The sequence below is a fragment of the Anarhichas minor genome, unplaced genomic scaffold (assembly GCF_050575085.1).
Source record: "Anarhichas minor isolate MPS153535 unplaced genomic scaffold, ASM5057508v1 ptg000028l, whole genome shotgun sequence".
Taxonomy (NCBI): domain Eukaryota; kingdom Metazoa; phylum Chordata; class Actinopteri; order Perciformes; family Anarhichadidae; genus Anarhichas; species Anarhichas minor.
In genome coordinates, this window is record NW_027466474.1 from 7,393,076 (window position 1) to 7,454,023 (window position 60,948).

The following is a 60,948-nucleotide window of genomic DNA, read 5'->3' on the forward strand; positions in this document are numbered from 1 at the left end:
TTATGTCAGAGTGCAATAGCCGGTAAATTCAGAATGACGTTGGTGTTGTGATTTCAGGGATGTTCCCTTTCGGGTAAAAGACTCCCTAGTTTATGGACTTACCTGAGCCAAAAGATTGGTGTGTCTCCTTTTGTTACTGGAGTGAACAGGCTAACTATTGCAGAGAAAAACAATTTTAGTTGAGTTTTGATAAGTTACAAAACTCTTTTAGAATTTACCTGGACAGTTACAGTATATGTTGTACTGTATTTATTCAATGCTTATTTATTTCATAATCTGACATTGGTCAGTTTGGAATTCCATATTTGTGTACAGTTCACCAGCAAAATATTTATTTTCATTTTCTTTTCTTAAAATTTTGCCAAAATATGTAAGTTTAAACGGCAAACATACAGAATCAGTGACTCCATATATGTCCAGCATGTAAGGTTTCTCTGTCATGGCGTATTTGAAAGATAGGTGCGTAGACAATAACACCTCTGTACAAGTAAAGCTGCCGCATGACTGTGAAATATATGAATACGTCTCTGCAGTATGTGCATTGTGAATTGTATGTGTGCACACGTGGGTGATATTTTAACTTGAGCCAATGTGGCAGTTCCCGTCTCCCAATGGATTCAAAAGGGAGTTCATCTGTGTGTCATTCCAATCCATCTCACCGAGCGCTTCCCAGAAAACTGATATGCCTATGAATATTTGCTCCCATCCTTATGTAGATGTGTCTTAATGGACTCTGACAGCTGTGTGGCTATTATTGATGTCCCTGCGAAGCATAATGAAAGTGAAATCACCCCTCAACAATAGGTGGCAGCTAAATGGTGAAAATATTCTCCCACTCTGACAGGTTAGCATGTATCAAAAAATGACCCCACCATAGCTAAGTCTGGAGTAATTAGTGAACCAGAAACATCAAACTCATTTTCTCTGAGATGCTTGGTGGAGATATCTATCTTGCACATGTAATGAGTTGCTGCCGTATAATCCGCTGGATGATCTTGCCCATGCAGGAGGATTTTTATTGGCACATTCCTGGACAGGCGTTCAAAATGTGCCTTGCACTGAATAAAACAATAATGGCAATTTTGTAACTAAAGTTGCTCATTTGCAAATCTCCATATTTCACCGGAATGCAGGTGGCAGGCATTGAAATTCTGGTCACCTCCCAGCTATGGTCATCGTTAATTAAGGCGGCTGTGTTCTGACTTATTGACCCCCGTAGCTCAAGGGATTTTGATGGGTTATGGAAGAGCTCATGGAATCTGGCCCGTGGCCCAAGTTCTTTCCGTTTTGGTCATCCGCAGTGTTTGATGCATGGCAATTTAAATCCTCTCGTCTAATTAAATGTGATCTGCACTTGTGCTAAAAGACTTTTTCTTTTCCCCTGCTCGCTGAGAGATATCAGCTGCCTCTCACACAAGGTGACATTCCACTTTTCCATTATGCAGGATTATAACAGGCAGGTAGGACTTGGAGGATATAGTGTATGTAGAGGGCTGCTAGCACACTGGAAGTCCCTTTTTTTTCCATTTCTGGTGAATGAGTAATGGTGATGAGCAGACTGCCAGCCACAGGGAATCGAAGGGATTTGGGGCTTAATTCACAGCTTAGCTACCCCATCTCTGGTGTCAGCACAATGCAAAGTTCAGTACTAAATCATTAATAAAATAATGCCATCAGTCAGCTAACAGTCAACGCAAAAATGTTCAATTCCAATACCTTTTGCGGTCAATACTTGAACTCTGGGACGCAGAGAGAGAGCAAAGTGTCAGTTCGGCTGACAAACGCGCGTGTCGTGACACACACATTTTGAAATAGACTATTTTCTATCTTTTATGTGCTGTTCTTTAAATAATCACAAACAAATTAATGCCAACTTGAGTATAGGCATAACAATTAAAACAGCTCCTTAGAGGTTATTAATTAAAAAGTATTGTTAAAAAACATATGTAAGTCAATAAACATTGTCAGTAGATGTTAGGATGAGTCAGTGTCTGACAGCGTAAACCCCTTCTCTTTATCTCTAAACCTGACAGTACAGTGCAATGACTAATGCATGGGAATGAAGTACTGTAAAACGCCTTTCACAGTACTGGCGTTCTGCTTAAATGGACTGAATAGTATACGTTTTCAATCACATGAAAAGCACACAGAGAATATTAGAATAGTCTCAAAACTCCACACATAAATGTAACCAAATCCACATTTGTCAGCACGTTCAATATGCCTCGAAAAATAACTCAGGGATTTGTAACGTTATAACTTTTGAGACATAATATTTGAAGGGATATTTAAGTATTCGTACTGGGAAATTGATTGACCTCGGAAAAATAAGTATTCGCTGATTTACTTATGTCTCTTTCACGGTGTAAGTCTATTATATGGGGAGTCTTTTTGGGCCCAATGGCATCACATGACGCACCTGGAAGTTGTAATGGTACAGTTTACTACGTAGAATTTTATGTTGATGACTTTGTTTGGGGCCGAATGGTAAACTGTAATGGTTGCCTAACTAAATGTAAAATGGGCTCCTGCCTTCTAACAAGGCTCTGGTAGACCTACCCATTCATCACTGCTTGCTTAAATTTTCACGTGTGCTGATTCAATCAGGAAGGACCTATGGGGACTGCAGTTTAGCACATGCCATAACGTTGTCTTCATGGCCAAACCTCATCAGTCGAGCATCCTATGCCAAAAAAACGAACATGGAACAAGCTAAGCTGTGACAGTACACTTGCAGCTGGGCCCTGCTGATGCTGAGACGATGTCTCTGGAAACACAAACAACTAGAATAACCCTTCAAATATTGCACATCTTGCTGTTGCTTGTGTCCAAACATGAGCAGTGGGTTAAGTGCCCTTCTTAGATTTCTCTCCACTGGCCTGTGGTGCAGTGACCTTTCACAGTAAACCTATTCCCATTGCTCTTATGGTTAAGCTGCTGAGCAGAAAAGAACAGGCTACTGAGCTTGGCCCAGCCAGCGGAGCTTTTTCCTGGGAAAATCGTCTCCCATGGAGTCCGCCATCTTGCACTGCCATACAGGAAGCCCAGAACGGACCCTGGCTCTGGCGAGCCATTCGCGTTTGACGTTATCTGAAGGTAGGGATTTGTTCCGAAACCCGTTATTAGACAGGCCCGGGTACTAAATTACTGGAGTATTGATTATCCCCGAAATGACTGGTGTTTTTATTAGTCATTTAAAATATTTTTATATAATTTATTATCTCGCTGCCTTTGCTCTGCTTTCTCTGTCTGGCTGAGCTCTTCAACTTCACTCAGAAATGTTATTGATTTTATTGACATTTTACATTTGTGTCAAGTGTGTTTCAGTTCTGTGTGTTCGCTGCGGAATGTGAAATACAAACACCTTTTTGAAGTAGTTTTGATGCAATTTGTCGGCTGAGTTATCAATATGTGATGTACGTATTAGACTATCCAGGTGGTACACACAAGTCTTATTTTCAACTCCATTTTTACATTTTCATGAAAAATAAAACAAATAGATGACTGCAATATGTATCGTATAATATCGCACTATATCATACCGTGACACGTGTATTGCAGTACGTATTGTATCATGAGGTGCTTGCCAATACACAGCCCTATTCAATACCACGCTGTAACATTAAAAATGGGTTTAACCAAATCATGTGCTGATGCAACCAACTGAGAAAGAAGCTGGCACCAAAGCTACCATCGAAAAAGTTATCCTGAGGCCCTGCCTGAGTTGGAAATTTAAAAGAGCAGATCTGAGATGTGCCTCAAACAGAATCCATCCTTCTTGTCTGAAAACATTTAGCTCTAACACATCAGCACAATGCACTCAATCCTCCAACCCGTAAGGATGACAGGGACAGTGACAGAGAGGTTGCATAATTTGTCCCGGGAAGATGGCTTACCAAAATGTGATCCTCCTACAGCTGTTTGTGCGCACTCCTCAAGAAGTGTTCAGGCATCTGGCCTTGTTCAGTGCAACTTGTGTGGAGATTTGTAGCTCATTCCCCTGTACATTCATCATATGTACCTGCTGGATGTATCTGGGTATTTCTTCAGGGCTGTGCTTAGAATTAAAGGATTGAGTGAGAGTCTTGCAGTGCTAATACACTACTAAGAGCTCAAAGTGTTGTTGAGTTCATTGCAGTGGAGTTTATACTGTATGTTCAGAATAAGTGCCACCTTGTTGTTGTCCACCTTCTGCTGACGATAGGGTAGGTGTGACAGATCATTAGTAGCTGGCCTGTTGCACTGTGTCAATCAGGATTTGATGCAAGTTGACGGAAAAGGTAGATTTGGTCCCGTTAGAGGATGAAGTTCTAAAGATGTGTTCAGACAGAAGGCAACGTTTCTGTCATAATTTGATATTAAGTTAATGCAAAGCCACAAGTGAACCAACAGACACAAATCCAAAGACCCAGCAGCGCCTCTACTCTATTGTCTTGATCCAAAAAGCAAACGGACACATATTTGCTCTGGGCGCATTGGGACAAAGACACATACATTCAAGTGTTTCAAATTGAGGTAAAAAAAATAAATCACTCTTATCCCGAGGTTTTATGATTCCAATTCATGATGGTTCAGTTACTTTACAAACTTACAAAATAAGATGTTTAGTTATAACTTTAACTCAGTATACACAAGTACAGCTGAAATGATCGATTAATCAATTCACAGAAAACACATTGGCAACTATTTTAATAATTTACATGAAAGTCATTAAATGCAAAAACATTCAATGCTTCCAGATCCAACAATGCTTATTTTAAGATTTTCAATTTATAAAACAAGCAACAAACAACAATTAATTAATCAAAAATAATCTGCAGATCAATCCATGATGAATAATAATGACTTCAGCCTGATATAGAGATTAGTAAAAATAAATCTCCACAGCCCCATCTCAACCAACAACATTAAAATCTTGCTTTTTCTTTAATGCATGCAAAAATCTAATGATATAATATATTAATAGTATAACATGCACATAGGGCCATTTTTCTGCATTCAGAACTTTTAATATTTACATCCTTTTGACTGAAGTTTTTGACTTTTACTTGTAACAGAGTATTTGTATAATGTGGTATTAGTACTTTTACTTAAGTAAAGGATCTGAATACATCCTCTACCACTGCCTGCCAGCAATCATTGAACTGCAATCGTGTCATGCTGTCATTATAAACAAGTGGGAAAGCAGATGAAGAATAAGTTATCTGTTGCATCTTGATGGTCTCTCCTCAGTACCACATACGGTAGTGCTGTATCTATTTGTCTATTACTGTACAATACATTCAACACTGGTACATCAAAGCCTGTTGGAACCTTAAAAAGGCTAGTCTTTGCCTTACAGCAAATGTCAGTTGGCTTTAATCCATTTTAAAGAATTGTACATCACAAGACAGTGTTTTCAGAAAGGCACCAAGAAAGCTTTAGTTGCCGACACAAAGTCTACTTTATGATAATGAAGCTTTGTATTCTTACGAGTGTGTGACGCACTTTCTTCCCTTTAGTTCTCTATCATTGTCCAGCAAAAATGCAGTTATCTTGATCATACTCTTTTTTTCTGAACTTTACAGGAACAAAGCACTGCTTTATTCTCTTAAGGGGATTGAGATGTGCTGACAGTGACTCTGATGCTGTAAAACTCCAATATAATGGTTACCTGATGCACAAGCTCTATTGTTGTAAAACCATTCACACAAAGCGGCGGAAATGATACTCACTGAATGGAATGGCAATGTACGACTAACTCAAAGGAGACACATCAATTGAGTCAGAATGTGTTACGTTTTAGCAGCTGTACATCCAACTAGAAGCACTTGTAGCTTGAAGTGTGCTTAGTGTCGCTGCCAATTCTGAAATGAATACCCTCTCCGCGTCCGATACCAACATTAGCAGGCAATTGGCTAGAGTAAATGGGAAAGTGGATAAACATTATTTATCACTTCATGCAAACATAAACAGTCTGTTCACATTACTGCTAAAATATTTAACAAGATTACAGCTCACCTCTAAGTAATACCTTTTGAATATTCAAAAGAGGCACCACCAGACAAAACAACACTTAATAGTTTGAATAAAGGTGTTCATTCGAGCTATTGCTGTGACTTTGAATGGCACTTGTTTCTGAGCGGTCAATGTCAGGTAAACAAGAGGAAATGAACGAGGTGATGAAGGATCTGGTTGGTTTTAGCAGTACACGACTTCCTCTCAAAACTAACCCTTTGGTTGCTCTCCAGGATTTGATTCAACTTGGCCGACCTGTTTGCATACTAATGTGATGAAGTGCCTTTAAGTGTCCAGGCTTGATTGCAATATGTATTTTGATTGCCATTACCCTCAACAGATACTCCTTTACAATTGAAGAGTGAAGTTTCGTCTGACACATATTTATGCGATGTTTGGTAGTGCTGTTGCACTTACAACGGTACTGAGGCCATTTTGGATGCAAAGGATTTGAATCAGCACCGAGTGCCCAGGGAAACAAAACAAATGGTCTTAATTCTAACAAATTGTTGCAACGCCAGTGGGCTTCTTCCCAGCGGCTCTTTTATAAATTGGGACATAATGCGGCGGTAAGTCAAAGCACCCCACATTTTTTATGGGACAAACTCGATGATCTGTGTGTGCCAAGTGTGGGGTAGAAGACACACACCCACACACACACGCACACACAAGTACACTCCGACTCTCTCAGGCACATACAGACACTACACCTGCAGAATTGTAGGCCGAGCTAGCTGGCGATAGTGGGAGGGGATATAAATGGCCCATAGCGGATCCATTCCCAACGGGCAGAATGCGATAGTCAGGCAAGTTCAAGGTATAATCTCTGTTGGCCCATGAGGGGACTAATGAGTGACTGGAAGAAGGGGGAGGAAGATGATTATACTTTACATACTAACCTTGGCAACTGGGCCTGTCCTTTAATGACGGCATAATTCAGCGTTCACCTTGGGAGACTGCCATGGGTTTTGGTTTATGAGGTCACCCAAGTAACCTCAATCATTCAAGTGCATGCTCTGTCTTTGCTTCAGTGACTTCCCTCAACACACACACAGGCACACTGGCACACACACACACACACACACACACTGCCCCTGTGTTACAGATAGGCTGCCTGCCACCACCAGGCGGGAGACCAGGTCAGATCACAATCTTCTTTAACTGTCCCTCCCTGTTTGGGATCCTTGTGCTGGGCGGACTTGCAGTTATGAGTGGATTGATAGATATGCATATAACTCAGGATTAATCTCTCGGTTTGAGTACAAGGCAGAATATTGACTTCGATAAATAGATTGAGTATATAACCCATAGCACTGTTCATTTAGTGTTGTTCCAATTCCTCATGAGTTGATCATTTTGCCACCAAGTGACACCTTGTTGTTTCCCATTAAAAAAAAGAAGCTGTGTATTAGAATAAAGAATAACCATTGCGCACGCAAAAATCATGTGACTGTGAATATACCCAATAATTATAATTACTGGATTTATTGCTTTGCCAGCAATTCTTTTGTCACCTTTTCCGAAGTTGTCTTCTGAAAAGTCTTGACACACTGTAGAAAACCAGGCAGACATAATTCCTTTGATCAATAGAGTGCTTATAGCTGTGCCACAGCATAATGATGCAGTAAATCTAGATATTTCAATATTCGGCTTTCAAAATGGAACTTCTAAATCTTTATTGTGTGATTTGTTTATCCCTGCTGCTACAGTGGTTTTACCGTCATTTACTTACTTTTAGAGTTGCCATTTTGCTGCTGCTGAATCTCTACTCTCAACCAGCACTAATTGATATTAGATCTTATTACATATTGATCAAAAACAGGCTGCGCCACGTCCGAGAACATCGTCTAATTAGATGATGTATATTTCATATGGCTCTTTTGCAATACAATACAACGTGCTGATGTATTAGAATATCCATTATTCATACAGTACGCCAATACATTTGACATATTTATTTTTCAGTCTGCTTTGGCTGCCAAGCTATTTCAGAAGATGCATGCATTTGACACTAATTTTTGGATGCATTGTGCGGGTGGGGCAAAGTGGCTCTCTTGTCTACATTATTAAAGGCCTCAGATGTGTTTTTCTTGTTTTCAGCTGATGGAAATATATTATCATGAAGCTGTGGAGAGCTGGAGCCGCACCGAAATGTATTAACAGCTCCTGACTTGCTCTGGTGCAAAGTACAGGATGAGTATGCTTGACTCTACAAATATTGCCTGTGCTCCCCGTGTATACAGGAGAAGCGTGTGTCTGTGTGGTTATCAAAGCAGAGTTTAAATTTCAAGTGTATGAAATCATCATTCGCACTTGTTATGTTAACTCTGGTAAGAGTACAGAGCTTCACATGACCAGAGGGTTAAAACATAAGGGAACGTTGGAAAAAGCATTACATATAATGGTCGTAGTGAAATGAGGATTCAACAATTACATTTTGCCAGCCAACAAAGCAGCTCTTAGATATTTTTTACGCTGCATAATGTAAAGAGACACCCATTCTATCAGGCTCATCACAAAGTGAGGCTGCATTAGAGAAGACGGTTCCATCCCTTACTAATTGAAAATACATCGATTCAGCCTATATTTGCTCAGATGAAATCCTGATGCTGTTGTGAATATTTCTTAGTAACCATGTGCAGAGAAAGATAGACTCGCCAACAATAGATCTTGTTATCCCTTTGTGTGTCTATTTCTATAAGGCTAGTGAAATGACAAACATCCTTTTTGTAGTTTACTGATCTTACAGATTTTGGAAATGAACTCATCATTTTCAAAGAGCTGCAATCAGGAGCCACCTAGAAACACAGTTACAGAGTGAAGCTTTTACTGTTACAATGGAAATGTGGAACCATAAATCAAGACCAATGGGATGCATCATGACAATCCATAAAAATTGTTCTGACCATTTTTTTGACAATGAACATACTGCACAATGACAGTGAATTTCGGAATAATTACAGTTTACTATCACTCAATCTCCTGCCATCTCAATTACACTCAGTACTTAGTCTTGTCAGATTTAGCCATGCAGAGACTCTTTAATGACGACTTTCAGCTCCTCTTTAGAATTTACGGAGAGCTTTGATGTGAGTTGCCAACTCAGATTGCATTCAAGCGCCTGTCACTTTTCCACATTCGAAGGAGGGGCGATGGAGAGATGTACAGAAAGAGAGAGACCAGCAGGTGTGTGTGCTGAGCCTAGCAGTGTAGACAATATACTGTAGCCAGACACAAGCCAGAAAACGGATACAGGCAACCATTGACGGAGAGGTTGTTATCATTATCCGCGAGTGCTACTCCTCAACCAAAAGTTCCACTTTTATTTGACCATGGTTTGGGAAAAACAGTAGAATTGATCTGGAATTGATCAAAAACGCCCGTACGGCTCTTTCATCTAAAGGGGATTTCATTGATCTGCCGAAGTCCTTCTCTATAATTGCTTCAGTGAAGTGTAGGAACAGCGGTTTCAGGTGGGTAGGTATCACAGGAAAGAAAGCTTGGACAATTTACAGATCCTTAAAGTAAAAAGACCCCCTCATCCCCCCCCCCCCCCACCACCCACCGCAGCCCATGTCACTATCCTTTACAACTGCATCGACAAACCCAGTGATCTACTGAAAAGAGAAAAAACATTGATTACCATAGCCAGTAGCCCTGTTGATGTATACAACTTATTGTTTAATGTTTTTATTCTTTTTTTCAAGCCAAGCATCAAATTATATATTCTGGAAAAGCTGTAAAACAGCCAAATCTTGTTAATCCACATTATCGGCACATCTCTCTGCCTTGATGTATGCATGCAGGCTTATATCAGCCAATAGGTTTTATGTTGCTAGACTGCCACCTAGTGAATGCTTTTAAAAGCTCCCCCTCTTGTTGCCACACGAGAAGAGACTGATAGATGCGGCGGCTTTGAGCAAGGTGTCTAAGCAGACCCTTTTGATGGCAACACATTTAGGCTGTTGCCAGCAGTAACATAAAAAAATAGTAGGTTTGTAAAAATCACTAAGGAATCGAATCACTTTTCACTTGGCTGCTTTGTTGGGTATTTTAGATATTGTAAAAAACTGGAAACTGTTCTATTTAAAGTGGAAGATGTGTCTGTCATTTGAGACTAATCATAATGTGAGCTAAAGATGCAGAAATCTGTGTTTAATAAACAAGTTGCTGTTTCAACAGCAATTAGAACTGCAGTCGACCCATCTGTCGTCCTAAACATCTAACTCTCTCTTCCTCCCCTTTTCAATCCTTCTTCCTCCCCCATCCTTCTAAGTAAAAGGGAAAAGTACACTTTCCATTAGTCCATTCCACAGCCAGTGGAAGAGTTGTCTAATGGAAAAAGCAGAGGCAGTGGCTTCAGAGAAATTTAAATTACTCAGCACAGCTTTTATTAGGTACATAAACCACAGTGAGTTGGCTCTGGTGCGCCTGACAGAGTCTCATAATAGTTGTCAAAACACAAAAAGGAGGGAAATATACATGAGCGGGATAGAGGGATAATATCAGAAAGGTCAGTGACCCTTTGTCTGCCAGTGAAGCAACTGTTACCCCTCCACTGAAGCAGAGCGTTTTGATCCTGCCTCAGAACAGAAAGTACATACACAGCTTGTACAAACTAAGTAAGTCCAACTTTTTATATATTTCCAAAAAGCCAGAAAATCAAAATGCAAAAGAAAGACGAGCAAGACATTGGGAGGATTGTTGTTTCCAGCCTGTCACTGCCACTTGGCAGTGCAAACAGAGATTTTGTATTTTTTGGCCAACATTTGAGCTTAATTTGACAAGAACTAAGAGAAATAAATAATATGTAGGTGGCTTTAACAAGAAATGAAACAGTTTTCAGTTACTTTTGATGAATTTGGATAATTTTGTATTTCTTATTCATAATCAGGAGCCATCTGAGTTGGATCACTTATCAGACTGCACATCATGTCTCCCAAACATGCAGAAAGTGGTGACTATCTCGTAGAACTGAGTAATGACTAGCCTGGCTAAGTATTGTTAAGGGACTGTTACAGCAAACCCAATGAATTGCACAGCGGGGGCTAAATGAGAGACAGAGAGACCGAGGCATGATTGTTGCATTCTCTGGAGATGGTTTTGTCTAAGGCCAGGCGAAGGGGAATGTCGCCTTATCTCTGCTTTGATTACCATGCGTCAAAAGACGATTACACTCATACATATTACTAGGATACAGATGCTATTTATTATAAAGCAGCATTGCTTGGCAACTGGATTACTCTCTTAAGATGAATCAGACTTCCTCCTCATTCACATTTCATTTCAGTTTCTAAAATGGATCTTAATAATAGATGAGCTATAGAGCGACAGAGAGAAAGGGAGAGAATAACATTTAATTGTCATGCTGGTTCTGGTTTTTAATGTTGGGCTGCAGTGATGGGGTCTTTTTGCAGGCTTAAATCAATTAAAGCGCTTTGAGGGATGAATTACCCAGCATTTTACTGTAAGCATATATTCTGGTAATCTATTGAACAATGGCATTTGTATAGACATAATTTAATGAACATCTGGTTTTCTGAGGATGCCTAATGATTTCACATTCATCTTCCTCTAAATGGCTAAAGTGCACGCAATTACGTTTTTAATTAGCTGTGAATATGTTTCTGTCAATTGGAGTGATTCATCTCTTAAACATGAAATGTATCACGTGATTTCAGAAAGGGTGTATTTGTTCTGATTTTAGAACAAGTCTAGGTCTTTTGGGTGAAAAGTTCTGTAATTAGAATATAGGTCTCTGAAAAAAAGCATCTCTAATATTTCTTGATATTGCTTTGTTCTCCTCTTTGCGAGAGGAGACAAATGGATCATCCTAACGCAATATTCTTACAACTTAAAAAATGTAATGACAGGAACACAGATTTAGTTTATCATTAGACTTCCCAGCCCGACCGTTAAAACCCTGCCGTCTGTCGCTCAAACCAAATCAGGAAAATCTCCAGGTCCCTAATGAATACCGTTTGGCACTTCCCATTCTCCGGGACCTTTCTGACTCCTCAATGTGGTGCTGACAGTCATTTCTTCTGGACCGATCACTAATTCCTCATTAGAAATGATGAGCTTCTTCATCACCTCTCTTTGGAAAAGGTTAGTCCTGGGCCCAGAGGAGAGTTGGGGAGTCCTTCACTCGAGACCTGACGGAAGCTTCACAGGCCGGCAGCTATTGATTGGGGGCTTCAGGTTGCCTCTCCTCCAATGTAGGGGTCTGCACTGCAGCATACTAAGCTGATGTGTAATCAATGACTCATACCACAGCTGGCCTCTGTGCACAGACCCGTCAAATTATACAGTAGCCATCCAATATCTGACATAGTGTGTTTTAAAACTGCCTTCCGGAAGAATGACGCACACCGTGCACACACACACACACACACACACCAACGCACACAGGTAAATACACTATGGAGCGCACACAAGCTGAACGGTATACAAGGATGTGCATACATGTGCAAAACCTTGCAGACACTCACAACCCCCCCCTCCCCAACACACACACGCACACACACACACACACACACACACACACACACACACACACTCAGGCAAACACAAGCAACCACTGGGTCCTGCAGGGCTACTTTGATTTTTCTCCCTCTGTCCAGATGAAATGTTTATCATCTCCAATACTGTGAGAAAAATATATACAAGTTATGAAACCCAATCCTTCTTAGAAACTGTTGCCGTTGGAGTCTAGCAAGCACCAGCCGTGAGACGTGGCCTATCAGTGCACTTGGCCTAGCAGCAGCTCCAACGTGCCCACCTCCTCTTCATGGGGCTTAATGATATGCACAAGCACACTCAGGGGCCAGCTTCCCAGAGCATTTAATCCACAGAGATATGATACTATGCTGGATGTTGTGTCATCCATCACAATCTCTCCTGTTTTCTTTTATGTCCCTCCCCCTCTCTCTCCCTCATACCATCACGCCATGCTCACAGTTTGATTAGGTGCTCTCTATCTGTCTAACTGACCGTCTCATCTATCAACTTTTAATTGATGAAGTAATCCCACTCCTGTTGAAGTTTGAATTAAGGACTTTGCCAATACACTGTTTTTGTTGTTTTACTTTGCTGCTGTCTTTGGTGCCAAGTGCTCTTTGCTGTGATGTTGTTGAACTAAGCTCCCTAGAGGTATCCTCTCAATCAAAGAGTGTGTTAAGCAATGTTGCATCTTTTTACTTTCATTTCCCATTTTTAAAGTTAGCGTATCTGTATGTGATGTTCTTTTTTGGCCTGCTCAACCTCAAGTTGGCATCTCCGCTCATTATAGCAATGTATTTCTTCTTCTGTTACATTTTTCTTGTCTCCTCCAAACAAATAAAAATGCACCAGAGATTTTTGTCTTGGAGAAGACCTTTGTGTTTAGAACGGAACAGGTAAAAGCTTCGACATCATCGAACATTATGTTCTGATACCGGGTATCCAAAGACACATTTGTTTTTATGAAAATGTCAGCAGACTTTTACTTTATGTGGATGCAAAAGCTTTGAGCTATTCCTTGTATACATCACTAAAAACTGCATCAGAGTTTCACTGGAAGATGCTTTTGCATTTGTCAATATAAATTATCCAGATCAATATTGTTAAGTCAACACATGCCCATCGACACAATCCTTTATCCATTAAATGCTCCATTACATTGTCCCGACGGTTTCCCGACAAGCCATTAGGTAACAAAATCTCGCAATGGAAACCCAGTCTCCTCACATCGGTCAGTGTGGAGCCTTCATTGCAATATGTTCGCCCGCCTTCCTCTGGGTTTTACAGCGCGGTATGAAAGACAAATGGAAATCCATTAGTAGTGTATTAATTACATGTCGAGTATTACTTTGTTCATCAATCAAGCAATTTTTCCCTCCACTTGTCAAGTGTAATTTGGTGACACAATGAGCAAAATCTGGTAGGCCTGCTCTGATCTCCGCTGTTAACAGACTGTGTGGTGTTGACAGACTGGAACACTGAATGCATCTGCCTCTCGTTTCTTCTACGGAAGCACACCGCCGTGCCACCCTGCTGAGCAAAGGTTCACAAAAACACCTCGAATAGAACTGACGCAAATTATCATGTCAAGATAGATTAATTGCAAAGATCGCTGAAAGACTAATGATTACCACTGTCAGAATGCATAGATGCGCAGACACGACAGTGCAACCGCTTTTCAGTGGGCATCATATACAATTATCTGTTCTTCTCTGCAAGAATAAATGTCAAAGTGGCAACGCATCGAAATCCAAATACCACAAATGATTAGAACATGAAGATTCTGAGCCGTCATTACAGAATAATGGGACACTGGAGGGGAAGTGTTTCTGAGTTCTTTTTATATACAACTGAATTACTCAAACTGATGTACACTACTATACCTTCCCTTTGGAGGACACAAATCATGTGTAGTGGGTGATGTGACGCATCATCAATTGGTACATAAAGTAAAGCGTTTCAGCAAAGATACTTGTTACAAATAAACATATTAGTTTGATATGAGTAGGTGGAAACCACATCATTATGTGCTAAATAGTTTTACATTGTAAAGGGATACGTTCTGAAGATATACTATATCTGTACACTGATTTATATCATAATATAATATCATAAAGCCGTTATCTCTCTGTGATGTTCTCTTCTTTGATTAGGAGGAGGTGAAGATAAAGAAATGAAACCAGGATGTGGATTGGCCACTTTGCCTTAACTCAACACAGAAGGTAATATTTTAAACATTCAGTGTGTAACACCATGTCCAAAATATTCATGTATAATTTACTACATTTGTATCATATGTTGACCTTCTATGTTATTATCGTGTAGCATTAGCAACTGCACTATTTCTAGTCAGTACACACATAATTGCATAATTTATATAAATACGGTTACATTTAGTCGTTGCAGAATACGAAGCATAATATTGGATTGTCTCTGCAGAGGTATGAGTAACCCTGGTGTAGGCCCTGAGGCACGAGTATGACAACAGAGGTAAGAACAAACATTTTTTACCTCCTCAGAGCCTCTGCACTGCATCCTTGGCCAGTTTAGTGCATAGCGGGCCCCCTGCAAATACACCGTGTGATACCATTGACACAGATTATGGATTTTACCTTCTTAAAAATATGCTATGTGGGAGCGTGGAAATGTCAGGGAAAGCGCCCAGGCTCTGAGATTTACTGGGAATTTATAGATCACCAAACGCTGCTCTCTAAGGAGAACGAGAGGGAGAGTCCATGCAGGAGGCTCGTCAGAATGCAGCCACTGTTTCCTATTTCACCCCGAGCAAGAAGCGATATCTGGCAAATTTGCATATACATGCATTTGCACAGATCCAATCAAACGTCAAGGTGCAAGACACAATTCCAGGATTCAAAGCTGAATGGCAACTAGTGTTTCAGCTGTAACTAATACGCACAGCCCAAGGAAGTGGAGGGGGAGGGTGGCTTTATCTTCGGAACAGATAACATTTAAACCACAGAGGAGTTTTAAGCAGACTGCATATCGCAGCACAGGTCAGGTCACTCCGTTTTGTTACAGCTGGAGAGTGTCAAGCAAATAGAATGGATTAACAGTGGACAGGTTATGCTGTCATGTAGCATTCAGTTCAATGGGGCATCTGTTTGTGTCTAGTGTTGAATAATGAATTATTTGTAGAAAGCATCAAATGCCTCAAAAGTATTTGCCTGATAAACAGGATCATAACACATTTTTATGGTAGATGTGTGACCAATTTCGGATCAAATCAAGGCTACTCGGTAAAGCCTATGGCCTATTGAGATAAAAAGTTATCAACACTTGTATCTGTGAATCTCTGCATAGAAAATCTCATTCTCTTTGCTGCTCTTTTTGTGGTCTTATGCTGTTTCAAAGACGTCTTTCTAGTTTTCTTTTTGGAGTATATCAGCTGCCAGTGACCGCATACTGTAAAACCAAAATGCAGCGCTTGTTAAAATCATATTAAATCAAAGCGTAATGATTGTCGGAAATCTTTGTTCCCCCCCGAAATACAGTTAATGAAAGTGGAGAAAAACAGTGGAGGAAGGGAAATGGAACAGAGGTGAGTGAGAGAATATATTAAGCCCTGAATGGAGAGATGGAGGGAAAATATTCCGCGTTCGCAGCCTTCAGAATGTGTTATTAGGGAATGATTTCAACAGGCTCTTAGTAGCTCTCATTAGATGGTGTATCAAACCAGAACAAAACTCACTTCTCCTAACTATGTGGAGGAAGTGGATTGGAAAATTAAATGGGGAGAGGAGAGTGAGGGAGCAGTCTCTGCCACGCTCTTGACACTGTGCCCCTGCTCCCACTAACAAGTCCGCTCGGTCGACTCGCACTGAAAGTCATTCACATGGTCTTTAATTTCACTTCATTGATTGGAATTTAAAGCCCCGGAATATAGCAAGGAAGACATTAAGATTATCTATTCCCTAAACCCTGCACCGAACATTTGTTTTTAAATTGCGGTACAGTTTGGCTGAAACCTTGTCTTTTGAGTTTGCAGCCCTAAAACTTCAGAAACTTTGCAAAAGTGAGCTTGCACTCGCTGTTGGGTACTATATGAGTGCCTGCAGTTTATAAGGAAGTATATATTTATATACTGCATGCTGTAGATCAATAAAAGCAACATTTCATTAATCTTGACATGTTGTTCTTGCTTGATGCCAGATGCTGGGGACACAAGCTGTCTAAACAATAGACATGCTCTTCAGTGCTTACTTTCCCTTTCCCCGTTTTTCTTTGTTTGCACTTCCAAAGACAGCAATACATCTGTCAGCAAGATATGATTTACATAAACATCAAACTATTCTTCAGAGTATCTGTCAGGGAAACTCTTGAGACTTGCAAAATATTAGCATTTCAAGGTTACATTTACACTATGTTCATATCTATTTTGCATATACTATTTTTGTGTGTTCTTAATTCATCGTTATATTATTGCGTATGTCTTTGACCAACGCCAGGGTGTTGAGATTGTCGGCATGTAATTACTTACGCAATATGATCAGTTTTGAGTCTCAGCTAAAAAACAAAATACTGCTGTTAATACTTGATAGAAACAGTCCATAACTTGTCATCATCTGTGTGGTAAGATGCAAGAAAAACATTCCAAAATCATGCCGTATCCGGATGGCGATAAGAAAATAAATCGAAAGAAGACATATAAACAGTATTCCAATTCATTTCACTCAGCAACCGCATGCAATCAAATCTTGAAATGGAAATTACACCTTGGACAAGTGCATGGCTATTTTATGGGTTGCTTTTGCCACTGATTGTATACCACTCATGTAGTACGACAGCTTTTGCATGCTGGAATTGCTGTTGATGACAACTGTAGGGAAATTTCACGTTTGTCTGCAGTATGTATTTTGTGTGTATGTGCTCGTGTAAATGCCTGTGAAAGAGAGGAAAGGCGGCCCTCTTGATACAATTTGCATGATTAGCTGTTATTGTTAAACAAGTCTGAGCACTGGCCTGGAATTACAGTTGTACAGAGAGAAGCAAATGAACAGAATGATGGATTTCTTTTCAACACCAAAGACAAAAAAATCTCAAGAACATGACATGTATTTTTTGTAAACATCTAATCTGTGCCTCTTCAGATGGGTTTAGTTGTTGTGGTTGTTGTTGTTTTTCTTATCTAGAGCCACTTCAATTTTCCTCAAACTCCCCCTTGTGTACCTCAACTTTCCTCTTTTTTTCCTGTCGACTAAAGAAGCCACACAAAGGTTAAAGAATTACATATCACATGAGTAATAGCTAAGACCTAAGTCGACCTCCTCTCCTGGATCTACAATATGTGGTCTCCTGAACTTAAATCTCAAACATTATACTTCAAGTACTGTATAAATCAATATTACCTTTATATGTGCTATTTTACTTCGCTCCAGTGTGAGGATCGATACTCTATGAATTTTTAAGTGCATCTTGGCTTCAGGGATAGCCTGTAACCTGTGGCACTGACAATCTCATTTGTGCCTTCAGCCCTCCTCAAAGCTCTGAGCTAAGTTTGAAGTACCAAACTTATGCTGCACCCAGTAGTATCAGCATTATAATGTGAAACAACATTCAGATTCTTAGTTATTTTACGTGGGAAAAAAAAGGTTCTCCTGACTTCATTTCTGGTTTAAAACAAATGCCAAATTATGTCGATGGAAACAGCTAGACGTTTAAGTTCCCTCAGCTCTGTGCTGCGTTTAGACTAATACTTCAGTGCCAGTGACGGATCTGTAAAGAAGGCCTAGCTCCTCTGTCAGTAATAACAAAAAAGGTGGAGCAGAGCAGATTCGGGCTTACATTGTTTCATTTATGAGAAGTGAACAGTATTACATTTCAGGTTTAAGCTTTTCAGAACAGTGTACGATTTTTATTAACAAACTTCAGGTTCACTCTTTTTTTGAATCTCTTTCATTGCTGCCCACTGCACATGTGTCTTAAAATAAAGTTTCCGTGGTGTAACAGTTCACAGACAGCTGCTGGCATGTCTGTGATGTGTTTGCAACTAACACAAACTTACACACACTACATAATTGGCTGCTTTGCATTTTCTGGATGTGTTCGACTTTTTTCTATTTTGAGCTGACATCCTCAGTTGGCTTTTTTTTGTTGAGTCTTTTAAAATGCTGAACATGTGCGTAGAACATTGCTCTCAACTCTAAAGATTGCAGTGGACGTGTTCAACTAAGCAGTATGACCTTTGATAACTGGGATTAACCAGTTCGAACCAGTTTGAGTTTATCGTACCATACTTTACTGCTGTTGTGAATGAAGTTGAGTTCAATTCAGTTTTGAAAAATGCAGCTGAAAAATTGAGACTTCAGATTGCTTTTGCAAACCTTTCCATTTGGGTATAATCCGAATTTTTAAGATTGACTTTATTTTGGAACAATTTCGAAAGGTTATGACATTGTTACAAAATGTTTCACTAATGGACACTGTCTTACACATTTTATGTCAATTTTAAATATAAAGAGTATTTAATTAGGTTATATTTAAAAATATAATTCAGTTGCTGCAATTTCTCATCAAAAAGCCCTCAAGCTATCTCCAGGCATTGGCAGGTGAACCTGTACATTTCTTGGGAATTAAGGCCACCAGCGTTTTGCCCCTGATTTCAAAAGCTATGGGGCAGAAGATAGAGACGAGAGATTTAAATACCGCTGATGTTGTGCCCAAGTTGAGAGTTAAACTACATCACAGCTCGGCTCCGATTACGAAAAATTTTGCCTTGATATGGATTTTTGTGCCATTTAAAGGAAACATCAAAACAGGAAGTCTGTTTGGTGGTGTTGGGCCACTGACAGCTGAGTCCTGAGCAGCCAAAAGACTGAATTTGGAAATGCCTTCTTTTTGGGAACTGCCATTAAAATATTTTTCTTACAGCAAAGACTAACAATAGGAAATTCAGCAATCTGAGACACTGAGTATTGTTGAACTAATGTGGGGGAAATCAATCTAGAAGTGTATGCTATTCTTTATCAAATTAAATCAACTTCAATCAATAAACATAAACAGTTATGGGCTTAAGGAATAAAAACTCAAGTGTTCTCCAATAATAAAGCTAAAATTAAAGAAATCGGCTTTGTTGTTTGATAATTACAGCCCTGATTGGATCCTTTATCTATTGTTTTCAAGTCATGATAAATGTGTGTTGCTTTTTCTGTAATTGATCTTGTGATGTAATTTAAATTAAATTAAAATCGAACTTTCATTACACAGAATTTAGTTTAGGAGATGTATGTTTGGAACCAATGCGCACATCATGGTCCAAAAGTCCTGTCTCCCTTCTGAAGTTCAGTACGTTATTTGGGGACAATGGATGGCATTGGTGTAGTCAGAAATAGGATCCACCTCAGAATTTGATGCAGTTTGAATTCCCTGTGACACGTGATTTCTAGTCCTTATCATCAGCTCAACCTTTCTTAAGTTTCCTTGGCAGAGAGAGGTAATACACATTGGGATGGGTTGGACTATAATCCCTGTGGATACAGTGAATCTACATTGGCAAAAGGACAATAGTAATCATATTCACCTAATCTCCCTTGACAGATTCAGGACATGCTTTTCATTAACACAAAAGTGGATAAGAGAGCAATAAGCACTGTTTCAGAGTTTACCTAAATCCTTTAAAGCTAACTGAGATTCACATTCTGGTGTTGCCTGTCTCTGTCTGCTTGGGCTTAAGCCAATGGGGTACCATATTTACACAGCTCTTTGACATACTTTTTCAGCTGCATTTTTCAAGGTGTGACTACAAACAATAGCAGGGACACAGTTAATTTCACAGCTGGCCATGTGAACTTAAGTAATAAGAAATATGCATATAAGAAAATGCTGCGCCTCTATTTTGTACTTTAATGAATGCTTTCTACATTCAGTGTGGATGAAAACATTTTAAAATTGTAAAATCTGTGGCTGAAAAAAAGATTCAAATTCATTTCATGTTTCCTATAATGCTTAATATCTTAATATAAACCGTCGCTATATAATGTAACTGCTTATACAGTTGGAGTGCTAAATCCAACCATTCTAAACATATTGCGAGAAAAAAGAAATCACGAGCTGACGATCTCGTCAGATTATGATCTCATTCAGTTTAATTAAAATACACAGGTTCCAGTCTGTAAAGCGTGTCTACTTTGGCAACAGCAGTCTTTATCGTCTGAAAAAACAGCATCAGATTATGCTGTCAATTATTTTTGGTAGCAACAGGTGTTTTTCAAATGCTTGTTATCTAGATTTGATAAAAGGAACTTTGCATTTATTGATGTTTGGAGGAAAGAATCGGAAGGGATCTAAAAATTTAAAAAAAACTTAACTTTTTTTCATGAAGAGAAATAGTGTCAGTGGAGTTTCCATTCAGATTGCAAAGTAGGTAAGAAGAGGGAGGATAACACTTATTTTTCTTTTTAATTAGCTTCATTTGAGGAATTATCCAGCACTATTATAATGGCTCGATTCATCTCCCACACCATCTGGTGTGAGAGCGGTGTACCTCTGGAGCTGATTGCTTTCCCCCGGTGCTGTGTCGGGGTAATAGGCTGTTCAAAGGCTGCTCTGGGCTCGGACAGCTGAGCAGAGGTGGGGCAAGAGCAGCTGGCCTTGGCGCCGTCACCTGCTGCCTCTCAGCAGTCTTTCAAATATGGTCCGTCCGTGCCCGAAGTTCAGTATCTATGTCTGCGTATGTGTGTGTTTGTGCACATGTGCATCATACTTGAGAGTCAACTTATTCAGGAGATGATACCAGCACTTCAGTTAGGTGTCACTTCTGCTCCTTGTGTTAAATGTCACTGTCAAAAAGACACATTATTTGCTTTATATAAATTGCTTTTTTGGTGAACTGTTCACAAGCCTCTCTCTCAAACACTTGAGCTCTATCTCAGCATCCACACCTTTTTAAATCATTGCATTGTCACTGACGTTTTTGTTCAAAGACTATATTTGTCAAAATGGAGGGGGTTCATTTGAGAGTTGACATCTGGTTTGCCCTGAGGCCCATCCAGAAGTGCACTGCGCCCACAGCTTATACCTGTTGACTAGGACCTGCTTATGGTCAGCAACCTTGTGGTATGAATGTAATTTACTACAGCTTAGAGGAGGATGAAGGTCTGCACCTGCAATTTAAAAGCTTTGCTTCTAAAAACTCCCATCACCCCTGTTTCCAGTCGCAGGTTTTCATGGAAAAATACAATTCAAATAGAAATCAATTAATGGAGGTTTAAGTAACAGATAACATGTTTTCTTCCAACATGCTAGTAATTAGCGCCCTCATACAAGGACACTCTGGGAGTCTTTGGTTGTATTAAATATTGTCATGGATTTATTAGACGCTAAAAAGCTTTATCCTTGTCCCAAAATGTTTTCCATCACAATATTATGCAAGATGTTTAAATCAAACTCAGTGAAAACTGCAGAGTCGTTTTAAGAGACAACAGACCAGAATGAAGATGATTGTACTGGCTGACTGACTGACTGTCCTGATAGTTAACGTGAGCTTGTTAGAAATTAATCTAACGGAGAAGCTCTGATGCCAACACTTTTGGGACTCAGCCGCTTTGTAACTCAGTTGTTTGGGTTACTGCGAAACTGTTGAAATATGAGCAGGTGATCACAAATAAGGGCACTGCTTTGTGCAGGAACTGTATGTGTGTGTGTGTGTGTGTGTGTGTGTGTCTCTGCAGATGGGGAGGTGGGTGACCAGGGGGAAGGGTGGGGGTTATTGAGGGTGTCTTATCTAACAGTTGAGCAGCTTTATGGCTTCTAATAGGCACCCTGTCAGATTGAATTGTAAATATGGAGCCATTGTGCATTCAGAAGTGTGTACATCCTCTGCTTCATTTACCAGATGCTAAGTCATGACCAACCCATTTATTACACCGTGCAATCCACAATTAAAATGAAGAGAGGCTCACAAGGAAAAAGCCATTTACCTTAGCCCGAGCTGCACTTACACACCAGACACAAATTTCACTGTTACTTGAAAACTTTCCATGCATGGAGCACATTATCATTTGATTTCCATCCAGAGTTCTCAATTAAAATTATACAGAGGTTGCATTTCATTACCTGAGCTCGGGGCAATTTGCAGGCCATTAAGCTTCTACCTGTATCAGCGGAGATGTTTTCGAGGTGAACATCTGGGGTTGAGGTGGCAGAGCATGAAATGAAATGCCCCTGGCTCTTGGCTCTGCCTTTTGTCCAAAAATGGCTAAGGGTATTAGAACGCCATGCATAGTAAAAAGTGTGTTTCTGCGGGTGGCAACAAATTGGTCTGGGAGGTGAATTGAAATAGAAAATTGACCATGAATGTGAGGATACCAAGTGACCAAAACGTATTTAAGGATGTAGAATTTAATGGATTTGTAGTGTTGAGAAGCAGGAATTCTACTGAATTTGGTTTATATTATTATTATTATTATTTTTGTTATTATTATTATTGTTACTATACGTTTACCCAGCTTGCATTTGTCTTCGAAACCCATGAACATGACACCAATTTCCTTGCTGTCTAAATCCTGAATACCTGTAAAAATGCAAAGTGTTCCTTGCTGAATTCCCCATAAAGGGATGAAGATTCTCTATAAAACTCTAATTGATTTCTGTACCACACAATAATAAAGACTCGCCATTAGGAAACTACTCTTACGAGACCTTTCAAGAATCAGATCTCATTATACCATGGATCTAATGTTTTCCTCCAAATCATGATTTAAAATACAAACTGCTATTATGTCGCGTAATGATATAATGTAATTTGTTTGGTAATGTAATAATAAACTGCAGCTTACAATTAATCTCTGGAATTCTCTGATCAAGATCTGATATGTATTCCCTCTGCATATTTTTGCTCAGTGTGAGATGAGAGTAAAATATGCTCACAGAATGCGGTGGTAGATAAAAATAATCATATCAGATTTTCATTTCAAGTTATTTGAATGCCACAGTGATGTGGGTTGCATGAACTTCTTGGAACTAAATGTTATTCTTGTAATACCTCACCATTGTTCATAGAAATTCATTAACCTGATATGGATGTTTGTTGACGTTTTAAGCAGTAGCAATTTTTCTAAATCTCAAATTTACTGTTTGCCTTAAAAAGTTGACTTTTCGGCAATGTTGTATTCATGTAGTGTATCCTCTAAACAATCAAACAAAACAATAAGTAGCACTGCATGTTGAGGTTTGGTATTCACATTTATGGAGGAGATCATACAAATGGATTAGAACAACTGAGCAATAATCTATATTTCATTGCCTCTGATTTAGCATTTCTCATTACATTTGACAGGATGCTGTCACATGCAAAAATTGCATTGGCTGGTTTCCTTTATGTAAGAAGCAATATCTATGCAAAGAGCTGTTTTATCAACTGTTACTGGGCTTGCTATAGAGTACTACCCTTTAATCTTCTGTAGTTAAAAGAAAAAAAAATGTCTTTAATATCTTTCATAAAAAACATTCAGGAAAAGAAAAGATCAAAACCTACACTTAGTGCAGGGCAGCTTTGGTGTGCCTCTTTTCACACTGTTGTGAATAATAACATTTCTTTGTTGGGGATTATAGGTCCTTGCTACAGGGTGTTCCAAATATTTTTTCTTGTGACAGCCTGAAATAGCTTTTACTTTGTCAAATAACTGCAGAATTGCTGTCTAAGTCATGCAGTGAACATTCGAAGATCACTTTCCTCAACACTGGGAGGCGGCTGCGTTAAGAGAGCCCCAACACAAGCTAGCTTTCATTTCTGTTATCGTACTCCAACAGTATGGGGATCTCACTGGAGATTTGTGTGGTACAAGTTGTATTTTCGATGATATGCAGTAATCAGGCCCTTTGAGTCTCCTTCTGTCTCTCTGTCTCTCTCCCTCTCTCTCCAGGCTGTCTCTCCCTCTTTCCCCTGCCCTCACTAAAGCACTCAAGTTTTGCAGTATTTTAGCATTACATCATTCCACATGGCACACTATTAAGCTTTTGGGAACTGGGAAGACAGCCCAAGCCTTCAGATTTGTCAAAGCATTGAGCTCCATTGTTGCACTGAACAGATGAATCGCATGCTGACCAAACAAGCACTAAGCTAGGGGAAATAATTAATGCACAGTCCTCTTTTTTTTTTTTTTTCTTCTAATACAGCGCATGGACAAGTTGTGACACTGCGACTAGTTGCCAGATTTTGTTCCTTTTGTGTCAACATTGGGGACAAATATTTATTCTGCAAGATGCATGGCCTCCATCTATCCCTTCATCTGCCCATATGGTATTCCATCCAGGTACGATGTCATGGCCACGCTTAGTTATGCAGTGCAATCTATTGTCTGCACTGCGGCAGATTACCATTGCTTAACATGCCATACAGGAGACTTAAAGAGGCAGCACCTTTCACAGTGTTGCATCCTGCTGGCAACTATGTTGGAAAGCCTGAGGCATGCTGGGAAGCCTGGTCTTTTAGTATGGTTTCCTATGCTGTGAAGGACATGCAGTACCGTGCAAGACAAGAGGGAGACTCAATCAATTAAAATGTAATATTCACTGTTTGTCTTGACACTATATTCACATTTTGTATTATTGGTTAGCTCAAATGTTTTTTGTTCGTGTTTAGTTCTTTTAATTTATAATTTTTTGTCCAAGAAAAATTGAAGCAATAACTTGAGCCTACTTTAATGAAACGTTAACACATGCGTTGACTGTTGAGTTCACTGAGTATATGTTTAATTATGTTGAAATGTTCCAATATCGTTTTTTCCTTTTTGATTGCGATACCTGAACTTGTGTATCTGGCGATACCAATGCGTGAAAATAAAAATAAAAAGGTTTAACCTGTCATTATTTTTTATATTACTGTTAAAATATCTCCATCAAACAGCTGTTTGTCTTCAAGTTTCTCACCAAAAACGACATATTACAAGACCTTTGAATACATTATAATAGCGTTTTACCTTTGCCTAATATTACTGAACGGAGATGAGTCAATTGAACCTCTGTTAACAGCTGGTAACTCTGTCAAATAGGATTGTGCTTCAAACGACTGCTAACAGCTAACCTCAACAAGTTCTCTTTCTGCTGATTTCAACACAAATTAGATTTTCACAATGTAACATTCTCAGCCCAAAAAATAGGGTCCACCAGAGTTTTTAACCACAGATGTTTAGTCCTAGTTTGCACATGTGCAGTACCAATTGGGTAGCATGTATGAATCGGGTAGCAAGTGACACGTGTTGTTGTTGTGCCTGTGTAGTGTAAATATGCTGATACGTTATATGATAACGTGATATCGGATCGGTGCATAGACTCACATCCTCGCTAATACCCGATCCAGCATCTTAGGCTGTATCGGAGGCATTTCCGATCCTTGTATCTGTATTGGAACAACTCTATTTGCAGCATAAAGGTATATTGTAGTAATGTCTTCCTGAGAAAAGAATGAAGTCACACTCTGTCTGTGTGTGTTGTAAGCCAAGCTTCTCTGTTCTTTGTTTATTTCGCCGGTCCGTCTGACGTCCCTCAATTTAGCACCTATAAGAGCTAGCTCACATGCAAAATTCCCTAGAGAATTTCCCTAACACTTGCTGAAATGTGATATTCTAAGGGGCAAATAAGGTAAAAATGTAGTTATGATCAGGTGTACAAACCCACTATTTACAAGGTTGACATCTTCAGCCTTCATACCTGATAACTTTTAGTATTCCATCCAACTCCATTCAATACCAAAATACAGATTCAACCTAAATAATTGAACACTACTGCACGTCAAAGAGGGGTATCAGGCATGAACCTTAGGATGAAATTGAAGGGAAGTTCTTTACCAAGCTAAAGGCTATATAACGAAAGGCTTTGAGTACAAGAGATGTTCCTGCAAAAAGATGTGTAGTAAGATGAGAATTAGTCTTTTGAAGTTGTTATCTGCATGCATATGCTATGAGATTCAGATACCAGGCTATAGAAGGATAAGAAAGGTTCAGCTTTTGTCCACCGTGGGCAATCCTCCTGGCAATATTGCTGCCGTGTGGGTTTTGCCTCTGTGATGCACATTGCCTGGGGTTAAGCAAGAAACAAAATGTTCTAAAAATGTATTAAATCAACCCTGGTGTGCCTCTGTTCAGATCCCATCTGTAGGTAGTCACAGACTATTGCCTACAGCTTAAACATTGTTGCAGAAGAACGCTTATGCAGTATATCACACGATTGTACTTGCACGTTATATTTTTCTTTAGAACTTTCATTTACTTGTCGTGTTCACATAACTGCCATTTCATCCTTGTGTGTAGTGTTCGTCACTGTATTGTCTTCATTAATTTAAACTAGGTTTGACCTAACCTGTCTTTCTCCTTGAGCTTTTGAATTAAGAACATACTGCATACATATGAAGGATTTAAAAAGTGATTTTAAAGATAATAGTAATCTGTATTTACATAAATGAAATTCATTTCAGTTACTCTAATCACTCATGTCGATCAGGACTTTTCTGGGGAAAGTGTCATGCTGCATAAGAAATAAGAAATTACATTTTTTTTAATTTGTTTTACTGTAAACAGAGGGGGAAAAGAATCGGGTAGCACAGAAGCAGTTTTGGAAACAACAGCTGAAAGAAAAACAAAAAAAATCATCCCCCGATTTTACACCTATATCATCTAAAGCAGAGTCTCTTGGAAGTGATGCACAAAACACAACATGCTTGTAACAAAGATAATGCCAGGAAAAAAGCAACTAAACTGCAGTACATATTACGACAAAGATTCGGCACAAGAAATTGTTCATCAGAACACATCTGTCAGGATCCCTGTCAGACCAGACACCTCCCATGGCCACACAGCTGCAGCCACTCCAGCCGATTACCTCCTGCAGGCTGACACACCAGACTCGGGTTCCACTAACGCTTCCCCTGGCACTATATAAACTCTGGTCCCCCAGTCTGGGGTTGTCAGGTCGTACCGTCTTTCACCCACTTCAACCCTGTATCACCTTCTGCCTCGAGCACCTGCCTCTGGTGTCCGTCGGTCCGGGAATCCCCCGTGCCCTCCTTTGTGTTACGGACTACACACCGCCGCTCTGCCTGCCCTCTGGTGTCGAGCCACGGGACTCACACCGTCGATCTGCCTCTCCGGTGTCGAGCCACGGGACATCACACCGTCGAGCTGCCTGCCCTCCGGTGTCGAGCCACGGGACTCACACCGTCGAGCTGCCTGCCCTCTGGTGTCGAGCCACGGGACTCACACCGTCGATCTGCCTACCCTCCGGTGTCGAGCCACGGGACATCACACCTTCCTGTCTTTATTCAGGCTAAATAAAACCTGTTTATACCAAGTTCTGTCTCCTGTGGTCTTGCTATTGGATCCTAACCGTGAACTCCCGTGACAGCATCATGACAGCGTTACAATTTATCTTCGCCTAATACTCGTTTTTTTTCTGAGTAGAGCTTGAGCGCACCATAATGCCAGTCAATATGACCTCCACTAATTTTATTTGTTACCTCCATTACCTAGGGGAAGACCCCGCTGTTGGCAGACGAGCTGATCACTGCGATCACTCCGAGCAACATGCATGGTTATGAATTACAAAATAAAAAGTGGCTCAATAAGTTAGTTGTTTTAAGGTTCTTTCACTGTTTATTTTCTACTTGCCGTTGTGACACATTGTGAGCTTTATGTCTTCTTCAATTGCTGTCAAATGCTATATGTGTGTGTCTGTGACATCACTGTCTGTGCTGCTGTGTGCTGACGTATAACTATCATACTGCGGCAGCACATGTGTGTAAATATAAAAAAATGAAACTGATCGACCGGTCACCAGTCATGGCTGATCTGCAGAAAACCTAGCTGTTTTCGATCAATCAATTGGTGCATCTTTAGTTAAGAGGTATTTACAGATCATCAACAGCTAGCTTAACAGCACTCTAGAAATTACATCCCCATGACAAAGCTGCATGGTTCAAAACATTGATGGAAAGATCAATCAATCAATCATCTTATAGTTACCAAGGGCTGGGTCGCAGGGGCAGCAGGCTTAGCAGTGTGCTCCAGTTGTCACTCTCCCCAGCAATGTTTTACAGTTCTTCCTCTAGAACCCAGAGGCATTTTCTGGCCAGACGAGATATATATCTCTCCAGCGTGTTCTGGGTCTACCCCGGGGCCTCTTACCAATTGGACGTGCCCTGAAAACCTCTAAAGAAAGCCATCCAGGAGGCATCATGATCCGAACCCCCTCAGCTGGCCCTTTTTGCACACAAATAAGCAGCAGCTATACTCTGTGCTCCCTTGAATGTCTGAGCTAGGGATGTTGTAATTTGATTATTTTTCCCATAACCTTGGTTGAATAACGTATTGCATTGAGAGACTGTAAGGTTGGCAACAGCATCTAACAGATGCTGTTATATCGTATGGTGTTTCCATTTAGTAACATTATGGTGTGTTCATGCCCCATTCAGTAAATAATTTTATTAGACGCTGGTAAATTATGCCGCTATCATGATGTGTTCAAATGTAATCTTGTAAAATCTAGTTTTGTTGAGAAACTTTAAGAAATACAGTTGTTTTCACAGCAATATTGAATAGATATTAGCGAGGAAATGATGACCCGTGTATCTTCCTAAGAATAGCTCAAAGCAGCTTATAATACATCATAAAACCTTCCAATAAAAATATTATTTTAACAAAAGAAATACAATCCAATCCTTTTTTTAATGCAAAATACCACTAGATGACTTTAACAAAGTAAAAGGATATAGTTAATGATCATAACATGTATTTTAGTTCATTAGCTCTTGGCCTATTAGAAATATTCTAAATAATAAACATGAAAACTGTGAAACCGTGATATTTCCTCTGACAATAACTGCCATATCAAAATTTCATTTTGTGACATCCCTAGTCCGAGTTCTCACTGTAAGAAGGAAATTCATTTTGGCCGCTTGTACCCACGATAACATCATTTCATTCACTACCCAAAGCTCATGACCATAGCTGAGGGTCGGAACCTCGATGGACTGGTAAATCGACGGCTTTGCCTTCCAGCTCTCACGGCAGAAATACTTGAACTCCCTCACTTGGGGCAGTGACATACTCCCAACCCAGAGGGCGCAATCCACCGCTTTCCTGCAGAGAACCATGGCCTCAGACTTGGAAGTACTGACTCTCATCCCAACCATTTCACACTCCGTTGCAAACCCGCCCCAGTACGTGCTGACGGTCACGGTCCGATGTAGCAGAACAAAACCACATCATCTGCAAAGATCCTAATTGTTCATCCTTCCAGCACGTACACATATCCTAGCCTTGTATGTAAACTCAGATTCACAGTATTATTTGCAACCAAAGCACCAACACAGATACACTTAGTCTGGTGCTGTCACACAAAGAATATAGTCATTTTGATGCAGAAATGGAGGGGATGCATTTAACGTTGGTATTGCCAGTCTTCACCCTATGCCTACTGTAATGTTCATCACAAATGCATTGTGGTCTGTTGTGGTTACACTTAACACGGTTACAAATTAGCTGGAATGGAATGAAAATTTCCATTGTTGGACTTGCAGCATTCCTACAGTATGTGTTTTCTGTATTTGCAGTAGGCTTCCTTTCTCTTACTTAGTTTCACCATGTTTCCATAATATTCCAAGCATCCTTCAGACATCCAACATCTCTACAAAAACCTGACCCAATGCATAGTGGTGGACATTTGCTGGGTCTTCATCCATTCAGGGCTCTCCATTATGGCTCTAGATGAAAGATTTAGAAACGGTGGTGTTCTCCCTCAGGCTGTAAAGCATGAAGCCTAACCGACCTCACAGCAGAAGTAATGGTCCACACCTTTAATTGTCGCAGGCTGTTCATCTTCACTAACAATAGCAGTAAGCAATGGGTCTGGGAAAGAAAGGCAGTCGTGTCTGACAAAGGAAGTGATTTAGTTCTGGAGGCAATTCATAAGCGGACGTTGCAGGGGCAGCAGTAATGTGCCGAGAGAAAGATCATGTGGGGTAAGAGGCGTAGCAGACACAATAGTGGCCCACGAGTAACGTTCGATTTTTTTCATCCTTCCATTGCAAAGATTTATCTAAAAATAAAATTAAAAAAAGAGGCAGTAAAATGTATATTGTGTGTGTCCTTCAGGGGAGCGAGAGCTTGTGTTATTGAAGTGGACATGATGCTCTCTGAATTATAGATGCTGCAATGGCTTCGAAAGTGAGTTGTACAAGATAAACTTTATCATCACGGCTGTGTCAGTCAGAAAACAAACACGTCTCATTGAAAGTATTGGACTGTAGGTGATCCTCTGGTTTTGATGCCCCTCGTTATCCCATTTGATGTCAAAACATCATTTGATACTCAACTTTCAAAAGTCTGCTTTTAGTTCTGTATTTCTTTCAAAAGAGGAAAAAGCTGCTGTGAAAAAGTGTGCCATTGATGGGTCACTGGCTTACTGTCAGTATTAGACATGTAAAATAAGAAAAAGACAAGTGTTGTTACCAAATTAAAGCCTGTTCCCTGTGAAAGTTGAGGCCCATTAAAATGATAGATTGCATGGTGTATGCAAAGGGACGCTTTACACCCACAAAACAGTCTAATTGCATGCATTCCTGTAAGAAGTCCACAAATGTTGAATCTAGATTCTCAGGCGTATTGGCAGCAAGCTGCTAGACAGCAGATGACTAGCTTCAAACGAGTAGCGAGGGGGAGGGATGTAAAATCTTGACAAACAGTGAGAGCCAGTGTCCACATCATCTCTCGCCCCTGACAGGCTTCCCCATGCATGAATTCAAAGCTGGTAAAACCATGGCTGGATTCATTTTGATCTGACATCCATCATGTAGATCAGTGTTGTGGTTTCACTGTACTGTGTCCACGATAAGATGTTTTGACAATCGGCCCATGACATCTGTTAAAGCCAGTCGAGAGAAACTGGGACCAATTTGGCTCTTCTGTCACAAGTTATTGTTGGCTTTTGGCTTCGAGCACTTTTTATTCTTATTAGAATAGTCACACAAGTACCAAAACTATTCCTGAATGTAATTGCACTGTATGTCTAAATTGAAAAAGTTAATTTAAAAGCATACATATGAAGCTAATCATATTCATTCTTGATCATTTTTGAGGTTGCAATTCATGGTGCCCGTTGTATCAGATTGTGTGATTCTGTAATGTGTTCGGCTTTTTTTTCCTCCTATCGCTGCTGTTTCTTTGCCCTGGAGAGGGTTTGCAAATTGGAAAATTGGGTGGGACTGCAGATTTTGTTCTCCTTTTATTTGTCTGAAGGAACCAGAAAAAAAAGCTTTGCAGCCAGTTGCCGGAGGGTAAATGAGTTTTGTGTACAAGTTTAAAACCATTAATAAATAAACGACATGATGCTGCGATATTGATGATGATATAAGATACAGGCTAGTATAAAGAGACGGGGGGCTCTTTGATGGTTACCACTGCATAGGAAGAAAAAACAGCCCTTCCCCCTACTCTCTTAATTCTGACAGTGATATTTAACCATGCAGTGATTTAGTTAATAGCATTGTTCGGATCGGCTTAGAATACAAGTCTCATAGCTCAGTTATAGAATTACAGATAAACTACCCACAGTATTGCTGCACCAGCTTGCATGGCTCAAGCATGGCGGCATGTGTGTGGAAGGCGTTAGGCAGATGGGATATGTCTGATATCTCTCACTCAACATAATGAGACGCGAATGCGCTTCACCAATCTTAGGGCCCGTCTGATGGCAAGAGACACGGTGCCCACTTGTACGGGAGGGATCTCTCCCCTCTTCAAAGATAATGAGATGACAATGTATTCAACTATCATTAGATAGAGACAGGGTTTTGGGGGGGGGGGGGAGAAACATTCTACAGCACTTGTCTGCAGCCTTTGATCAGACGAGAAAAGCAACTGTCACTCTTTGTATCAGTGCTGGTCTCATGAAAGTGCAGCTAACTACTTTATCACTGTAACTGAAAAGCTGTAGTTTGTGTAGTTCCTCAAGCAGGTGATTTCTCAAGCTCACCTGGATTGTAAGCCCAACAGGAACACACATCTATATGGTTGCTGTCCTGCTGCCTGTGTGATATGTTTAATCTTTGTCACTCTCTGAATTCAGTCTCTTAAAAAAAAAAAAAAACACACTTGCTGTGTAACATTACCGTCACCTGGGAAGAGAAGACACAACATTTTGCCTGACATGGCAATCCATTGCAAGATGTCAAAAGTGCCATGTTAAAGGGCTTATTGAAGCAGGCTCGACGAGACAATCTTATTCTAAGTTGACAGTTTGTTGTGGCACTTGTAGATGGATCCATCTTGCCTTTTGTTCCCATGGTGAAGATGATCCCTCGCATGCTGTTTTTTTAAATTCTCAGTCTTTCTTATAATACAGTGTTTTGACAAATAAACCACCCAAATCCATTTTTTACAGGCATTCTTCAGTGAGCATTAGGCCAACTGATCTGCGTTGAAGTTCTGACACTGTACTTTGACAATTATGCAGCGTTATCATTTATCTGGCAGAGGAAAATGTGTTTGGTGAAATCCACAAATCTGTGCCTGTAAAATGCTGTAACATCTTTGCACTGCAATGATTTGTAATTTGATTTAGACTTTCAACCTTTATATATTATATGTTATAGAAGAAAGCAACCTGGTATACGTATGGTATGTCTACACAATCAATATGGTACATTGTTTGCAAGTTACACTGTGCTGTTGCATCTTTTTCTCATCACTTCCCATCTCTGTTCACTGTCAAAGAAAAAAAGGATAATAAAATATGAGTGAGAGCTGCTCCCTCACTCCTAAAAAAAAAAAGAAAAAAAGGCTCGGCGCAGAGCTCAAAAATAGAACAATCATTTGTCACGGAATTATGAGAGATTGTTCAAACTTTTGCGACGCCAAAATCCCTTTAAAACCTGACAATCATCTCTCAAGTCAGGACTTTTCTTCCTCGTAGGTTCTGTGCTTAACTCAGCAAGATACTCATTTGAAAGTAAGAGAAGGAGACGCCTTAACATCCAATTTCCCAACATTTCATCATCGTGTCTCAATAATTATGCAGGGTTATTAGCTCAAGTATTTGTCCTTGGCATTCTTAATGCCGGTTGACATTTATTATGAACAGTAATGATATTGGAAATCTTTGATTCGCCGTTCGCGGTGGTAAGTGTGGTTTGGCGTGTTCTCTGCAGTGCAACAGCAGTGCAACAGCACCCTCTCTTGATAATTTATGATATCATTACATCACCATGGAGGAGCTGTATGAGAGTGTGGGACACTGGTGAAATATATACTAGAACTCAAAACTGCTAAAATGAACTAAGCTGAGCTCTCACTAACAAAACCAAAATGGATAAATGAAAAGCTAAATACTTGTATTACTAAGTTCCTGTAGGAGGAGTCGACGATGTCAATTTGTGTTGGAAACCTCTGCACTAAAAAGCCCTTAATCCTATTCCCACTTTCTGTTTTGTTCTGTATTTCGTACTACACTGCACTGAATGGACAATATCCAGATCTCATTTATCACAAACCTTAATACCCATTATCTTAAATCATCGGTTTAGCTTTGTCTCTATCTCCTTTTTTGTAACGTTTCTGGGTTAAAAAGGGGTTTAACACTTATTCATTATTTGGGGATTTGGCTTTTTTCTGGTGTGATTTAAAAATATTTCAGGCAAGAAGGAACTGTTTTGTGATGATTAATATGGATTAATACATAAATTACATATAAAATATAGAGAAGTATCATTTAGTCAGCATGTCGAATTCTTGGGATTCAATTTAAAGAGGAACTGAAGACCTTCTTTTAATGATATGTTTTATTGTATTTAGGTCATGTTAAATACCTAAAAGTGTTAAATAAAAGGATCCAAAGGATTATCATGAAATGTTTGTAACATCTGAGTTGTTCAGCTAGCTAGTGTGAAGTCAGTGCTGCACCACCTTACTTTTAAATTATCAGTATTACTTAAAACAACAGTCAAATGACTCTAGTGAAAGTGTAACCTTTACCATTGTTAGGTTGTATGGTAACATAAAGCACTTTTCCTATGGCCCTTTCATCCACATCAGGCTTGGAAACCTTGGGACTTTGAGGTATGCGCTTATCATGTGACGCTGACTGGCTCAGTGTTTAGGTCATGGGGTGTTTTTAAACTATGGGTGGCAACTAGACTGTCTAACAGATATAGAATTTGAGATTGAGCAAAACTGAGCTACCCTCAGGAGAATAATCTAATGATGCACATTTGCAACAAATTATATACAGCTATTTTCCACAGACATTACACTAAGCCTTTGAATTAATACGACAGATATAAAGTGAGATATACTGTAAATTCTACATGCTAGGGTGTTCAGTAACATTATGCTCTGAACAGGTGAACTCAGGGGAAAGCTATTATCCTTTATTGATCTCCATTATATGATCTGACAGAAGGAGATGCAGATAAACAGAAACAGAAAGTTGGAGAAGGAGATTAATCTTCACACGGTCTGAGATACGGATTGAGTAAAAGAAAAAAAAAAGCTATTCCTCAAAATGAAAAAGATGAAGGTGTGTAATATGTTGTGTATTTTGAAAATAACTAGAACTCTGCGTGTGAACACATAAGCCAGTATTTTGTATTCATCAAAATCTAACCAAACAAGAGCGAGGAGGTTGGGGGGACCTTGAAACTATTTTGAGGATAAACAATGAAAAAACGAAGGCAAGCAATGACAGTTGGTCCTCAGTCTGTCGAGTGATATCAACAAACATGCGCTTGATTTAAAAAAAAAAAAAGTCAATTCTGCAATAAGAAGAACGCTGAGGTTAATGACGACTTCAAAGAAGCTTCCAAGTCTGTTTAGTCAAAGAATCAGTTTAGTTTACTCAAAGCAGAACAAGAGAAATCAAAACCCGCCCGCTGAGGGGCCACATTCAGCTCTAAACATGGATTTGAACATGCAGAGAAGACTGAAGTCATTGTATTTATAGTTTTGCATGCTGTACAAAATCATGATTAAAAACTAACATTTGGATCCAAAAACATGTTATAATTACAGTTGCCATTGTGATAAAGTTAATAGTGTTTCAACTTTTATGAGCAGAACAACCAACTATGAACCTAAACATTTGAATCAAAGTCACATTAGCGAAGTTCTGTGGAAATCAAGTGTCCCGAATGCTGCACATGAGACTCAGAATGCTGGTTTGGATGCACCTGGTGTCACTCAGCCATAGTTTGCTGTTACTTGTGTGTTGTTCTAATGGTTGTGTTGTGAAGGTATAACATCATCTACATGACCCTAGACAGTACAGAACAGACAGTGATGTTGATATAGAATATTGTATAACTCAAAACATTCGCTCAGTCAGCATGCACAGAAATAAAGACCAAATAATAATAATAACAACTGTAGTCACCAGAGTGCACTGGTTTAGGTACGATTCTATCGACACAAATATAGTTTCAGAAAGTTCACAAAAATCTACAGCAATGTGAAATATCAATATGATATATTTTCTGTAATTCACCATTTTGTAAACTTTTATACAATGCGTAACACGACTTCTAAGACAAGCAAATGACTTTGGTGTTTTGTAGCTACAGGCTCAATAAAAAAAGAAAATGTCCAAATATATTTTTCACCAAAAAGTTGGATTTCATTCCTGTACTTCAACCTCATGTTCAAAGTGGTCTTCTTCCCCAAAGAGTAAGAATCTTTTCAGACCACCCACGAAGGAAAGACACAGGAACAACGTTACATTTATGTATCATAAGAACTTTCATTTGAGTAGCTATAAAGTGAAATATAAACCCCAAAATATACTGTACTGTATGTGATGGCACTGATAAGAAAAGTCTCTGTATAGATGTAAACTAACCTGCAGGCTTATTTGCTCGAAATGTTGCTTTCACATTTAATTTTTACAGACGTACACAGAATGTTTCAAAAAACTATCATAACAAAGCAGTACAACAAAGGCTTGGCACTTGCTACAGCTCTGCCCAAGTCTATGAAAATTCTTGATCGCTTGAGAATGTGGAGAATGTGCAGTGCATTCCAGTTTCTGAACTAGTCCTCCCCAGTGGACAGGCATGTCCACTAATGATAGAAACAATGGCTTATGGGCAAGGCTCTGTCTGTGCTTCCTTCAGAAAAATATGGAAAGCCGATTTTAAAGAAGGAAAAAAAAAATAAAACATGACTCTCGAAGGATGTGTCCTTGATCCGTTGTTTTGTTTGTCCACTCTTCTTCGCCGCTCTCTTTCATTTGTTTCCCATGCTGTCGTGAGACAAAGCGCTCAAGGCAATTTCACCACCACCACGCAGGCGCCTGCCCTGCCAATGTTGAGAGGGACCTCCTACAGGATGACAGAGGGGTTAACATGCAGCCTCTCATCTGAGGCTCTCTTCAAAAGGAATCTCATTCTACTTCATGCAGATAAGAGGGCTACAGAGGCAAGCTAGAAGAAACATAGCAAGCTCTAAAATATTGATAGCATTCAGAGACTTCAGCAGATTTATCCTCCCAAAGCGTGCTAACTGGAACCCTGATGTTATATGTAACCAGTTCTGGCAAAAAATAAGCTTCAATTGAACAGTTTTAACCATTTTCAATTTTCAAGTTCCCTATTTTTATTTATATCCAAAACAATAATAAGAGTTGTGTAAGTGTGATAAATGATTGGTTACCTCAGTCCACTCATTGTTCTGCGCATCGTAGGACTCGACAGTGTTCAGATATGTCTGGCCATCGTATCCACCGACAGCATAAAGCCTGTCACCCAGCAGGCAAACACCCACTGCGTCCCGGGGAACACTGAGGGAGGACACTGTGGTCCATGTGTCCGTCTTTGGGTCATACCTGTAATACAATGTTTTGAATGTTTATTGCATTAGGGATTTTATGGTTAAAAAAAATTTAAATTATCCAATCAACATGAATCTCAAGAGGAAACCTGTGTCCCATCCCCACTTAATGAGAAACCCTGATGTCCCCCCTCTTTAATCACAGATGTCTGCATGGTTAACCTCTTTCAGCACACACAGAGAGCCAGATTGAAACTAAAAGCAAAAATTGTTTCTTGGACAGCAGCTGGCGGCTGCTGGGTCCACCGAGAGCTGGACTCAAGAGTGAAGGAAGATGAATGCTGAATGTCGTTTTCACCATGTTGACCGCTAAAAATGAGGACAAAGAAGACACCCTTCATGATTTTCTTTCAGTGATTACTGGATAATGAAGTCATTTAAATGTTCATAAATGCCTTGCTGAAAGTTGATAGTATCAAAGTTTAAAGCTTTTTATCAGTTTCAAGCAAATCAGTTTATAGTTTGTAAAATACTTCAAAAATATGAATTTGAAAGCTAAAATATTGTCTGATATTGGAGACTGCTACAGTAATATAATCGACTCTAAAATGCTAAATTGAAATGACTCAAAATGCTTTCCAGTGAGTAAAATCACTGTTTTAAAGATCCCTTTATTACTGCTTCATTGATTAAACGCTGAAGGATAACTACTATTATTTGAAAACTAATTATTTGAGTAAATGGGTGTGTGAATAAAATGTCAAATGGTGGTAAAATACAAAGCAAGAAGGTATTCTGAGCAGTGACTTATTACTGGAGATGCTCTACTGTGAGTCAGATATAGGATATGACGGCCACCAGATGGTGCCAGATATTATGAAATAGAAAACATCTGTGGAAACTATGATCTCTTCAATTGAGTGTTGTGGTATAATACAGACATGTCTCGAAAGGCAGGAACAGGGTGGGGATCATGAGTTTGTCTCCCTTTTGTTCTTACAGCCTCGTCCCCACCCATGTCTGAATTCAACTGCAATCCAGAAGCGCTAAACATTTCCGTGCTTGTGTGTTTTATCCAGAGAAGAGGCTTTTACCGACCTTTCAACACAATCGGAGAGTCTAGAACAGTGGTTGGAAGCTGGCGCGTCGTGGCCGCCTACAGCATACAGGAAGTTGTTGTACGTCGCCACACCCACTCCTCCTCGCCTCTTGGCCATGGGAGTACACATGCTCCACTTGTTGGTGTGCGGATCGAAGCACTCCATTGACCTCAGACATGAGCTGCCGTCTCGACCGCCGACTGCAAACAATCTGAGAAATTAAATAAACTGGGTTCAAAATCTCTAACATCTGACATGTACGTACATACAGTGCTAGTGGAGCTGGAGGGAGTATAGCTCACATCAGATGGTTGTAAGAGATTATGATAGAACAGTGATGATGTGACAGATTTTCAAGATACATCAGTGTGGATAGCATTTTTTTAAAGGCCCGTACCTTGTGAGTGTTCTCTCCCAGAAAAATCACATCAGTATTTTAAGTGCTTGTAGCTCACAGGCCCGACAGAAAGTAGAGACAAGGGAAACACTTTCCTTCTTGTCTATTTTTGACCTAGATGCAGAAATATCTCTGCATTGACTTTAACACTGAATACTGGATGTAGCCGAGCAGCAAGCTTGTTCTTCCTTCGGCACACAAACCTATTTAAAGGAGGCTGTGAGCCAGTCGGTTCTTTGCTTAATTTACTATTAAATAGTGTTGTTAGGCATTTAATACATACAAATATACAAAGTGTTTTGCTTTTATAGAGTCTCGATTACCCTGAATAAATGACCACACTGATCAGAACAGCCTTTGCTGTGAGCTGCTAACTGCAGCCACCGTGTAGTTTATCTCACACAGACCACAAAGGTTGATGCTGCATTCAAGAAGTACAATGTCCACTACTTTATTTTGTTTTTGTTAAAATCACATAGTTTTTGCATGACAACCACAGATGGCTTATCTTAATTAAAGCAGACATGATGGTTGTGCTTCAATTTCAGAATTTCAGGTCAAACAAGGTGATTTTGATTTTGCTAAAACATGCATAATAATGTCTGTAGGTTTGATAAAGCAACTTACTTTCCATTGAGCGCTGTGACTCCCATGGTGCTCCGTGGTGTCGACATACTCGCCACATAGTTCCACTGTCTGGCCTGTGGGTCCCAGCGTTCCACTGTGTTGAGGTAGCTCCAGCCGTCGTGGCCTCCCACAGCATACATTGGGCCCTCCAGCACAGCAATACCTACACAAATGGGAACAAAAGATTTGAGTTATTGGCAGTAATGGGATATATTAATCCATCATTAGTTTATAATCACCTTCAACTAAGAATTATGTTTCCACTAGCTTAGAATGAGCCCTCATATTTATATAGGGAGCATGTCCTCTTCACTGCTATGTTGCACTGCCATGTTTCTACAGTAGCTTAGGACGGACAGACCAAACACTGTGGCTATAAGAGGGCCTCTCGCGTTTTAGGTGACCTGAAGGCAACCATAGTTCCCCAATGCATGGAAAGGGAGGAGGTGAGCAGAGGGGTGTTCATTTGGATGCAATCTGCAAACACACGGCTAGATTTCACTAATCCTACACACTGCTCCTTTAGATTATCTCTGTTGAATCTGCCCGTCTCAGAGTCTGCATTATGGGTCTTTCCCGGCTGTTCAGCTCCCTTGTGCTTCATACTTGTGTATTAATATGTGCATTTGTTTGAGTTGATCATGAACAATCAATGAAATTGAATGACATTTCCAAATCAAAGCCTTGTTTTCTTGAACCAGTTCTTAGAGAGAGCTGATGCAGAAGTATGTTTTTCATTTTAGAGCTGGGCAGGGTGAGTCATATAGCTAACCGAATCTATTCAAAAAAACAGGAAGACTATAAAACTGCGTTGTTATTCCTCATTCTCAAGCCACAGAGGAAAGAGGTTTTCCCCAGCAACATAGCAGAGGATGTTTCAACACAATGGATTTTTATATTACCCCCCTTATTTCCTTTGGTGAGAGTTCAATTATTTGGAGGGAACATGAGGGCAAGACCGCATTCAGAGACCCTCGAATGACATAAACGCTGTCCGACAGAAACAATTCTCATAGGGAGACTTCCTTTTATTACCGACTGGTGGCTTTGGAAGAAAGAAATGCTTTTTTTTCTTGTCTTCACCCCTAATGCGCACAGCAGGAAATGGTTGGCCAGGGGTGTTGATAGACACTAAGCTCAAATATATTCACATTCAAAATATGCACGCCACAGCAGCAAGAGATATTTGCTACGGGAAAGATCAAAGACAACACAGGTAATCTGTACAGTGTGATCTCCTGAGCAGGCTGATACCTCTGACCACACTGGGTGAGCGAGCTGAATGCTTTGACAAGATCTCCCTGTTCTGTTACCCAGACCTGTTTCAACTGTGAATCAAAACGCTTCTGATATGAGATTTATTGGGCAGGGAAGGGTAAGGAAGCGCAGGGCCGAGCACCACCTGCCAAGCTTTGATAGGGGAATGGGAAAATATCAAAGGTCTATCTCAAAAGAAATGTTTGATTTCTTTTTTTCCAGCACTCCAGCTGTTACCTTCCTGAGCATGCATCCTGCAGTTTTTGGTGTTTCATAACACCAGGTAGCCTGAACGAGCTAGAACCTCAAACCTTGAATTAGTTGTAAGAATTGTGTTATACTCTGTTACAAGTAAAATACCTGCATTCAAAATGTTACTTTAAAATGCCTATATCATTAGATTATAATTGTTGATGTATTAATGTGTTTATACTTAATAACTAGGCTATATACTAAATAATACATCATAGTTTATAAGCTGGTTTATATATTTATTTTTTTATTAAGAATCTGAATCTGCAAACTAGCCTAAATAATGAAGTGAAGTTAAATGTACAATATTTCCCTCTAAGATGTGGTGGACTAGTAAAACAAAGGATAGAAATACTCAAGTACAGCACAAGTACCTCAAAATTGTACTGAAGTACAGTACTTGAGTAGCCTAATTGTGGTTTGTTACATTTCAGTATTGCTAGAAAAAGAGCAGAAAATAGTTTACAACAGCAATAAATTCATATATATATATATATATATATATATATATATGAATAAGAGCACCAGACTGATGCCTTTAACCTTAAAATGTACATCATTTTCTTCAAGGGGACCTTGCCTCCCGGAACCCTCAAGAGGGTCTGAGGTCCACCGGGCATAGTCTCACAAAATCCTGTGAGAAGCACTAATTTAACTAAAATATTTTTAAAAATACACAAAATCTCAAATATGAACAAAGATACTTTGAAGTAGTTTTCTTGATGACATGTAGATCTGAAAAAAGCATAATTGATTAATCAACGAATAAGTCATTGATCATTCAAATTATCAAATAAAAACACTAAATATCCACTGGTTCCAGTTTCTCAAATGAGAAGATTTCACATATAACAGTAAACAAAATATCTTTGGGTTTTAGACTGTAGCATGGATAAAACAAGCAATTTGAATCCATCAGGTTGAGCTCTGCAAAATGTCCTTGAATGTTTTGTCATTATTTTGTAACACTATATTGACCCTACTATTAATCAGTAAATTGTGAAAATAATTGGGAGATTAACTGATTGTTAGTTGCAATCCTATTGACATATTCGTCCTCGTTCACCACATTTCCTTTCTGTAATTATTATATTATCTATCAGTGTGGCATTTTCTTTTTAGTGAAATAAGTGGAGCTCACGAGACACACTCACCAAGGCCATGCCTGTGTGTTGACATGGGAGGCATAGTAGACCACACTTTATTGATCGGATTGTAACACTCCACCATGTTGGATGTCTTGAGTCCATCTCTCCCTCCGACCACATAGAGCTTGTTGTCTATAACTGCGACACCAAACTGCAGCCTGCGTCCGTTCATGGCTCCAACCTGGACCCAAGTGTTAGTCCGCAGGTCGTACTTCTCTAGAGTGGTGGATCCTAAAACCACACACAGACACAAGTGTTACATTTTAAATATACTGTCTTGCTGTTAAGGAATAACCACTGCGTATATGCGCGTGGGCCATACCTTTGGTAGCATCCATCCCTCCTACAGCATAAAGTGCGCCCACAGTAGACTTTCTAGGTTTCGTTCTTGGGCTCTGAAACATGGGACGTCTCTCAGGCAGAAGATGGTACTTCATGGCCTCCATCAGCAGCTTTTGGCATTCCAGATCATCGGAGAACATCTTGTTGTTTTCCAGATCGGCAAGGAGCTACATTTCAAGAGATCACTTTTAATAGGCTGCATTGTAAGAAATAATGTATTAAAGATATAATGTGTAGAAAAAGGGCCACATGTTTATACAAATCACCATTAAAGACATTTACTGAAATACCTGTTAATCTAAAGCCAGGTTAGTCTCATGTAGAATTACTTTTTATATGATTAAGCTTAAATAAAATACAAACACACTGTGTAGATAAATACTGTAGATCTTCAGATGTGGTGACAGCAATTCTTTAATCATATGCTTTATTTTAAGTGCCATTTGTAGCCACAGTAGTCATATTTTGTATCTGTTTAGAAAGTATCTCACCAATTATTTTGGGAAATAGCCACATAAACATCGTTCCGAGCCTCACACTACAGATTGAAGTAGTAGCTTTTAAAAGAGAGCATGTTTTCAATATTTCACCACACATTTTATTTTCATAAATTAAGTTTTTTTTAGTTTTTTTTTTACTATTCATCTTTGTATATGTCACTGCTCAACTTTTCAGTTTCTACTAAATAAAGTACCGGTTTTGACAAATACAGTGATTTCTTTCTATTGTTTATCTGAATCACAGCCAACAATATCTCCCTACCCAACAGATGAGATAATGTTTCTGATCATATTTTTCATGTCATTTATATTCATAAAAACAATCACTTCATTGTTGTTTGCAGACAGCAATGTTGTACGTAGTTTTTTTATCCTGCATCTATTCACCTAATATTCAGTGAAAAATAAAGCACATGTGAACAAAATTAGTTTAAAAAAAACTGTCCGTGAAAATAAAGCTGCCATAAAGAAGGGCGATATGTTCATACTTCAGATCTGCCAAAAATTCCTATCTGGATTTGATGTTATGTAAATTAGGCAGACATGACACAGTTGTAAAACAATGCTTACTCTCAGACATACAGCATTCATAAAACATGAGTTGCAGTGCAGTGTTTAAAACAATAATAATTCAAACATAAGCAAGCATAGTCTGACAATGCATATAAAAAGTCATGTGTATCTGTCATGCCAGTTTGATTTATCACTCAGAGGGGAGATTTTTCTTCCTCAGCCACTAACATAAACAAAGGGATTATTGACAATGCAGTAGTTCAAGACTGAGGGTCGGTGGTTCTCTTGCAGTAAATGTATGGGGCTTAAAGCTGAAACAAGTTGTCGATTCATAAAATGCTAAATATTCCTTATCATCTCCAGGACTCCAGGAATGGCTGCTTTCATTTTGCTTCATGATAGTAAACTGAACATCTGAATATCTTTAGTCTATTACTACGACAAAACAAGGCATTTGAATATTTTATGTCAGGCTCTGAAAGTTATTATTACCATTTCCTGACATGTCATAGACAAAGCGTCTGAAAGCCTGTAAAACTATTAAGAATACATTTGTAAAAAAAAGTGTATTATAAATCCAAAATCTCACCCGGGGTACGTACAGTAGAAAAGGTCATAGATTACGCCTTCTGTCACACTAAGCCGTCAGTTTAGTTGACAGCTACAAACTCGAGCAAAAGCACAGTATATGACCCTGATCATACCTTTTTCTTACCATCTCTACCCCCTCACCCGCTATCTCACCTGTGGAGGAAGAAGAGGCAGGCGGATCAAGGCGAGAAGCACCCCAAGGTCCTGTTGTCGATGCTGGACGTCGTACCGCACCCACATCATCAAAGCCTGGAAGATGGTCTCCTCATCGGGGACGTTGATTTCATCGCTGGAGAGCAGCTTAACAATCTCAGCCGTGGGGAGCAGCAGGAACTCCTGGTTCTGAATGACCTCCAGGAAGTGTTCCTGGAACGCAGAGGAGACGGGTAGGAGGCAGATAATCATCAGTCATTAGCCGAGGAGTACGCTTGGTGCAGCGTTGCGTGTGTGTGTGTGTGTGGCTGTGTTTCTGTAGGACAGAGAGGTGAAGAAAAATGAGTGCAAATAGATAGAGAACACCAATTTAGACGTCTCTATTGACAATTTATTGTATAACTGATGGTGAAATACTCTCTCACACATTTTGACACATATCTTAACATCCATGCAACAGCAGGCTACAAATCAATCTGGCATAAAGCGTCTCCAAAAAAAGCCTCTTCATAAGCTCATACAACATTTTTGCTGCTGATTGTACATGACACCGTTAAACCAAAATAAGATGCTTAATGAGAAACAAAAGCACTGCACACCAACATTACCATCACACAATACAGTGTCCAGCTCTAAGTTTTTGTGGGAGCTGTTCTCTATTGCCTTTCTTAAGATTGATCTTCCATTTGCTGGCCAGAAGCCCAGACGATATTACTGCGCTGCATGGCTACCTCTTCAAGGACATTGTCTCTGGGCAGTTCCATTAGAGATGATGCTATATAAAACAACCTCCTGCCTCTACAGTATGTTATATTCAACATTAAAACACATGAGAGACATACGGAGCAATCCTCTGCCATAATCAGGCCGATTCCTTCTTCAAAAAGGCAGCCGAGCATTAATTGTTAAGCTGCCTTTAATAACTGAGACTGGATGCTCAACAATTAAGAAAAACAAGCAGGCTATTGATCATCAACTTGCAACAAATTACAGAGTCTCTGTCCAATCCATTATGAGAGTGTCTTTTTTCAGAGCTCAACAGAGACAGCCCTAATGAAATGAGGGACATCTATTGATCTGTTGTGGTAACACTGAGGGAGAAAAGCCATCCAACTCTTTTACGTTGCTTTATTAAACCAATTATTTGTAATTACCAGTGCCGAACAGCTGACAACAAAATTGAAAGCCCAACCGAGTTTATTTCATAAGCATTTAAAGGGATGTGTTTTTAGATGCTGGCAAACTCATTGGTGGGTAAACTGCTTGGAAAACAAGATCAGCGGGAGAGGATACTAATTGATTTAACTACTGCAAAAGAGTAATTGCGTAATAATAGTGTTTTCTGAGGCGGAGGAACGTCGATGTTTAATGGGAGTGAGGGCTGGGAGAATTACTCTTTAAGAACATGTTGATTACCATGCAATTTGCAGAGGCTGGCAAAGACAGATTGCTATATTTTGCCATTTTTCTAAATTTGGATTCATTCATTCAAATACACAAATTCCGTAGTATTAATTATTATTTCTGAGTGTGCACCTCTGTGTCTGTCCACGCGTAATCTCGCATTCTGTTGCAGAAAACTGCATAACATTTTGGATGGCCAGCTATGACTGAATGCTCCTCTCGTTGTTTCTCAAAACACCTTTTACAGCCTGTTTTATACTACCATTGACTGCTCGATGACTTCTCACTCACTACTCTTAACAGGCCCCGCCCGGTAGGGGCCACAAGCGATAATACAGCTGAGTGCATCATCAAACCCCAGCCTCTATTAGGCATCACCCTCACGTTTGAATGCTTAATGTCAAAAAAATAGACTTGACGCTTCAAGTCTCAGTTACGACCGTGAGGCGGAGCTGAGATGCGCATCTGGACGTAGCAAGTGCGAACATCTGCAGAGATTAAAATAAGAGCGTATCTGTTTTGTGATACGTGTGAGTGCAAAAGACGTCTGATACACTTGCGGTCTAGACTGGGGGGTTAGCCAATTAGCCAATTGTGGGTTGCATTCATTCATTACAGCAGTGGTCGTTGCAGACTCACCTGGCAGCAGATATGTAACTGAAATGTAGTTTTATTGCTGGAAAGAAAAACTGTCATCCCAAACAATATAACAATACATTTTTTCAACGACTGCAACGAAAGAGGGCAACTCTTTCATAAAGGAAAAGGATGTTGGGGCGGATCTCAGCGGCCTTGCTCAAACAGGAAAAACAAGCTTATCAAAACACAACTTGCTCCACTCACAAACCAGATGACGGACTTCGCGGAAGCCCACAGCTCTCGCTGCTCATTACTGAGGCGATTGAACAGGAAGTTGAACCTCTTGTGCAGTCTGATGATTAGATTAACCTCCTGGTCCTGGATGGGGCCTATGTAAACAGACTGAGCAGATGTCCTCTAGGAGATAGCGCCTGCCTCACGCTGTCACTTCTGCGTGGCCAAACAAGACGTTATCTGACAAATATGTCCATGAATCTTAATCAAATGCAAATATTCCTTGCAGAAATATATAGCAGCCACATTTTCACAATTCTGGCAGTGCACTAATCAATATGAAGCAACGTGGTATCTCTTAGTAACAGCCACGAAACCAAATTAGATGAAGTAAGAGCATGAAACTTTTCAATTTCTATTCAAATGTGGACGTCACCCATGTCTCTGCTGAAATTAGATGATATAAATAACCAAGACACCGACAGTTTACGCCTTTACAGGTTATGACAGGTTATTTTAATTAAATAGTCTCCAGAGGACAGCCATACATATTTCAATGTGTTATGTACAGTATACCAAGTGTTATACTATATATGTATATATATTATATATGTATATATGTATACAATATTGTTTAATATATATTACATACATATATACACATATATATATATATATATATATTGATATACATACATATATACAGTATATACAGTATATATACAAAACTACATATATATATATATATATATATATATATGTATACATACATATATATATATATATATGTATACATACATATATATATATAGTATACTGCATTCACAAAACATTGGTTATTACACGTTATATTGAAAATACATATATATATGTATACATATATATATATATATATTACACTGCATTCACAAAACATTGGTTATTACACGTTATATTGAAAATACAAATCAGATGTGCACTGAAAGAAAGGCTTTGATTATGTGCAGCAGAGTAAATTTGATTCACTGTAGTGTAGGCTGCCTCTCAGTACATATAGTGTTAATTAAACCACATTTTAAAATACTCTTGTTACTGTTTCATTAGCACAGCTCCCTGTGTGTAATCATGCAATGAAGAGTCACTTTGAGAGTGTGATCTCTTCCTTCAAAATGAATAATTTAGCCCACCCCGGCCATGTAAATGTGGTAAAGCGCTAATCGCCCTCCTACCATGGTGTAGTTATGAGCCACATTGAGCAGGTCCACGCAGCCTTGGGCGTCTGCAAAGGAGCGTATTCCCAGGCAATTGGAAGGATGCAGCTGTTTCATCAAGAAGTTACAGCAAACCTGGATGACTTGTGAAAGCTGGAGGAGGCAAGCTGCCGCCAATAAACTCTCAATGGTCTCCTCTTTCAGCTCAAGGACGCCTGCAATGTCAGGACAAGCAAAACACATTTTTATGTCACGACTGGATGTAACCATAATGGTAAATACAGTGGCGGGAGAAGTATTGCAATCAAACAAACTGGATAATCATCATTATATAATTTGACCCCATTTTATAATTTGAATACTGTGGATATGGATTTTCCCAACGTTTCTCCAAATGGATTTGTCTTGTAGAATAAAGCAACGCTATGTTTAAGTGTTGACCAGTCAGTCAGCCCAGTGATGAACTGCCTTATTGATCCATTTTAATCATGCTGGATTTCAGAAGTCTCATAACTACTTACAAGAGCTAGTGAATGTCTTTACGAGCACTCACCGGTGTAGGCAAAATGAACCAGGGATCTGAGGGCCTCTGGATCGACTCCCTCCATTTTGATCTCCTCCTGCTTTGCCTCTCTCACGTCGCTGGTGAACATAGCAGCAAAGTAGTCCGACACGGCACTCAGGACCAGTCTGCCGTAAAGAAAACGCAGTGGATTAATGCTCTTGTACCGCACATGAGTTTGCATGGCTATGGGGGATCTATATGCTGATTATTTCGAGTGGTTAGTGAATAAATCCGTAGATTGTGTCTCCTCAAATGTAGCTTTGCAGCATAAGAAAAGGTATCACAGTATCACATTGTACTGTCGGTGTAATAATTTCATGTACTGTTTCTAACAGAATGCTTTTACACCATTCTAGGTACTGTTCCCACACATTCTCTATCATTCCACTTGTGTATGATAAATGAAATTACCCCACATACTCCATGTTGTTAATAGCTGCACTGGTCAGACTTCTAATTTTGTTAGCTCATTTGTCTAGCTCTCATAACACGGGTTGATTCAGGGAGAGATCATATGACAACACAAGGAATTGAGATCAAGTGACACAGTCCAATAGTCTGATCCCATATTTCCATAATGTTGTGGTTTCTAATAATATATATATATATATATATATATATATATATATATATATATATATATATATATATACTTATTATATCATGTTTAATTTATTTTGTCACACCGTCCCTGCTTTACTTGGTTGTGTCCTATGAACAAATACAAAGCCACATTAAAACAGGCCGTCAGAGAGCTGATTTCTTCAACTAGGTCAGTCACTGATACTCCTTTCTCTCTCTGTGGAGAATTCTGGTTTCTGTTTTGTGAATCTATTTGGATGAACTAACAAAATATGCTGGCAGGCAGACATACACAAGCACATGCACTCGGTGAACGTGATGCAATGAACGTGATGCCTCTCTGCATTCAGGAGATTTGATGTCATGCCATTCAACCGAGGGCTGGATGCCCAAATATTGACACTTCCTTGTATTGGATCACCGTGCTCTTCCACTTCACAAATGTAATGTGGAAATGAGGAAGGGCAGAGGTGTGTAATTAGATCACAGCAATGTGCATTATTTAGATGCAAACCAGGGAACATGGAGTTTGCATATCTTTCCTGTCACCTGAAAATCAGAAAAATCTTGCTTTGAATTTTAAAGATTATTTGATTATTCGTCAGATGGATTGCGACTGACGAAATGTATTTAAGAATGCGAACTGTGGTCAAGACCAACGCCTGAACGCTTGCATCAACAACTTAATGAAATGAATCCAGATGAGCTTCTGTATCTCTTAAATCAAACCGATGCAGGTGTGATTAATGAAATCAAAGAGGACACAAATACCAACCTGTGAGCGGGTATCTTATGATCCCCTGCTATCAAGAGGACATCACACAGCTGCTTGTGCTGGAGGTAGGTCTCCATCTTACGGAAAGTCTGTTCTGCATGATTTGTGGCCTGGAAAAACTCATCAGAGGAGTTGGTGTTCATTCTGGAGAAGGTGCTCAGAGCCAACCTGTGGAAGAGAGAGGAGATGTATAGACAAAAGCAATAGACCCTGTCTGTATGTCTACAGCATCTTTGCATTCTGTGCGTCGTGTCCATTTAATTGGAATACTTCTGCACTTTCTGAACATTTGGTCATTGTACCAGGAGCCATTTAGAACATTGCATGAAGTCTTCTCTAAATAACCAGAGAAGGTTTTGTTGCGTTAACCTTTGGCCATTGTTTGTTTTGGACATTGCCATGTGTAGGAAATAGTAAACTGTAACCATAGCTTCACTTGATGGGGACTCAGGCAAAAAACAATAACAACTACAACAACATTGGACCCTTCAGGTGAAATGAACAGACAGTTTATTTAGGGAGACTAATTCATTAAGCTAATTAATACATTTTACCCTCTGTTTCCTCTCCCTGCCCACTATCATAATTATGAAATAATAAAAATAAAATTGAAAAGCTGGACACAGCAAGATAAGAAACAAATGATTAAGGACACAAAAGAGCTTATTCGGGCACATGGCACTCCTGAATCCTCTATTCCCTGCGGTGTATCTGCATCTTTCTTGCCGCTCTAAGCTGAAATTAAAACTATTATGGACTAAACTCCACACATAAGTCGATAACTAAGAGATGCAGGTCTTATGGGACAAGCAAGCACCACAATCTTTGCAACAGCTTTCCAGACAGAATTTCCCTGTGTCTGTATGTGTGTATGCCTTTGTGTATCTGCATATCTGTGTGCGCACGTGGGTTTTCCAAAGACAGGGACTTAACAAGTGAACAAGCCTGTTCCTTGCAGCGTTGTGGCGAGGCTGAGTCCCTGTCCCCACGGGCTGCTAGATTACATGCTGTTCTACAGGCACCCGAGTAATCCCTCAGACTCGTGGCAAATAATGCAGCCCAGACATTTTGGTGTCCTTCACAGAGAAAGTCCACTCATTGACATTTAGGGTTGTTTGTTACGCTACACAAACAGACCCAAGCCGCCTCTCAGAGGGAATTTACTGTCATCTCACGGTCCTGCGGCTGTGTAAAGACTGATTGTGCTCAAGAAGAAAAAGTCACTGCTCTTTAAATTGACACTTTATGTCCCCACTCATTACCAGTCATACTGATATGAGAGCTGCATAAACTAGTAAAAGTTACAGATTCATCAATACAAACAAACTGAAAACCCTGTCACGCTTGGCAACACAATGTACTGGCGCATACCAATATTGATAACACAGGAGGGATGGAGGTGGTGATGGCTCTCATCGATGTCCTGACTAACACACTATTGTAAAGTTTTTAGCAAAGTGTGTGACTTTCTCCTCTTTGATTACCAAAAGCAACAACATTTTCCCCCTGGGAATTGTTTATATCGCCCTCCAGTCAGTGCAGTATATACTGCTGTAGTCTAATCTTTATGGGGAGACTTTATGCTAAATGCGAGAGTAATTTATTGCCCTGTCACGATTATTCCCCACTGACTCTGGAGTCTTGGAGAGGAACACCAAACAAGACTGAATAAGCAATAGGTCCTTAAAACTGAGATGCATTGCCTTTGTATTGGCTCCGAGGCATGCTGTAAGGATTTTTCATGCCTACCAATCTCTCCGACACTAATTGCTTTGGTATCACATTCTGGGGAGCAGTAAATTTCTCTGTGGGGTATATTTCGCTTTCAGTAGAGGGTTGAATCATCAGAGGTATAGCCCAATTTTATTGAGGCACTAAAGCCCCAGAACACCTTGCTCCAGAGAAACTGCTGTAGGGACATTGCTGTACATCGCATATTACTAAGCAATTCAAAGAGAGTCACAGACTCTAACATGCTATAGATTTCTTTTGTGGGCCTTCAAACTGTTTCAATGAACTTACTTGCAATCCTAGAACAACGAGGAGGTAAATTCGCCTATACAAACGAATACAATCCCAATTTATCGTACAGTACACATGTATTTACTTCAGTGAGCAAAGTCTTTTCATTTGATCCTCACACCTTCCCAAAGACATCACAACAATGTGAATAATTGAATCTGAGAAAAGAACTGCATATTTAAAAACTCTAAGTTATTCAGGTAAATCAGAAACGGTGGTTAGGAGCCTGTTTTAAGGCTGTGCAATGGAATCTTCATGTGCTATATTTTAAGCACAAAATACAGTGCTAATACAAAAAAGACACTCATTGACAATAATACAGAGGAGTTTTTTTAGAATATTAAAATGACATGTTCAATATCCCTTCCGTCCACTGTAATCAGTCTGACTTCTCACTGTGATGAAACTACCCTCCTAAATGAATGGTCGGATGATTCAAGATGTGCTTTCATCGGCCAGGATTAGCCCCTAGCTGTAAAGGTTATGAGTCAGACATGTTGCTGAGTATCTCAGTATTATTCCAACTAGTGTCAACTCCATCCCTCTACAAATGGGAAAGTCGTGCTTGCCCGGCCCAAATGGGATATGTCTCTTTCAAAATGGATTATAACCGCCATTTGCCCCAGAAGGCTGCTGAGTAGCTTGGGTTGGGTTGAGAATCCAACAACTCCTACAAAGCCTCATGCGGCATGTACCAAATCTATATATTCCATGAGATCTTTATGCCTCATGTGCTTTGACAATCGGTATTGCTGTCATTCAGCTTTGTAGAGAGAAATATATACACTGACTGTAATAACTTGATCCCAGCAGTGAGGCTGGGATGATAACTCTGTGCAGAAATGGATTTTCCTCTCTGCTCTTTACTATCTCACCAAGGCTTTGCAGCAGACATTCTTCTTCTGATACCATTGTTATACCGGACATACTTAATATTGATAATGATGGATGAAATGGAGCTGCATACGGGAACCATGTCTTTTGAAATCTGCTCTGAATGTGGCCAGCCGGCCCTTTATGTTAGAGTGCAGTGGAAAATTGTCACATACAGAAATTAAATATTGCTTCCTTATAGCTTTTCCAAAGCCGAGCACCTTGTAAAGACGAAGTGATGGTGTAAAAGTCATGTCAGCAGAATGTCTCTGAACAGCTAATGAACATCTCAGGTGGCATACCAATTCCTGTTTTGAATATTAAGAAACTGCATCCAGAGGAGAAATCATGCATAGTGAAAATGAAAAACCAGCAGTTGAAATATCTGTTCGTTTAATAATGAAATTCTCCATAACTGACTTGCACACTTAAGTGAAATATCTGCTTGGAGCCACTGAGGAATAATGTGCCAGGAGATGAATGAATTTCAAAATAGCGATTCAATTTTTCCTGTTGTTACGCACAGCATATTAATACTGGAATTGCCTTGAAAATGGTACAAATATATGGCACATTTTAATGGTATTGACATGGTAAATCTTAATTCCATATTGCTATTTTTTGGTCCTTGTCCATAGATTGACTGTGATTATAATGCTGAGCTCTGCATTGTAATGCTGATGAATTTGGTGTAAATTGTGTGTGTGTGTGTGTGTGTGTGTGTGTGTGTGTGTGTGTGTGTGTGTGTGTGTGTGTGTGTGTGTGTGTGTGTGTGTGTTGGGGGGCAACATGTAAGTGAAAAATGTGCAGATCTTAGCAGAATGCTCCTCAATGCTTTGCTGATGGCAGGTTAACTCGCATAGTGTATGAGACTGTCATCATTGTTGGATTGTCCGTAATTTATCAGCATCTAATCTTAGTGGGTAAACAAATGAATCCACATTATTACAGCAGTGGGTCCTGGGTGGATTACTGTATATATTAGATATTTATAGATCTAGATCTTTAGATCCTTTGTGCATTTGGGCTTAAACCTTTAGACTTTAACCTATTGCATTAGATATGTATGTTATTTGGGGATACCCTGAAACAGGGTAAATTAGTTAAATTAGTTATTTTTTCTTGTCTATACGATATCACATTGTCAGCTTGATTATAGTTGTCCATGCCTCTGTGATTATTTTTCATTGCAAATTACAGAGTGCCTCAGAAACTGTTGAATGAAGTCATGGCCCCGAGTGTCCATGTGAAATTCATAGACAGCTGTGTCGGGGATGATTTCCTTTGAATTCCATTTGGGGGGAAAATGACTGATCCACATTTGAACAAAAATGAGGAATGTGTCGAGCATATAATGCTGCTCTATCTCTGTTCACTGCCTTCTGCAAAAGCATGAGAAGGGGCTCCGGAAAACTCTAGCTTGATCTTTAGCTTCCATCAGAGGTGGCCTTGTTGCGTACAGAATGCTGATTTGGCGAAGTTGAAGAATGCTCAGAATCAATTATTTGTGAAATACAAAATCCTTTACACCTCTGAGGATGTATTTTTGAGATTATAACAGATAAACTGTATTTTGCAATTTACAGCCTCTTAAAGACACCTCCGCTGGATGTGTCACAACCAGACCAAGACCCTATAAGCCGTGTGGTGTTATGAGACATCCAACAAATATCTGAATTACTGCTGTTGACAGGGTGAGAGGTGGTGGTATTTCTTCTCCAAGGCGGTGGAGAGGGAATTGAGATATCATTCAAACTAACAGCCCGCTGACTCAAGCCTCTGTTAGTGTTCATGTGGGAGAGGTCAGGGTTTCCATTCCATTCAGGTTAACGTCTGTCATATATTCTCTGCCAATGATGGGGAGAGGTTATTTGGATGAGAGTCATGAGGACACAACAAATAGATAGTATACAGATTACTCTAGAGCGAGTATAGAGAGTTAGGAGAAAAGGTGGGAAACAACATGATATTATCTGCTACTTATTTCAATACGTTTGATTTGACAACTCTAACATAATGAGAATAATTATACCAGCATAGACCACAATATACATATATTTAAATGAGTCACTGACCTTTTAAATTATCTTCAGTACTCTATGGCATCCTGGCAGATTTTTAGAATGTGCTATAAAACTTAATTAGCTACATTAAATACAAAGAGAAATCTATTTCATTAGCTCAATGTTAATGTTTCCAAGAACCTTCATGTGACATAAATACCTGTGAACCAATGTGAACATTTGCATTTATCCTTAAGCATATAAACATCAAATATCAATTCTTAGAGTCAAGCAGAATCCTAAAAATATGCTCACATTGTTAGGATAAGCTGTTTTTATTATCTTTGGCAGTTTGACAGCAATCTTAAATAATAATAACAAAAGTGAGAAACCAAATCAATGAAAGAATGAAATACGCTGATGGCATGGATTTATTATAGACATTGCGTGAGTAAAGCTAATCGCTGAGGGGCATGTACCACAAAATGACTGGCACGTATTTCACAACAACAGAGTAACGGCTAAAACTTTTGGATTTTTCAAAGTCAGCAGAACTCATTTCTTCTTTCAGCCTGAGGGATTGTGACAAATTATGTGTCAAGGATTTATGATGTGAGACATAATAGGGCCACCCAGCTGGTGGAGTAAATGAATGTGCATATCTCAGTGACATCCACACATCTGCATAGCCACCGAAGAGCATGCAAGCCATAATGTGTCATGCAGTCACTGGCCTAGTTCACTGTTCAACTTTGTACACCTACTGTACAGATGCAGCGCTTGTCCAAACATTCCAGCAAATAATCCTTCACAGATATCGAGTGACCGCATTTCTATTATCACGCACTTGATTGGAAAAGTGCCACCATGCCACACACAAAATGTATTTATCTCAAGCTAAACTCATTTTTGCAGCCTTGCTATTTAAGCCACTGCAAGATCAGAAAACACAAATTCCATGATTTAATAATGATGTAAAAGAGGTGCTGACATTGTGATGCATTTATTTATATGAAATGAGGAAGTGGCTGTAAATATTCTTAATGATATACTGTTATTTAGAAGAATGGGTGATTTCATTACTAAAATTCAAACAATTAAAATACTGTCAAAAACAACGTCTGATTATCAAATTCATTGATGTATATCCCTACAACCAAGTACAGCTGAGCCAAGGAAATAATGTATTATCCACCAGAGAAGGACCATTCAAAATGTCAGTATCATGGTCAAAATATAACGGGTAGTAGTTTACATGGCCAACATGAACTCAAGGTCCCCCTTGAGAGCCTGAGAGTTACACATTTTAACTGTGAGGCACATCTTTTATGCATGTACTTTTGACATATACAGGGACCCCAAAACATGAACATCTGCCAATTATACCAACATGAAGACGAGCTGATTCCAAAACCGGATCTTAACTCAGAATAATTCATGTTCTGTTCAGGGAACTCGACCGTCCACTGCCCATGGTATTCATTTTATCCACATTGACACATTTTTGGCTGCAGACAGAGAGTGTGTATTTAGAATTACCTGTCGTATCATGGTGAGCTTTATAAAACAAAGGGGACAGGTTCACTTCCATTGTTCATTTCATCACCAGGTGCATGGAACAAAAGCACGCAGGAATGTTTAAGGACCAATCACCTTAGAATGTCACAGACAAGATAAAAGGGAAGACTTGGTCTTTTCATCTTTGATGCGAGGTGCTTTTCGTGTTCTGCCAGACACACACACATAAACACACACGTAGCTCTAACCTGTTAACTTCCTGGAAGAAGATGTAGCATTTCAGGGAAGACGGGGAAAAAAACACAACCTGGAGATGCAGGTGGTGGGATTTATAGCAAGAAACACATGTATGACCCTGATTGGTTTGGCGTCAGGGTTTTTGAAAAGACGTAAGTAGAAAATAAATTAAATAACATCTGCTAGCCACTAGCTATGATAGCTTTTGGCTTATAAAGTGGTTGTCGTGGCAGTCTAGATAATTCATGTGATTGCACTGCTTCCTCTTTTTATACGTCCAGTACGATGTAATGGCTCTTTCCCGCTATCCACTTTTAACTCTATGGAAGAATGCAATAGTGTAATGTGTAAAAACGAAATACTCTGGAGGAATCAGGGAAAGTCATACAGTGCATGTAATCTGGACTACAACACACACAAGGCAGCAGAGACAGCCTTGGCTTTTCGGCCAATGAATAATTAAAAGGATGCTTTATTGGTTTATCCTCCCTAACATGCTGTGGACAAGGAGAGTGTTTCATCCCCAGGTGAGCCATGGTGGCAGCTGCCGAGCCACAGCAAACTGGGAAATGATAGCTGTGCAGATAATTTCATTTTAGCTTAATTAAAGGATCTGGAAGTGCAGATATTTAACTTAATAGACTGTAGATATACGCTTCATATATCTATGTATTTAGTCTCAGAAATGTTGAAAACAGATTTCAAGTATGGCTGTTTTTTCCTGATTGCAACAAAACATTCTTGCTTTTTGATCCTGAGGTGCTGCCTCAGTCAATTAGATGCAGATTTTATCAAGAAGCTATACTTTCACTGTGAAAGGTGAGGGAACCATGGCTTCCCAAAACAGCTTCCCATAGTCTGGTTTCCGCTAACTGAGCATGCACAGTGACTGATGCTGCACCACATAATATATCTGTGTCTCCTAAGAATGTAATGTCTCCTAACAGTCATACCTCTCTCTGGCCTCCATCTCTGCAGTTTCCACTGTGCTGTTCTTTACATCTTCCTGGCCAGTGATGGTGTCCTCTTTCCTTGGGGTGCTGGGTGAGGAGCTGCTCTTTGAAGATTCCTGGTTGGCCTGGAGAGCCTGGATGGTGTTCTGTTGATGGTGCCATGATTGTTGACCTGCTCTGACATAGACAGGTGTGGGCCCTGGCGTCGGAGTCAAGATGCTGTGGACCGGGCTGTTAGTCTTCCAGAGTCCTCCAACACCTCTTTCCCGTGAGTGACTCTTCAGCCGGCCCTGGACAGCCGGCCCTCTGTGATCCAGGCCATCCTGCTGGATGTAGCCTCCCACCCCGCCACCCCCTCCACCACCAGATGAACCTTGGGATGAATGGCTGAACCAGCGCCAGCGGAGCCTGAGAATCTGCTTCACGTCAAATTCCTTCTTCCCCGACACAGACATCCTCCTCTGGGTTGGAGACGAAGGCAATGGTACGTTGAGTCCCCAAAAACATGGAGAGCAGAGAAGAGGAGCGCCTCGATTTCAGTCCTTACTCACTATAATGTGCCTCTTCTGTTCCGTTATTGTCTCACTACTATCATGACCAACCCCTCCTCCTTCTGTTACTCCTCCGTTGTTCTTTTAGTGGAGATGGAAAGCAGTCCTCCGCAGCTTTTGTTCCTGTGCCTGAGATTACTACCCTCCCTCCAACTCTCCCTCTCTGTCTTTCTCTCTCTCTCTCTCTCTCTCTCTCTCTTCCTCTCTCTCTCGCTCTCTTTCCCTCCTGTGCTGCTGCTGTTTCTGTTTGCTGCTGCTGCTGCTGCTGCTGTGCCGCTGGAGCTGAGTTAATGCACATGCATGATCCACACTCCCTCCCCTTCGTCTCCCCTGTTTTCGTTTTCTCTCTCTCTCCTTCTCTGCTTGTCTCTCCTCTGCACGCACACGCACACACACACACACACACACACACACACACACACACACTGAGAGATAGACATATATACTCGTGAAATAAAATGAGAAAATCTCCCAAGCCCTGCCCAGTCCCCTCTGCTGCTGTTCAGCGTGGCCCTGTGTGTGTTAGTGTGTGTTTTTGTGGTATAACAGGGCTCCAAGGGGGGGGGGGGGGGGGGGGGGGTAATCATAGAGCCAGGATGATGAGGTCACACCTTATGAAAGTAAATTACTGCTTGCTGAAGGAGGGAAAGAGGAAGACTACTTATTACACTGTACTATCAGGACTACAACTGTAGTAGGAGCTTGTAATCCATTAATGTTGATAGGCATGCTCATCCATAAACAGAAAAGCAGGATCCATTAATAACAGTCTCATAAATAACCAACACACATCAACACGCACTCTTCAGGGCAAGTAAAATGTATCTCACACAAACACACATCTGAGCAGTCTGCTATTCTCACATCAAGCAGAATCCCATGGGGGACTGTCTCAGTGTACGTAGCCATGCAGAAAAAATATTCTCCTTCAGTCACTGTCTTGAAAGCCCCCTGCGATTACAAGTGAAAAACTACATACTGATGAACCTTCAAGGTCAGTAAGCTGCCTCTTCCCCAGTCAGGGCTTCACAAAACAGTCTTTTGCATTTAAAAATAGATCCTGCTTCTGCATAAGGATAATACTGCACCATGCAGGTAATTGAGATACCACACCTTAACCCATACCTCAAAGGCAAAGGGACAGTGGAACAGTGCACAAGCTAATTTGGAGGTGGAGATCAATGCTGACAGCATCACCAGCATATGAAAAGAGCATGATGGTATGCTGGAGGGTAGTGATTCTCCACGACTGGGCTACTGCACTGCATGGATGTTATCTGACAAGAGCTGAGCATCCCCCGTTTAATGTACAGAATGAATCAGGCTATGAAGGGGGACATTTTCTCTGTGCTCAATTTCAAATTACAGATGCACTGATATCAGTATCGACTTCGATAATGGATATTGATTCAAATAGCCGGATCGGGTATCAATGACAACAGGCCAATCTCGTATTGCAATACCATTATTTAATTGATAACTTATGAAATTATTGAAAGCAATAATTAAGAAAGCAGTCGGCCTGATGCTCCATTGCACATAAAAGAATGATCCCAGTTACATCCACAGAGTGAGGCATACAGCTTATCAATTAAACACTGGTATCTGATCGGTACTCTGTATTGGCAGCTTCAGTGCATCCCTTCTTGGGGTGAGAGGTTGTGTATAATGTGATGCCGCCAGTGCACACACACTGATAATGGACGTTATAGTGAAGTAAGGGACATGTGTCTGACACATTTGCATATTCACAGAGTGGATACATTTTGTATTTTTAAATTACAAAGAATCCCACCCACCCACTACTCTTTGCCAGCTTGCCGGTCCCCATTTCCAAAAAAGCTTGACAACCGCTATCATATCCTCTCTCTACGCTATTTGATCGGGATGTTTTAAGTACTTTATTTTGAACCAGTTGTCAAAGGAAGCTCTATATGCCCATGGGGCAGGTGGTAATTGAATTTACAAATGGATTGTGAACCATGAAAGATTGTGAATCACAACAAGCATTATCCTACTTGGCTGATACTGCATAACATCCGCTCAGGATTTATGGGTTTCAACGTTGGAATAATTCAATCAAGGTTAATATTCTGATCCTGACCTCCCTATTGACACTGTGTTTTTATAACTACAAGCTTACACACTGACATAACAGATTTGCAGTGAACTTTTATTCCGATGAACTAGATAAAAATGAAAACACATCAGTCTTTCTGTACTAGTTTCCTGATTCTCACTTCCATGTGAAAGGTGAGAGGAGAACCTTACCCTCAAACTGCCGGATTTCAATATTGTACAATCTCTCATCCGCCTCCACAAACCTCCCACTGCAGGTTTGGAAGAGTGACACAACCAGCTATTCTGTCCACTACTATCTACCTAAACCATAACTGCCCATGTTATTTGATGGGCACGGGCATTGATCTATTTAAAAAGGATGTTTAAATATCTTCCACTCACAGACTGCACATTGCCTCCATTCCCTGATTTGTAAGTATCAAGTCTTTCCTACTAAAATGAGTTCGAAGTCAGCAACACTAACAGCCCATCCCTTCATTCCTACTTCCAAAGCCACTCCCCCAAAAGTACCAATATGAACGTAAACGTATCATAACGAACATTAGTATGCACAGCTGTCAAGCTAGCGGCTTATGGAAGACTGTGTTGATGCACAATGAGTGCATGGCAGGCAGGTAGACAATCAATTCATTCCCAGGACCCTGACCTGTGACAGCCACAGATACTGGATCTTTTTTTTCTGCTTCAACATTTGATTCATTGATTGCTGTCTGGATCTAATAAGAATTTACAAATACAACAAAAATGTTTTTGAAGATTACCAACCCTACCTTTGGGTAGGATGTTCCTAGAACTACTGTCAGATCAAGAAATACGCATAATAAAATGTTCAAGTCAATGCATTATTCAAATAAACTCTATGGTAGAAACTACAGGAGGATAGATGACTGCATGACGTTTGTGGATCATCCTTTGTTTATATCCAAGTGTCCATGCTAATGAGAGAGTGGATGAGCTCTAAACATTATTTTCACAGTCACAAGGCAAAGCACTAAATTATTATTAATAAGAGCTTTCTCTTCCTATAAAAATATCTTATATTTCATTAATTTGGAGCCTAAAAGAATCAGCATGAAGCAACTGGTCCCTGCTTGGGATCTGATAACTGAAGGAGTGTCCTTTCATGCTTTGACTTTGTGTATCGACCAGAGCAAGGGATCAGCTCTCTAGGGTTTCCTTTTGTCTGTAAGGGAAGCCATCTTGGTTTGCTGTGCCTTAGACCTTCACCTTTTGACATT

General features: G+C 39.9%; 1 protein-coding gene across 1 annotated transcript; it reads right to left on the reverse strand.

The window, feature by feature from the left end:
* Positions 1-35,310: 35,310 nt before the first annotated feature.
* On the reverse strand, positions 35,311-57,997 carry klhl4 (kelch-like family member 4). The gene is made up of 11 exons (XM_076103473.1): positions 57,078-57,997; positions 49,472-49,639; positions 48,103-48,239; positions 47,568-47,764; positions 44,143-44,355; positions 42,366-42,552; positions 42,050-42,274; positions 39,387-39,549; positions 38,361-38,573; positions 37,146-37,317; positions 35,311-36,814 (listed from the first exon to the last, which is right to left on the reverse strand). Exons 1-11 carry the CDS (start codon positions 57,530-57,532, stop codon positions 36,755-36,757), a joined length of 2,190 nt encoding a protein of 729 aa, XP_075959588.1. The 5' UTR covers positions 57,533-57,997; the 3' UTR covers positions 35,311-36,754.
* Between the last annotated feature and the right edge of the window lie 2,951 nt (positions 57,998-60,948).

Bases quoted from the DNA above. Each gene is read 5' to 3' on its own strand.
- klhl4 (XM_076103473.1), bottom strand. From the start codon at position 57,532: ATGTCTGTGTCGGGGAAGAAGGAATTTGACGTGAAGCAGATTCTCAGG. The intron at 49,640-57,077 runs GTATGACTGTTA...TCTCTTCCACAG, and splicing joins GAGATGGAGGCCAGAGAGAG to GTTGGCTCTGAGCACCTTCT. The intron at 39,550-42,049 runs GTGAGTGTGTCT...CCATTTGTGTAG, and splicing joins AACACACAGGCATGGCCTTG to GTATTGCTGTGCTGGAGGGC.